The 72089-nt window shown below is 38.3% G+C and overlaps 3 protein-coding genes and 2 long non-coding RNA genes across 6 annotated transcripts; 3 read left to right on the forward strand and 2 right to left on the reverse strand.

Moving 5' to 3' along the window:
* The first annotated feature begins 8656 nt into the window (after positions 1 to 8656).
* LOC120289229 lies at positions 8657 to 9303 on the forward strand. The gene is made up of 2 exons (XR_005547149.1): positions 8657 to 8814; positions 8895 to 9303. It is a non-coding gene; the product is annotated as an uncharacterized LOC120289229 (long non-coding RNA).
* A 4443-nt stretch (positions 9304 to 13746) lies between these two features.
* On the forward strand, positions 13747 to 21170 carry LOC120285954 (putative disease resistance protein At3g14460). The gene is made up of 2 exons (XM_039306436.1): positions 13747 to 13873; positions 16752 to 21170. Exon 2 carries the CDS (start codon positions 16767 to 16769, stop codon positions 20892 to 20894), a length of 4128 nt encoding a protein of 1375 aa, XP_039162370.1. The 5' UTR covers positions 13747 to 13873; positions 16752 to 16766; the 3' UTR covers positions 20895 to 21170.
* A 416-nt stretch (positions 21171 to 21586) lies between these two features.
* LOC104423791 lies at positions 21587 to 23640 on the forward strand. 2 transcript variants are annotated; one of them, XR_005548740.1, is made up of 6 exons: positions 21587 to 21658; positions 22261 to 22433; positions 22531 to 22616; positions 23025 to 23153; positions 23245 to 23360; positions 23482 to 23640. It is a non-coding gene; the product is annotated as an uncharacterized LOC104423791 (long non-coding RNA). The 2 variants fall into 2 exon arrangements; XR_005548739.1 differs by having other exon boundaries at positions 22261 to 22616.
* A 4158-nt stretch (positions 23641 to 27798) lies between these two features.
* LOC104423825 (chlorophyllase-2) lies at positions 27799 to 31207 on the reverse strand. Its single transcript, XM_010036275.3, has 2 exons — positions 30894 to 31207; positions 27799 to 28753 (listed from the first exon to the last, which is right to left on the reverse strand). The coding sequence occupies exons 1-2, from the start codon at positions 31143 to 31145 to the stop codon at positions 28067 to 28069; spliced, it is 939 nt and encodes a 312-aa protein (XP_010034577.2). The 5' UTR covers positions 31146 to 31207; the 3' UTR covers positions 27799 to 28066.
* A 6784-nt stretch (positions 31208 to 37991) lies between these two features.
* Positions 37992 to 42380, reverse strand: LOC104423837 (chlorophyllase-2). Its single transcript, XM_010036284.3, has 2 exons — positions 41953 to 42380; positions 37992 to 38863 (listed from the first exon to the last, which is right to left on the reverse strand). Exons 1-2 carry the CDS (start codon positions 42196 to 42198, stop codon positions 38180 to 38182), a joined length of 930 nt encoding a protein of 309 aa, XP_010034586.2. The 5' UTR covers positions 42199 to 42380; the 3' UTR covers positions 37992 to 38179.
* Between the last annotated feature and the right edge of the window lie 29709 nt (positions 42381 to 72089).

A 72089-nucleotide genomic window follows, 5' to 3' on the forward strand; every position in this document is an offset into this window, starting at 1 on the left:
TCACATTTTCAAGACCTAGTTATATATGAATTGTTTAACGTTTAAATGACGGGGTGAAGCGGGTCTAAAATAATATAGATCAATAAGATTGGGTGTCAATATGGGTCATGACTCATGAGTCGTGGGCCTGATTTCTACCTGACTCATGAGTCGTTTGTGGCCTGATTTCTACCTCACATTTTCAAGACCGAGTTATATATGGATTGTTTAACGTTTGAATGACAGGGTGAAAGTGGATCTAAAATAATATAGATCAATAAAATTGAGTGTCAACATGGGTTATGACTCATGAGTCGTGGGCCTGATTTCTACCTCACATTTTCAAGACCGAGTTATATATGGATTGTTTAACATTTGAATGACGGGGTGAAAGTGGGTCTAAAATAATATAGATCAATAAGATTGGGTGTCACTATGGGTCATGACTCATGAGTCGTGGGCCTGATTTCTACCTCACATTTTCAAAACCGAGTTATATATGGATTGTTTAACGTTTGAATGACGGGGTGAAAGTGGGTCTAAAATAATTGTCATGACTCATTTAATTTCTACCTCACATTTTCAAGACCGAGTTATATATGGATTGTTTAATATTTGAATGACGGGGTGAAAGTGGGTTTAAAATAATATAGATCAATAAGATTGGGTCTTTAATGACTTTTCACAAAATCCATTTTTGAATCATTTAAGAAGAACCAAATTAACATAATACTTTTGGACCCAGCTTGAGCACACTTGAACACTTTATTCTCTCTCGAAGTCAAGGTCGCACTCGTGCCAAATTTTGATGAAACCCACCGTCCCCTCAAGAACAAGAAGGTTTGCCTATTCCCCCCTCACCCCTTCTTTGTGTGTGAAGCTCTCCTGCTCGCGAGATGCTTTCGCCTCATCCTCCATTGAGCTCGGATTGTTACAAGGCTGTTGCGACCCTCCGGCAAGGATAAAAAAGACAGGTTTAGAGATAATGTCGAGTTGGGGACCAAAATTCTCAATCGGTACGAGTTCTCCCAAACGTTTATCTTATGCTATGTTGGAAAATTCATTTCGATTGATTAGCTTATGAAAATTCTATTATGTGAAGGAATTGTCATTAGCTTATTAGGGTTAGTTAGAAATCAAATGAGGTACAAGATATTAACTCAATTCCTATGCAATTAGAGATTTAGGATCATGGACTTTATTACTCTCGTTATTCAAACTAATGCCCTATGGATACCCTAATTTGATTGATTTGCTAACTGATTATCCATGAAGTCTTTTTATCAAATTATAAGTCCTAAATTTTTATCCGCTAGATGTCCATTGCAATGCTTTTTGGTATTTATTGTGATCTTAAAAATGTAGCCTAAACAATTAGCTGGAACGAGCCAATCATGGCACAAAAGAGACATAACAGAATTACAACCAACTTATTAGAACAATAATAAAAGAACAATTAAAAGATAGAGAATAATTTAGTATGAGTTGGTAAAATATATAACATGGCATTGCTATTAAATCCCCAGATAGCAACCCATGAGCTAAATTTCAATCTAATCCTATTTCTTTTCTCAGAGACTACTCTATCTAAACCTAAACTAAATCAAAGGTACTCAATAAAATCCCTTTGGTATATGTATACTAACTAAATGAGACTAAGCTAAATCTAATAACCTAATCAAGACCTATTTTCTAAACATTCTTCAATTTTTCATTTTCTCGATTGTTTATATATTTATTTCTGGTAAATGGGGACTCGGGTCCCTGGGCCCGGTTGGAACTTGGGCCACATTTTGGTCTCATTCGTTTTGGATCTTAAGTTTGCGACATCACTGGGCTCAGATATCAAGCCCACTTCAATTTAAAAAGAACTTTTCAAAGCCCAATTTCAGATACACTCCTCTTAAGCCCATCTTGAAGGATTAATGCACTAAGCCCAGTTTTTGACCACATCAAACCTACCTTAAGCCCAATTTCTGTAACATATAAGATGCATCAATACTTGCTCAGATTGACCAATGGTAAGGATTATTTCACAACAATATCTAAATTGAACATGTTACGGGCATTTGCTGGTATGGAACCAGACATGGTATCGAGTTGATTTTTATATGAAACTACTACGAACACAACAAAATCAATACCAATCACCGTGAAACAACTCAGAACTTAAATGATTAAGCAACATTGACATGGTTCGGCCTTTAATCTCGTCAAAACAGCGCAGTTCAGAAACCGAGGTTCCCTGGTTTGTCACCTATGCCAGGAGAGCAACAAGCATACGAGCTAATGATTGAAGCTTACACGATCGTCCATGATCGAAACTAGAATTAGCAGAGCAGATTTAGACAAGATTTGGACTCTTCAGACCTTTTTGGCCAAAAACAGAGTCGAACAAGGGTGACGCGGGAGCAGCTATCGACGGTGGTTTACATGTCCGCGTGTCGTGTCGGACACACACACTCGGATGATAAGATTGATAATATTATTTAATATTATCGGAAGATTAGATTTGAGATATGATTTGATTCGACAAATAATTTTGATGTTGCGCTTCATATCTCTCAGCTGAGCAATAACATCTTCAGGTCGGGTTTGAGACAATACATAGTTGTTTTAAACGTCTCATAGTCACTTCCGAGACCCTCTAAAACACTGAAAACCTTTGTGATTTCATCGACCGGTTTTCCGATCGCGTTTAACTGGTCACAAATCAATTTGAACTCACGTAAATACTCGGTTAAGGGCCTATTACGCTTTTGACAAGATTGAAGTTTACCCCTTAATTCGAATTCTTTGGCCACAGATCTCTGAGTAAAATGATTACATAATGTATTCCATACCTCAAAAGCCGATTCAATACCGATTATGAGTCCCAGCACATCCTCAGACACGGATCTAGTAATCTACAATGACACAAGTTGGTCTGTACGATACCATTGCTGATACTCCGGATTAAGGACATCTTCAAAATTTTCCCCTTCCGCGCGTAAGATTCTTAATGGTGGAGGTTGAATTTGACTCTCAAATCTAATCTTTCGACAATATTAAATAATATTATCAATCTTATCATCGGACACGGTCGGACATGCGGTCAACATGTGTCGGATTTTCCGACATGTGGTCAACTTTTGCCCGACACATTTCGACACGCGTGTCCGGGAGGATGGAAGCGACGGTGAGAGAGAAGACCGTGAGTGACGACAAGAGACAGCTGAGCATAACTGAGGTGAGGGCCGCCTGCCATGGATCCAAGGCTGTAGCTGTGAGGGAGAAAGGACCGAAGGCGAGAGGAAGATGAGAGGAAGGCGGCGGCGAGCGGCGGGTCGTGCGGCGAGGAGTGGTGAGTGGCGAGCAGCGAGCGGCGAGGAAGGGGTTGTGCGGCGAGGAGTGGTGAGCGGCGAGGAAGGGTGAGGGGTGGCGAGCGGCAAGGAAGGGGATTGTGCGGCGAGCAGCAAGGAAGGGGGTCGTGCGGTGAGGAGCGGCGAGTGGTGAGGAAGGGGACCGTGCGGCGAGCGGCGAGGAGGAGGGAAAGTGACAGGGACAGGTGGGGGAAATGGATGATGATGGGGAGGGAAAGAAAAATAAATAAATTTGGGGATGGGGGAATGGACGATGGTGGGGAAGGGAAAGAAAAATAAATTCGGGGGTGGGAGGAAATGGATGAGGGAAAGAAGAGAGTGAGGTGAACTCTAGTGGGGATTTTTTTAATCAACAAAATAAATAAATGAGATTAAAAAATAATTTCAAAAATTAAATATACTGAATTTGAATTAAATTAATTAAAAATAAAAATATTTATTTAATATATAACTTGTCTCAACGTGTCAAAATTATCTATTTTTAATAAATAACGTGTCGATGTGTGTGTCGTGTCGTATCGCGTGTCCGTGCTACTTAAGTTTACATCGAGAACAATGGCGAACGGCACGGGAATCACGAGTGGGAATCACAAAAGAGTAACGAGGATCAGATTTTCATAAGGTTCTCTCTCCATTTTCCCTTCTCTTTGTGATTTTTTTCTTTTCCCTCTTGTCCTTTTTGCCCTCCGTTAACCTCCCTCTAAGTTCTGGGAATTCTGTAATGGATGAAGATGGGCGGCAATGATCTTGTGCTGTAGTTGTTGATGATCGTGAATTGCTTTGATAGAGGAATCATGGTCTTTTGAATAGGAAAAGTTAGCCCAAAGCAACTTGGATAATGGATTAGTTGGTGATTTGTGACTCATTTGCTATTTCCAAAGTAAAATAAAGCAATTTGCTCCATGGATTAGTTGGACTGCCCGACTCTTTATCTTGTTTTGCTCAAAGCACTTGTTTCTGTTCTCTTCATCAAACCGTCAAAATTAACTATCTTTGATGAATTTTTCTTGTTTTGCTCAAAGCACATGTTTCTGCTCTCTTCATCAAACTGTCAAAACTAACTATCTTTGATGACTTGTAGATGTATGATAGAAAGCAAGAATTTTCAATATTTTAAGTTTCAATATTTCTAGTAGATTATACATTATTAATTGATGATGCCTAACCCTTTGTCTTGTTATCTAGCGATGAATGAGGCTGACCATAATTAATTGGACCAACCAAAATAAATGTTTTGAAACTTTTTGGTTGGTCACTCCTCTTGTTCAGACGCGTGGAGGGAGAGGAGAGAACGAGAAGATAAAAAAAGCACGCCGGCAACTAATGTGAAAAGCTTTTTTTTTTTTCTCACATTCAATCATTTTTTTTTTGTTATAGGCTTTTACGTGGCAACTATAGTGCTAAAAATTCATAACTAGACGGCGGCAATGAACTGAAGGGCACTGAAGTAGTTGTTGATCGTGAATTGCTTGTTAAAAGAATCATGATACTTTGAACAAATCAAGGTAGTCCAAATCAACTTGATTAATGGATTAGTTGGTGATTTGTGACCCATTCACTATTTCTAGAGCAAAATAAAGCAACTCGCTTCATGGACAGATTGATGTGCCTGACTTTTTTACTTGTTCAACCCAAAGAATGCGTTTCTATTCTCCTTATCAAAGAGGTAAAGTAAACTCTCTTTGATGAGTATGTTGGATGTATCCTCGATATTTAGGCCTCAAAACATTTATTTTACTCGATGTAAGTTGCAGAAAGATTCTTTTTTTTTTCCTCCTATTGATAGTGGTCAACTTCATTCATCGCTAGACAAGAAAAAGAGTCAGGCATCACCAACAAAAATATATGATCTAGGCATCACACTTTTGGATAGGAAATTGTGCAAAGGATCATGATTCTCCTATCAAGCAGTTCTCAATCATCAACTATTACCTCAGTACCCTTCAACTAGATCATTAATGCCCACTATGAGAAAGTAATCCGTGAATTGAGGGTTTAGTACATGTTTTTCAAATAATTCATTAAAAAATGTTGTGAACGAAAAGTAAATGTTTATCATCGTGGACGCCCATTGTGAGAAAATAAAATATATGACTGACAGAATGGAGAGGAAAAAATACATAATGGAGAGGAAATATTTATTCTGATTGAATGTGGGCCAAATGATACAAAGTGGGTATTCTCTATATTTTAGTGGAGATGCCTGCATTATCTATGATAAATATAAAAATTTAATTGCCTCTGTTAAGATAGAAAATAAGAATTTTCCTATTCGATGGAAATATGTCAAAAGATTCATGGCTATGGCATCGAAGATTTGGCCACTTCAACTTTTTTGGGCTAAAAACTCTCCATCAGAAAAATATGGTGAGAGATTTTCCAGCCATTACAGAAATTTCAAATGTTTGTGAAGGCTGTCTTCTTGGAAAGCAATAGAGACAGTCCATCCCATCTGAAGGTGCATGGAGAGCTAAGAAGCCATTAGAGCTAGTCCATACGGACCTATGTGGACCAATGAGAACCCCCACACTCAATCAGAATAAATATTTCATCCTATTCATTGATGATTACACAAGAATGATGTGGCTATACTTTCTTTGAGAAAGATCAGAGGTTTTCTCTATCTTCAGAAAATTCAAGAGCCACGTCGAGAATCAAAGTCCTAAGGAGTGACAGAGGCACATAATACAATTAAAAGGAGTTTAATAAATTTTGTGAAGTTGAAGGAGTCCATCATCAACTAATTGTTGGCTACACCTCATAGCAAAATGGAGTAGTTGAAAGAATAAATAGAACCGTCATGGAGATGGCAAGGTTTATGCTAAAGGAAAAAAGACTTCCTAACTCGTTCTGGGCAGAAGCAGTCTACATGGATGTATACATCTTAAACAGGTGTCCAACTAAAGCAGTCCAAAATAAAACTCCAGTTGAAGCATGGAGTGGACGAAAGCCTTCAGCAAAGCACCTCAAGGTGTTTGGATGCATATGCTACGCCCACATCCCTGCTCAAAAAAGGAGTAAGCTAGATGAAAAGACAGAAAATGGAATATTCCTCGGCTACAGTGACCAATCAAAAGGCTATCGGATTTACGACCTAAGAACTAAGAAGCTTATGATTAGTCGAGACGTCGAGTTCGACGAGAATGCTGCCTGGAATTGGGAGATGAAAAGATCGAGAAGAAGTACATCACCTTGCCAGACATACCACCTGCTCAAGAGGAGTCAATGTCACAAGAAGAAGGAGAAGTATCGGATTCTACTACTCATGACATAACTCTACCAAGCTCTCCAAGAGTGATGCAAGAAGATTCTACTTTAGAGTCTCCAGTACTAAGGGTAAAAACCCTTAGAAGAATTTACGACACATGCAACTTTGCCGTTTTGGAACTAGAAAACTACGAACAAGCATCCAAAGAAGTCATCTGGATAAAAGCCATGAAGGAAGAGATCAAGATGATCGAGAAAAATGAAACTTAGGAGCTTGTCAATAGACCCAAAGACAAAGAGATCATTGGCGTCAAGTGGGTTTACAAGATGAAGCTCAACGCGGATGGATCAATCTAGAAGCATAAAGCAAGGCTTGTGGTGAAAGGATACTTGCAACAACCAAGTATCGACTATACTAAAACTTTTGCCCTCGTCGCTCGCCTCAAAACTATTCGAACACTCATAGCCCTAGCAACACAAAAATAATGGAATATCCATCAACTAGATGTGAAGTTGTCATTCTTAAATGGATATCTTGAAGAAGAAATATACATAGAACAACCGCAAGATTTTATCCTCAAAGGCCAAGAAGAAAAAGTTTTCAAACTCAAGAAAGCCTTGTATGGGTTAAAGCAAGCACCACGAGCGTGGTATAGTAGAATCGATGAGTACTTCATCAAGCAAGGATTCAGGAGGAGTATGAGTGAGCCAACACTCTACATCAAGACCCAAGGTAAGCCCAACACTCTCATTGTCTCTATATATGTAGATGATCTCATATATACAGGAAACAATGAGACAATAATCCAAGAATTCAAAGAAGAAATGATGAAGACATTTAAGATGATAGACTTGAGCTTGATGCATTACTTCCTTGGCATTGAGATCGACCAAAACAAAGGAGTGTTTATCTCGCAGAAGAAATATACTGAGAATCTCTTGAAGAAATTCAAGATGAACTATTGCAAAGCAGTATCAACTCCGCTCATGACAAATGAGAAACTATTGAAAGAAGATGGAGCAGAAAAAGCTGATGCCTCCTCTATAGAAGTTTGATTGGCAATCTGCTATATCTCATTGCTACACGACCGGAATATTATGTATGCGACAAGTCTACTATCACGATTCATGCAAAGTATGAGTCAAATTCACCTTGGAGCTGCCAAGAGAATTCTCAGATATTTACAAGGAACTATAGATTACGGCATTTGGTATTGGCCAAGTACAAATGCCAAGCTCATTAGCTACACTGATAGCAATTGGGCTGGTTCAGCTGATGATAGGAGAAGTACTACTAGCTATGCATTCACACTGGGTTTTGGAATATTCTCATGGGCATCCAAAAAACAAGACTCAGTGGTACAATCCATTGTAGAAGCTGAATACATTGCAACTGCTACGACCGCTAGTCAAGCAATATGGTTTCGAAGAATTCTAGAAGACATTGGAGAAGCACAGATGGAATCAACTCCGATACTTTGTGACAATAAGTCCGCAATCGCTATATCAAAGAATTCAGTATTCCATAGAAGAACCAAACATATTGACATAAAATATCACTTCATTTGTGAAGTGCAAAACAAAGGAGAAATCGAGTTGAAGTATTGTAAGATTGAAGACCAAATTGCGGACATATTCACTAAAGCACTACTAACAGCAAAAATTCGAGTCATTGAGGAGCATGCTCGGAATATCACAAAAATGGATCAAGGAGGAGTGTTAAAATGTGATCCATTTTTGGAAAGTGCTAGAACACACTAGACTATTCATGCTTAATGGAGAAAGAACAAGTGGCGGCAACAACTTGTACAAGCCAAAAGTGAAGACTCATATGTTGGAGAAGCTTCAAGTACGACGTGGGCAGCAAAAAGGCAAAAGAAAAGTAAACAAAAGTCAACAAAAGCTGTGGAGTTGCAGAGAATAGAAAAATGAAGAATAATGGAGAAACCACCAGAAAATCTGGAAGAAGCTGCAAAGCAGGAGATAAAGAAGCAAGCTTGTAATTTTCTATTAATTTTTGTACTCAATGTTGGTGGAGGAAGGCAGTGACTCATGCCTATAAATAGGAGTTGTGGTGTTTGTTCCAAACAGCAGAAAAACTAGAAATACTCATTCCTTTGTAATACCAACTATCCTAATAAAAGTCCTGTTTTTTTTACCCATACTCCCCAGCTGTTGTAGTCCACTTATATCCACCCATATTTCACACATACACACTTGCACACACACACGCTTCCCCAAAAGCAAATGTCATATTGTTAAATAGGTAAATGTGGCTCTAACCTCCTTGTGAATTTTTCATTATGATGTTATCAAATTGAACTCGTCATTTTTCCTTAATTGTAGATCAATGAAAGACAAAAAGAAAGGAGGAACATTTGCTTTCACCCAAGGTAATTAAGAAAAACATTGCCGGAAGCAACCTTCTTGTTTGTTCTCTGTACTAATCAGATTCGTTGCATCACAATTGTCTATGATGGGGAGTACGTGATTTCTAGGTGAAGTGCACATGATTCCGAATACAAAATGTTTAATGAATGCGTTCCTCTGCTGTACAAAAAGATCTAAGATAAACAAATGAAATGGTTGGATGGAGAGAACATGCTTTCTAGGGGAGGGCACATGGTTTCTGAACAATTCCCAGATACACTGTCTAATGAACAAGTCTTCCTAGGCAAGTGTCTATTGATTAATTCGACGTTAAAAGTTAATGTGACTTTAGAGCAGTGCAATGCATTTCTTCTCGTTCAGCCAATGTCAGTGGGTTGTTGACTGAGCAACCTTCTTGTTTGATCACGCCCTCTAAGTCCCGACGATATAATTGGGTTGCGTCCGTCGTGGACAGAAAAAAAATGGCTAACCTTTATCTCTAGATGCGTGCTGTCTTGCCAAGGCCAATCTTCGATGGACAGCACATGCATTATGGGTGGAGAGCATGTGCTCTTTGAAAGATTACGAATCCATGATGATTAATGAAGAGAAGATGCCTTCTTGCTACACAAAAAGATGTAGATGAGCAGACGAAAAGACTCGATGGAAAGTACATGCTTCCTGGGGGGAGAGCACTCGCTCTCTAAAAGATCCTAGTGTCACCGTCATCACGCAATGTTTCATTGCTTCCGCCATCGCTCGCTCCACTAACGAAATCCCTCAACTGATAAACGTTACTCGAAGTACGCGAAGCCAAAAGAACTGCAACAGTGGAAAATTTTCCATTTTGAACCCTCTATTTATCGACCTAAAAAGAGGCCTTTGTTTTTCGCGAATCTCTAATGCTGTGACGGCAAAGACAACGACGGCTGTGGCTGGCCACTCGACTGCCGGATCTTGAGCTCTTGGCCATGGCCGCTTGAGCTCGAGTACTCATGACGCTGCGATCCTCAACTCGCCTCGCCTGCTGCTTGAGCTTTCAAGCTTGTGGCAGCGATCGTGAGAGCTTAAGGCATGGATACGAGATCTGGAACTCGTGGCCACGGACACTTGAGCTTCAAGCTCATGACTGCATGAGCTCTAGCTCTACTCACGACGTCGTGACCCTTGCCTGCGGACGGCAGGGCTGAGAATCTGTGAGGTCGCCTGCTGGCAAAAGAAAAGAAAAAGTACAGAAAAAGAAAAGCTAAGAAAAAAAAAAAAAAGGAAAATAACATTTTAAAATTAATAAAAAAATCGAAAAAATATTAAAATATTATTAAAAATTATTCTCATAAACATCGGTTATGCTATGTAGGATGGCCGTGATCATATCAGCGAATTTTGACCAAAATTGATCAAATGAACTTAATTGGCAAATTATGAAAAAGTTTAAGGTTTAATTGATAAAATTAAAATATGTAAAACTGAATTGGCAGAAGTACGATAGATTTAGGATTATTTGAACAATTTTGTGAATAAAGAGGATTAGATTTTGTAAGGTTCTCTCTCCATTTTCTGTTATCTCTGCAATTTTTCTTTTCTCTCTCGTCTGTCCGGCTTTCTGTTAATCTCCGTCTAAGCTGTAGGGATTCTATAATGGATGAAGATGGAGGATGCATCACAGCTTCTATGGTCAAAAAATAGTGATATTTAGAGAAAATGAAGATGAAAATCGTTTCTCCCAATTTTTTTTTCCGAGAGAGCCAATTTTTTTTCCTTTCCTTCGGACGAGCTCCTTTGGCCGTTGCCGGGAAAAAAAAAGTCCTAAACCTTTTATCTTTGTGCCGATTTAGTCCTAAACTTTTTAGTGCCGATTTAGTCCTAAACCTTGTACGTTGTGCCATTCAGTCATTTCCGGCTAATTTTGGTCGGATTTTGCTGATCGACGCCGACCGCTGATGTGGCCTGATCGGCGCTAACGTGACACATTTTAATAATATTTTAATATTTTTGAATTTTTTTCTTTTTCTTTTATTTATTTTTTTTACTGTTTTTCTTTTCTTTTTTTTTTTTCTTCTCTTCTTCTTCCTCCACTCCGGTCACCGGACGTGACCGGCCGAGGCGACGGCCGGCAAGGGCAAGGCTGCCCTCGCCGGCCACCTCGCGGGCGGTCGAGCCTCGCACCGGGCGGCGAGGCGAGAGGTCGAGCCTCCAGCCTCGCGGCCATGTGCGAGGCTCGCCCCCCGCCGGATCTCGGCGAGGTCGAGCCTCGCCGGCCATGGGCGAGGCTCGCCCGCCGGATCTAGCGAGGTCTAGCCTCGCCGGCCATGGGCGAGGCTCGACCTCGCCGGATCCGGCGAGGGTCGAGCCTCGTCGGCTGGCGAGGTGGGAGGCTCGAGAGCGAGATCTAAACTGAGAGAGAGAAAAAAAGCCCGGGGAGGGCAGATCCGAAGAGAGAGGGAGACCCGCCCGCGTGAGGCCTCCGCCGCCCGACGCCTCCCGTTGCCGCTGCGACCTCACCCGTTGCCTCCCGTCGACCAGCCCGCGAGCCCCGCCGTGCCGAGCTCGCCGCCGCCGTTACCCCGATGCGAGATCTCCGCCGTTCTTACGCCCGAGCCCGACGCAAGCCGCCGTTGTTCCTCCTCGACGTTGGGTGCGCCGTCCGCCCCGCCCGCCGCGAGGCTCGACCTCGCCCGCAAGGTGGCGGCGGGCGGGTCGCCTCCCGGCCGGTCGCCGAGGTCCGGCGACCGGCAGAAAGAAGAAGAGGAGAAGAAAAAAAGAAAAGAAAAAGAAAAACATAAAACGAAAAAATAAATAAATAAAAGAAAAAATTCAAAAATATTAAAATATTATTAAAATTTCTTTTCCTTCGGACGAGCTCCTCCGGCCAAAATTGGCCGTTGCCCACCAAAGCCGACAAAAGGTTTAGGACTTTTGGCATTTTTCCCTGCCCCTAGCCGCTTCTCTCCTCTCTCTCCTCGTCAGCTGCGTGCCCATGTGACGAAAAGCCGATTCTGCTCTCCTCCAACACCAGCTCAGCGTTTCTGGAATTATGTCGAAATTCCCCTTGGCGTCCGTCCTTGCTCGCGTCACTTCCTCTTGTTAGTCGTATGAAGGGAGAGAATGGAGAGAACGAGAATTTCAGAAAGGAACGCCGGCAACTGACGTGAAGAGCAATTTTTTTTTATTGTTTCTCTCACATCCAATCATACTTTTTTAAAGCATAGGCTTTTATCTGGCAACCATAGTGCTAAAAATTCGCAACTAGATGGCAGCAATGGACCGTTGAAGGGCACTGAAGTAGTTGTTGATCGTGAATTGCTTGTCAGGAGAATCACCATATTTTAAACGGATCAAGGTAGCCCAAAGCAAGTTGATTAATGGATTAGTTGGCGATTTGTGACCCATTCACTATTTCCAAAGTAAAATAAAATAACTTGCTTCATGGACTGGTTGGTGTGCCTTACTCTTTTTCTTGTTTAGTCCAAAGCACCTGTTTATATTCTCCTTATCGAAGAGACAAAGTTATCTTTGAAAACTCTATTGGATGTATCCTCAATATTTTAGGTCTCAAAACTAAATTTTACTCGGTGCAAGTTGCACAAAGATACTTATTTGTTAGTCCTATTAATTATGGTCAGCTTTATTCATCACTAGACAAGAAAGAAGGTTAGCATTACCAATTAATAATGTATAATCTAGGCATTACACTTATGAACAGGAAAATCATGTAAAGGACCACGATTCTCCTGTCAAACAGTTCTCAACCATCAAATATTAACTCAACACCCTTCAACTAGATCATTACTGCCCATCTTTCTACGAATTTTCAGCACATAACCACCTCGTAAAAGCCCACATTGATTCCATATTCACCAATGATGTGAAAAGCAAAGATATTGAAACAATAAGGTTATTGAGAATGTACGACAGCAAAAAAGCTAACAAAACACTGGTGAGTAATAAATTCTTAACGATAATCTACATGCACTCTAAGTTGGTCATATGATGAAAAATCACCTTTTAACCTCTGTTTTAGATCAAGACTTTTGGCTTCTATACCTTTTCTTGTGGCCATCCAAAATAGAGAATAAGAGGAATTTTTTTTCAATGATCGATTTCGACTGCGCACATTTTTTCTCCATATATTATCAATATTCTTGTGATTTCATTTTTTTCTTCTTTATTGGTGAATATGTGATCAATGTAGGCTTTCACGTGACAGTTATAGTACAAAAGACTAAAGATTCACATATGTCTAAGAAAATAATTTACTGAAATAATTATGGAAATATAGGAAGTTCCTTGATTCCTCATTCAATGTGGACGAACAAACAAAATTAGCTTTTCTCTTATTGAATAAACAATGTTAGCCATCTCTAATGACTTGTAGGTGTATAACGAGAAGTCTTGGTCTTCCTGAGTTTATGATTTATATGCAAGAACAATATATGATTGGGGAAACTTTGATCCTCACAGTCACATCACAATGGAAACACCAACCTTTTAGTTGTCCACTAAATCCGGCTACTAAAAGATTAGCAACAGCATAATCAGAAACATCTTGCTGTGTTTTGTAGGCATTGACAAGTATTACCATGTTATTTAAAATATTCATGATATTGCTTTCGGCAACACCATCTATATTCCATTCATAATCTCTAATCATTACTAGACCAACACTTGTAGATAAAGTATTTTATTCTGCCTCCAACTACTAATGAGCATTCTCGAAAGTCTTGGACTTTATTTAATATTTTTTCGTTGCTCAAAAGTCTTGGTCTTCCCGGTCTTTATAGTTTTAACTCTCCATTAACTCATCATCACTTAGCTTCACCAGAACCTTGTGCTTGTCCTCCTGCTCAATAGTGTTCTCTTCTTGCTCGTCCAAACCTAACGCTCGTGCTTGCTGGATTGCTGTGATTGATCTAATTTCATTCACTAATCTGCTCCAAGAAGTCTACTCGGAATAGGTAAGAGACATCTATCTACTCTCTCCTTTTCCCTCAAACTAATATAACAACAACAATATTTTGGTTCTTAAGCCGGTTTCCTGCGTGTCTATAATCCCAATTAAAGTTGATGTCAAGTTTAATAACAAAAAGTTGTTATTCTAATTTTTGTTAGATAGTAATATTAGGACATTAAGATCAACTTTTAATCTCTCCGTTATGGTTCTTTTTACTAAATGCACATTGATGTGATATGATTTTACACAATTAGCAAGTCTCCGAGATCGAAGTATTCATTTATAATGGAATCGGTAATTATTCCTGCTCATAAATTAATTATTTTACACGTGAATTTATAGGAATTTTAGTTCATGAAATTGAGTAAGCGACAATAAATATCATAATAGCTTCATTCCTCTAGCAAAATTAATAACTTTTGTTGTGTCTTTTTACATATTTGCTCTTATAATAAAATGTCCTTATTATATAGATATGGTGGATTTACCATCAACCGAAAAGGATGAGATGAATAATAAGGTGTTTGAGATTTAGTGTTATTTTAAGGTGTGATGGTAATCAATCCTGTCTAGTCAATACGGCCACAATTCAAACTTCTTGTGAAGTGGTTCTTGCCGAAGTCCCAAGGGTGTTATGCTGGGACGACTTGTTTTACCAATGATAGTTCAATGCATGAAATTAATTCATGTATTTTCTTTGGAGATAAAGAAAAATGTGTCGTTGTTTGCGATAAATAATTTTTGAATTAGAAAATCAAAATTGTACTTTATTAGAAAAATAAGATGCATTGACTCGTGTTTTGTCAAAAAAAAAAAAAATAGTATTTCTACATCAGAAAAGGTTTCGAGATTTTTCATCTTTTATAATGCACATTAATCTAGTATCAAACATATTTCGCATATTGTTCAACCCTAAAAAGCCAAGTTGTCATTTTCTATTGTACACTCCTAAAGTCGGTCGTTTTTAATTTAAATTTTTGCAGGCGTCCAAAAGATAAATTTATGATATACAATCAATTGGGCTGTGAAGTCAAGAACACATCACTCCATTTATTTCTGCTCTATCTTTTTTCTTTCCTTTAAGCCCGACAGAGAGAAGAAAGGAGAGAAAAAGAAGGGTTTTTTTTTTTGGGGGGAGGGGGGAGGGGGTGGGATCAATACTGCATTTAATGCGAATTAAGGGTTTCCTACATGTTTTACAAATAATTCATAAAAAAAAAAAAAAAGTGTGAATGAAAAGTAAATATTTATCATCGTGGATGCCCACTATGAAAAAGTAAAAGATATGATAGAGAGAACAGGTGAAAAACTACAAAGTCACCACCTAAAAGAAGTGAAATGCTCAAACTCCCAAAAAATTCATATTGCTAAACAGATAATTGTGGCTATAACCTCTTTGTGAATTTTTCATTATGATATTATCAAATTGTGGAAAACTCGTCATTTTTTCTTTATCATAGATCAATGAAAGACCAAAAGAAAAGAGGAACATTTGCTTTCACCCAAGGTAAATAGGAAAAACATTGCTGGAAGCAACCTCCTTCTCTCTTCCTTCTATTGATTAGAATCATCATATCACCATTGCCTATGAGGAAGAGCACGTGAATTCTGTGTGAAGTGCACATATTTCTAAACGATTCCGAATACAAAATTTAATGAATGCGTTCCTCTGCTGTAAAAACATATATAAACAAATGAAAAGGCTGGATGAAATGATTAATGAATGCGTTCCTCTGCTGTAAAAACATAAATAAACAAATGAAAAGGCTTAGATGAAATGAACATGCTTTCTGGATGGAGAGCACATTGTTTCTGAACGATTCCCGAATACACTGTCTAATGAATCAGTCTTCCTAGGCGAGTGTCTATTGATTAATCCAATATTAAAAAAGTTAATGTAACTTGGACTGATGCAATGCATTTCTTCTCGTTCCAATGGACCTCGCCCTCTATAAGTCAAGCCAATATCATTGGGTTACATCCGTCATGGACAGAAAGAAAATAGCTAATCTTTATCTCTAGATGCGCGCCCTCTTGCCAAGGCCAATCTTCGATGGAGAGCACATACGTTATGTGTGGAAAGCACGTGCTCTTTGAACGATTTTGACGATTACGGATCTCATGATGATTAATGAAAAGAAGATGCCTTCTTGCCGCAAAAAATATGTAGATAAAAAATGAAAAGACTGGATGGAAAGCACATGCTTTTTGGGTGAGCACACGCTCTTTAAAAGATTCTGCTCTTTGATTCCCTATTTCGTATTTGATTAATGTATGCTTTAAGTGGTAGTTACAATGCTGAAAATTAGCAACAAGATGGGCGTTAATGATTTGCTAAAGGGTGCTGAGGAAATAGTAAATGATTGGGGGATATAGGAAAACCGTGATCCTTTTGAACACAATTTTCCCATTCAATAGTGTGATGCGTGAAGTATAATTTTCTAGATTATATATTGTTATTTAGTGACTTTTGACTGGTTCACTATTTCTAGAGCAAATAAAGCAACTTGCCTAACGGATTAGTGGGTGTGCTTGACCCACCCTTTTTCTTGTTTAGCCCAAAGCACAAGTTTTGTTTTCCTTATTTAACAAACAAAGGTAATTTTTAAAAATTACGAGAAAAAAACTTATGGGTAAAAAGTATTTTATTTTGATTTCTCTAACCATTGATGTGCATCCATGAAAGGCTTGGTCTTTGTTTAATGTTTTTGCTAGGTGAAAGTCTTGGTGTTTGTGAACTTCTATTTTTTCTCTTTCCATTTGCTCACTATCATTTTGCTTCACTATGACCCTTGTTCTCCACAGTGACTGATTCACCCATTTTCTCTCTCCATTAGCTTGTTATCACTTTGCTTCGCCATAACCAATGTTGTTCTCTACAGTTTACGAATTCACCAATGGTTGTTGGGGAGATCCTTTTGAGTACCTTCCTTCAAGTCCTATTCGAGAAGTTAGCTTCTCTGGGCTCGGACTATGCGCAAGGGGGAGGAGCATTGCCCTTCTTTGGAATTGGCATTGACCTGCTCAATAAGTGGACGAAGATGCTGGTTGTAATCAATTCAGTTCTGGGTGATGCAGAGGACAAGCAAGTGAGCAACAAAGGTCCAGTGAAGCTATGGCTAGATGATGTTAGGGACTTGGCCTACGACATGGAAGACTTTCTTGATGAGTTCACCATTGTAGCCACCCAAGCCAAGTCGAAGGCAGAATCCAGCATGAGTGGAGGTCTAGTGAAATGGAAGTGCCCTTTTGTTAGCCAACATATATCCTCCATATCAAATCCAAACATGTGCTCACTCGTGTCTCAAACTGAGGTACGAAAGATCTCTAATAGGTTGGAAGAGATTATCACTAGGAAGGCTCATCTAAGCTTGATAGAGAATGCTGTGAACAAATCTGACTACACTGACAAAAGGCTCCCTAGCAGTTCTCTGCCAGAGCCTCAATTTTTTGGCAGGGAGAAGGAAGAAGCAGAATTGCTTGATCTCTTGATTGGTGAAGCTGAAAATGTTGATACAACATTGAGCATTGTCCCTATAATTGGGATGGGCGGTGTTGGAAAAACGGCCTTGGCTCAACGGTTATATAATGATGTCAGAGTGAGTAGGTACTTCGAAAGGAGAGCATGGGTTTGTGTTTCAGATGTTTTTAATGTTCTTGACATAACCAAGACTATTTTGTGGTCGATCACTAAGGTGTCCAACGAGGGTGAAGATCTTAACGGGCTTCAAGTTAAGTTGAAGGACACTCTATCGGGGAAAAAGTTTCTTGTGGTTTTAGATGATGTTTGGAATGAAAACTATGGAGAATGGACTGCCCTCTTAAAGCCATTTGAAGCTGGGGCTAAGGGAAGCAAGATCATCATCACGACTCGCAATGATATTGTTGTTTCCATAACAGGATATTCATCATATCCTTTGAAGGAGTTGTCCATTGATAATTGTACAAGCTTATTAGCCTTTCATGCTCTTAAAACAACAAATTTTGAGAGGCATCCAAATCTTGAAACAATAGGCAAGAAAATAGCTGAAAAATGTAAAGGTTCACCTTTGGCAGCGAAGGTATTGGGAGGTCTCCTACGTAATAAAGGGAATCCCGATCAATGGGAAGCTATCTTAAAGAACAAAATGTGGGATCTTCCAACGGGAGAAAATGATGAGGTTATTCGAGTTTTGAAATTGAGCTATGTCCATCTTCCTTCTTACTTGAAGAGATGCTTTCTTTATTGTGCAGTATTTCCTAAGGATTACGAAATTGAGAGGGATGAGATTGTACACTTATGGATCGCGGAGGGTTTTTTAGATGGAGGAAGATCAAAGGAGAATACCTTGGAAACAGGACGGACTCACTTCAATGAGTTAGTATCTAGATCATTTCTTCAACAATCAAGTGTCGATGCATCTAAGTTTTTAATGCATGATCTTTTGAATGATCTAGCAAAGTCAATTGCGGGCGGGATATGCTTTAACTCTGAGTCTCAGTTGGCTAGTAACGAAGATGATGTATCTCTTGAGAAAGTTCGTTATGCATCATTCACCTCATTGTGGAGTGTTACATCAAAATGCATGAGAGCATATCATCGAATGAAGGTACTAAGAAGTTTAATATTATTGCCTTATAGATCTCACAAATATTGCCAATTTCACATGTCCAACAAAGTTCTGCATGACTTGCTAACAAAATTGAAGTACTTAAGGGCGTTCTCCTTATGTCATTATTCCATCATAGAGGTACCGAATTGTGTTGGTGATTTAAAACATCTCCGCTATCTCAATTTCTCATACACAAATATAGAAAGGCTACCCGAGTCAATTGGCGGCTTGTGCAAATTACAAGCTTTGATTTTAAAAGGTTGTCAAAGGCTTTCGATGTTGCCTCAAGGAATCACAAAATTGGTGAGTTTACAGTTTCTCGATATTAGAGATACAATGAGTCTAAAAGAGATGCCATCGAGTATCTGTAATTTGAAGAATCTTACGATCTTGTCCAAGTTTTTGGTAGGACCAGACAAAGGGTCACAATTAAAAGAGTTAAAGAACTTGCCACATCTTCAAGGAGAATTATTCATATCAGAACTACAAAAGGTGAAAGAGGTTAGAGATGCAGTGGATGCCGATTTAATTGGAAAGCGAGGCCTTACCAACTTATTCTTGCATTGGGGCGAAAATTTTGGAAATTTGCGGAATGGGATGCACGAAGCAAGGGTGCTTCACTCTCTGCAACCTCACACTAATCTTGAACATCTCTCTATCTCGTACTATGTTGGTCCAAGATTCCCCTCATGGTTAGATGGTCCCTCTTATTCAAAGATAATTTCTTTATGCTTACAGGATTGTCCTAACGTCACATCGCTTCCGTCACTTGGACAACTACCTTCACTTAGAGAATTATCTCTTAAAGGTCTACATGCAGTAAGCATGATAGGCCCTAGATTTTATGGAGGTAAAAGCCCTTTTTCATCCTTAACAACTTTGACGTTGGAAGAGATGTTGGCATGGAAGGATTGGTCTCATCCTGTTGGGGGTCGAGAAGAAGATGTCCCGTTCTCTTGTCTTCAGCATCTTGTTGTCCGAAGATGTCATTCGTTGGTCGGGGCATTGCCTGGTCAACTTGATTTTCTCATGAAGCTTGAAATTCATTCATGCCCACAATTGAATAACTCAACTAGTGTGGTCTATCTCCCATCTCTCTGTGAGTTATACCTTAATGATTGTAACAAGGAGATCTTAAAAACCTTGGTCAACCTAACTTCATTGACTGTTCTCAAAATTGAGAATCTTGCGGAGCTTGTTTGCTTTGATAATAGGTTTATGAGCTACTTGGTTAAGCTAAAGGAGCTTTATATAGGACGGTGTGACAAGTTAAACTACTTGTGGCAAGATGGAAATGAAATGCTAAATCTTACTTGCCTCCAGGAATTAACCATCAAAAGCTGTCCTCAGTTCACATCATTAGTGGTGGGAGAAATAGAAATAGAGCTGCCATGCAACCTTGAAAAGATGGAATTGAGTAATTGCGCCAGTTTAGGAAAGCTTCCAAGTAAGATGTACACATTAAGAGATTTGACCGTTCATAATTGTCCAAAAATCATGGGACTAAATATTCCTCAAGATAACCCCAATAGCAATAACCCGATATCTCAACTTAAATATCTTAGCATAAGTAAATGTGATTCTTTGATATCCTTTCTAGTTGACAAGGGTAGACTTGCTTCTCTAAAGAAGCTTACTATTATTGCATGTGAGGGGGTGGAGTCACTTGAAGAGATCATCACAGAATCGCTGAATTATTTGGCTATAAGTACATGTGAGAATTTGGTAAGCATATCACGGTTTCTTCACACGCTATCCCATCTCACTCATTTGGAAATATGGGAGTGTCCAAAATTGGAGATAGAGGACTTCCCTCCCCTTCCCATCACCCTATCGACTCTTCAGCTTACTGATTGTCCAAAGATAAAGTCTCTACCGGACGAGTGGCATCACCTTACGTCCCTTCGGTGGCTAGAAATTGTGAGGTGTGAAAATATCAAATGCTTCCCCGGAGAAGGTTTGCCTCCCAATTTGCAGCGCATTTGGATATCAGGGTGTGAGAATATGAAGCAGCCAATGAGAGAATGGGGCTTACCCTTGCTCACATCCCTCACGCATCTATATATTGACGGGAGCAACATGGGAGGAGAGGGAGAAAAGGTGCGGTTTCCTTCGGGGGACGAGGACAAGGAGGATGCCTGGAGTCTTCTGTGTCCTTCCTCTCTAACCGTTCTTAACATAGAAGGAATGAGGAAGGTGGAAAGACTATCAAGCGGTCTTCGCCACCATCTCTCCTCTCTCGAACTGTTATCGATTGTCGATTGCCCAAAGTTGAGGGACTTGCCAGAGGATGGTCTCCCTCCCTCCCTCCAATCATTCGAGATATATGGATGTGAGAATCTGAAAGATCGATTGTCAAAGCACACCGGCGACTATTGGCCCCTCATCCAAGAGATCCCATGCATCTTCATTGATCATGATTTGATCCGGTGAATTGATTTGTCCATGTATGGTCAGGTTTTCTTAGGGTTTGGGTAAGTTTATGATTTTGAAGGCATCGATTTCCATTCTGCTTCTTCAACTCGATGCTCGATACAAATTCCATACTTTCCCATGAAGAAGCTCCGCATGAATTTCGGGAAATCCAAGAAACCCTTGACATCCGCATCGATTGTGTTCTCAAGTCCGATCAAGTGCAATCGAGCCACTTTCAATTTCATTTGCTAACTGCCGCAATCCATCCCTTCCATCTACGGTCAGATTTCTAGGGTTGGGTAAGTCCTTTCGTCTTGAATGCATCGATTTCGGCTCTCTATTACTTTAGTTCGATGCTTAATACAAATATGATTTTCCTCATTGAGATTTTTCGCATAAATTTCTGAAAAACCAGCCGCTGAAGGTGAAAGATTGACATTTGTAAGGAGAAATGTTCACAGTGCTACCTCTTGATGTATCGATGACATGTCTTGAATTTTGCTTGTGATTCTCAGAAACTCTACTTATTTTTGCGCTTGATCGACTCACCATACAAATTGTGAATGTACATGCACGATCGCATGAGACTCACCGAGAATCATAGCGTTCCGCAATCATATTCCCCTGCATTTTTAGCACTTGTTGTATTTTCTCTTCCCAACATCTGTTTTCTCGTGCCCTTAAGCTCATTCACTATGGTTGTTTTGCATATACCATTGTGATCTATATTGGCAAAATCTCTTGGAAGGATCACTTGCAAATACCATTGTGATCCTATGGAGGTAGGGCTAATTCTGTCAATGCCGTGTGTCATTTCACAATTCGGGGGAAAAAAAGAAAGAAAGACGCTTTTGATTTTATTTGGTGCACTGATGTGTTTGATATTTTCTTCTAGTGAAAACTAAAAGCGTGATTAGTCATGAGGAAGGTGTGATATGATTGTGAAGAAAGGGGATGCGCTTTTTCTTGTTATTGTTTTCGTTAGAATTGAGAATATTCTTTTTGTTGATGATGATCCTTCATAGTATTAAGCAGTTGATCTTGGTCTAAATTCTGGCTCCAAGCTTTCAATACAACTCCAATTCCTGACAACATTGATATTCCATAAATCACCTTCTTTTGGTCTTCATCTCTAGTAGATTAGGAACTAGTACTATAAGCTTGCTAGACATTTTTAGCCAAAATACTTATGCTTGTTTGGTTGAGATTGTAATGATGTGTTGCCTGCCTTTATGTTTGGATTGTCAGCAGTGACCTTTGGGGCAAACCTATCTAGTTCTTTAAAGTATCAATTGTTTATGTATACTCTACTGAGGAATAACATTCCATCATACATGATGTTATTTTATCTGAAAATCCCTTTTATGTGGCATTCTTCCTGCAGGGAGTTTCGGAACAAAAGCTTCGAGCTCACTTGGGTTCCTTTGGTGTAACTGGAAATCTTGCACTTCAACCAATGTATGCCTTGTCCGATACATCTCCTCCATCTCTGCTATTGTTGCAAATGTAAATGTTTTGTTGAAGCAAATTTCATGACGTTGTGAAGCTCTATCAAAGGTTAGTTATAATGTGAATTGCAATTTATTGTGTATTTTCTCCGAGGCTTTTTGGTTGTTATTGCCCATGTAACATGGTGCTTTGACCATATAAATAGGTGGTCAGAAAAGCAAAGTTGCATTTATCAAGATAACTTTCAAGAAACCTGACATGGTTTTGCTTGATGAGCCTTTCAATCATTTGGTACGTTACTCATTTTTCTCCACCTTAACACTTAGATTACTTTTTCAGTTAGTTTGTTATTGTCTTGAACTAATTGAAATTGTTGGAATATGGTTTTTACATTGAAAATACAGTAGAATCAATCAGTGATCACAGCTAAAGGGAGCCTCTATCATCACACATCTAACTTACACTGGAATAGAAACCAATGTAATTGTTCCAACTTGTGAAATATTGCGAATAGAATAGTTATGCTAGCCTGATCAGTGTTTGTATACTAGAAATCTATAATAACAAGTATTTCTGATATCTGTGCCTATAGGCAGTACTTAGATTTGCACATAATTAATGTGGAATTCTCTTTGTTTATAAATGTGGACATTGAGTTCTGCTTTAATGACCATGACTACTAAAGTGTTATCTTTGTAGATTGTTAGTTTCTTGTCTAAGGATAGATGAGTATGATTCTGCGTTTTTTACTATTCCCGGCTGTTGGATTTGGATGCGGTTGAGGTGCTCATCCAAGGTCTGGTCTTGTTCCAAGGAGAAATTCTGATGGTGAGATTGATTTTCTTGCCAAAAAACTTCAATTTGGCCAATAATGAATCGTCTTCACGGTTAATAGCCCTCTTTTCACCTTGTTTTGCAGGTTAGTCATGATGAGCATCTAATAACTGGATGCATGGACGAGCTCTGGGTAGTTTCTCGAGGCAAGGTGGCGCCTTTCCATCATTTTGGATCGGACAATTCATATTTCTTAAAAAAGTATGCAAAAACCTTAGGCAAGAGAAATGTTTCGAACAATAATGATGCCATGTGTGTGTGTGTGTGTCGTATCATTCACCAACCAAATTTTACAAGCGAATCGGCACTCTGGTCTTTGCAGGAGCAATGTCGGGCGTGTCCTTTAGAGCCATCAAGTCCCGATCGTCCCCTTCCAAATAGGAGAAAGGCTCTCAAGAACGCGACAACCGCCCCTCCCACGAGCGTCCTCATGGGCTCTCTGGAGCTCCCGTTCTTGCGCATGCAGAACGTGGCCGCCCCTTTCAACCCCTCCGTGTCATCATCGAGTTTGTCCATCCATGTGGCCTTAATCGTCAGCGACAAAGTGACAAGCAGGTGGTCGGCACTCCTCGAAGAACTCGGCGTGGTTCAAACCCTTCTGCACGCATGCCGGGAAGACCGGCTACTTCTCGTCCTCGCCCAGGCCCAATCCAACGACCGTCACGGGCATTTTCAGGTTAAAAGACTGCGACATAGGTGAGGACGGGTGGTGGCGTCTGGACCTTTTGGCAGCACGTGGCTATGCCGTCGACAGGATTGATGCCGAACAAGGCCGAGAAGGGCAGGGTGAGCGGGGTGGATAATTAGCCGAGGGCAAGCACGAAGGCATCTTTGCCTCTGCAGTTGTGACCGGTGACGTTCGGGCGGACCTAGGGCGGGAGGACCGTAGCGAGGCCCTGGAACAGCTATAATTCATGGTCACCGCTGATCTCATCAGTGCTGTCGCACCCGAAACTGGTGTAAAGCTGTTGCATATCCGAAACTTGTTTTTATAAGTTGAACACATTAGATTAATCTGAAAGATTATGCCTTCTTTGGTGTCTATCCAGGCAAAGAAGGCGTATTGTATGACAGACACCTCATTACAACGATATATGATGTAACCGACTAATCAAAATTGAGATGTATACATATATGATGCCAAGTATGATGAGATTCATAACATATAATCATCATGATTGATTGGGATATCACCAAATGATTTATTATTTACACGAAGTTTACTCTTTCTTCTTGATAAAGGGGACGTAAACTGAATTCAATATCAAAGAGACGCTCGATTACCTCTTGGAGATTGACTCCTGTCGTTAAGCTCACATCTACGGTAGTACTTGCGATACGCCATAAGATATGGAAACATTGATTGGGTTGTGACGATCCAGGAACTTTGGCCTCTCCCGATTTAGATCTGGGTCATATATATGGTGAATGAGTGGATTGTGTCCGGCATAAGTTTTATATAAATGTGGATCAAATTGACCCACTAATTTATATTCACTCATTTTGTTTGAATAGAAAACACGCATTTTATACTCGACCCAATTTATACCTTAATCGAACCCAACATACTCAGATAATCCACTTGAGTGCATTGATTAAATCACTACAACTGGTACTTCACATCTACTAGTGTTAATGCCTTAATGCCTTTGTTGAACCTCTTTGATGTCGTGAAAAAATTTAGATAACTTGAAAATAATATTTTTCAAAATCTAGCAAATTAATAAATCAAATCTATAACTTCATCAACTTATTATTAATTTAAAATAATCAACAAAATTAGAGCATGAGCAAGAGGATGCTAAAATTCAAATTCATGACAACCGCCAAATGGTGATTGCCCGATGCTCCTTCCCTCCCCGCGTGAGGTCATTGCCTTCCTAAAGCGACCATCTCACTTGAGTTGCGACCATCACGTAGTCGCTTGCCTTGGTTCTCTCTAGTTGGGACACGATCAGTTGTTGCCGAATGGGATCAGGCATCGGTCTCTTGCCATCTCAGGCGAAGTTGATGCGGTAGTCACCGTCCTTAGGAGGCAGCGAACGCCACTAGCGTAGTTTGTACTCCATAAAATTGAGGTTTTTCATCGGACCCAGATTTTCCCTAATTTTCCCGCCACGGCCAAGTTATAACAAATTGTAAGTCAAACGCACAGAGCCAATTGGGAATTGTTGGTGTCGAGTGGAGCTAACATCCTCACTTGCTTTTGACCGGCGGCTGTGTACAACTGTTGCAAATTGGCTCAACTCCAATTTGATATCTGTCCTTGTCTTTGATTCTCAAAGTACTGTATGCATCGCATTTTGTCTCAAAATAACTCTTGTGCTTGCTATAGTTTGGCAAAATAAAGACTAAACAATCATTCCTCGTGGATGATGCGTATCTCATATGCCCTAACACCATCTCATTTCTGGTTCATTCATTTTTTATTCATTCATTTCGTATTTTTATGGTCTGGTGTTTTTATATAATGATTGATTTATTTCTACATTTTTATCTTTATATTTTTTTTCTCTAAATGTGTTCTCTCTTTTTTTTTTTTTCATCTCAGGCTGAGTAATGCAAACCAATTGAAAATGAATTTAGAATAAGGCACGAAATCAACCCCAACCTAATTCAAACCTAGAAATTTTAAGCCAATCCGATTCGGGCATTAACAATTAGATCGATCTAATTTAGTTCATAGAATTTTCGCTCACCTTGAGTAGAATCTTAAACAAACAAAGCTTTTAATCACCTTAAAGTCAACTCTTTTTTTATTAAAAACAAAACTAGTTTGTTAAAAAAAATGAAGCCCATGAACTTACCTTGTAACCACTTGATAGGTGAAACTAGAAAGAAAATTCTAGTAACTCAATTGGATTGGCTTGAACTGAAGGTTAGTTGTGAGGAGATTTAAAGGAAAAATTGAATTTAAAGTTAGCAGAGACTAGTTGTAACTTCGCTTTATTTTTGTGAGATATTGGAAGGCCAAACATATATAGATTTGATTGTGTGAAGGTGGTGATGCCTCAGCCAAGAGGAGCAAATGGGGATGATTTTTCTTTTTTTCGAAAATTGTCTCAAACTGTTTATTTTGGATCCGACAGTTCGCATGTTTGCTCACTAATTACATAAAAACCTTGGGCAAGCAAGAAGAATGTTTCAAACGATTATGAAGCCACACAAAGATTCAGTAGCTTGTCCAGCTCTGAAGCGACAAAACGCATGGACCGACAACAATTCCAAGAAATATCTTCACCAACCACGAGCCAACCTCAACCGTGATCTGCAGAGGAGCAATGTCAGGCGAGGGCAAGCTTGGCGAGGCTTGAGCGGACCTGGGACGGTAGGAGCGCAGGGAGGCACTGGACAGCTAGCTCATGGATGCTGCAACGTAGACATCAACAGTGATGTTTGTCTTGTTTTGACGAGTAGAATACACGTGATGTAGCTGATTAATCAAAATTAAGATAAATACATACATGAAATCAAGTATGATAAGATTTATAATAAACATAAAACAGTGATTGGTGGGGATAATACTCCACGTCGTCACTACCACGTAATATATTCATTAAAGTCTAGGTCATGTATACATGGCAGACGAGTAGATCGTATCGAGTATAAGTTATACATGAAAGTAAACCAAATTGACTCGTTCACTCATTTTCACTCATTTCCATTAAGTATAAATATGCTATTCACACCCAACCCAATTCATGCCTAGTCCAACCCAACCTACTCAAATAAACCTTATCTTAGGGTGCATTGATGAGCCCACCCAGATCTTAGTCTCCGGGCCTGTGCAAGAGAGGCGATATGTGGGCTATAAGCAGGCAGTTAAACCCACGTATATGAAGGATCACTCCATGATCCCGTAGCACTGAAAATTTAGGGACAATGTTTCGAAGAAAATAAATTGTTAAGAAAATATTTTTCTGAAAATATTTTTTATACTGTTTAAAATATTTAATCAAAAAAATGTTTTTATTATTGACGATAATTTATGTCTAACTTATTCCGTGGACAATGAAAATATTTTTCGTTTATTTATTTTAGTAAACAATATAAGCGATCATTTAAAAAAATATATTTTTCAAATTATTCATTGTCTATGAACAATTAAAGAGAAGAGCGTAGTGACTACTTTGAAAAAGGAGAATAAAAGATGAACACAAAAAAATAGAAAAAGAAGATGCAAAAGAAAAACATTATTTGTTAGATGCAAAAGAAAAAAATTATTTGTTCTTATACGGAAAAAATAAAATGACGCCAAGGTCTATGTCATCATTTGATCTATCATGTAAACCATCTTAGCAAAAATCAAATGACTTAATATTCAACTTAATGGAAGCAAGACATTGATTGCGATTCAAAAAGTTGAGATACTCAATTAATGATAAAAAAAGTTTAGACACTTGATCACAAAATGGATAAAAGTTCAATACTGTAGGGTTGATATCACAAAAAACTCAAAACTAATAAACATGTGATAAATTTACCTTAAATCAATTTTTTAATTACTAGAAATCCCAAACAAGTACATCAATAACAAAATTTTTTTATCATAAGTGTATCAATTTGAGATTTGTCAAGATTATAAATTAATTTGAGGTAAATTTATTATAAATAAACTAATTTGAAAATTTTGGTGGTATTAACACGTAATGATAACGTCATTACTCTCATATTTTCTGTGCATTATCTTTAGGAGGGACCCCTCCAATTGTTACCAACTCTCCAACACTCTCGGCCGTTCATTTGGGATTGGACAGTTCGCATACTTCTTCACTGATTACACAAAGCAAGAAGAACGTTTCAAACAGTTATGATGCCCCCACAAAGCCATCGGTAGCTTGTCCAGCTCCGAAAAAGACAAAACACATCGACTGACAGTTCCAAGAAAATCTTCGCCAACCAATTTTTCACAGGCGAGCCTCGACCGTGATCTGCACGGGAGCAATGTCGGGCGTGTCCTGCAAGGCCATCAGGTCTCGATCGTCACCTCCCAAGTAGGCCCTCAAGAACGCCACCGCCGCCCCGCCCACGAACCTCCTCATGGGCTCCCTCGAGCTCCCGTTCTCGCACATGCAGTACGAGACCACCCCTCTTATCCCCTTGGTGTCGTCGTCCAGCATGTCCATGTGGCCGTAGTCTTTCGCGACGAAGTGCCAGGCAGGCGACCGGCACTCCTCGAAGAACGCCGCGTGGTTCAACCCCTTCGGCGCGCACGCCGGGAAGACCTTGTACTTCTTGTCCTCGCCCAGGCCCGACCCGACGACCATCACGGGCATATTCAGGTCGAAGGACTGTGCGACTTTGGTGAGGACGGGTGGTTTGGTCTGGAATTTACAGCAGCACGAGGCCGTGCCGTCGACGGGATCGATGCCGAGCAAGGCCGAGAAGGACAGGGCGAGCGGGGTCGATGATTTGCCGAGGGCGAGGGCGAAGGCGCCTTTGCCTCCGCGGCTGTGGCCGGCGAGGACGAGCTTGGCGAGGTTCGCGCTGACCTGGGAGGGGAGGACGGCGGCGAGGCCTTGGGACAGCCAGTTCGTGGTTGCCGCTGCAGCATTGATATCATCGGTGCTGTCACTCGCGGCACACGTGTAAAGCTGTTGAAGATGAGAAACTTGTTTTGATGATTCAAAAACAATAGGGTTTTTCAGATTATGCATTTTTTGGTGTTCATCTTGTTATGGAGATATATTATGCGAAGGACACATCGCATGACAGTAACACGTAATATAACCGATTAATCAAAATTGACATGCATACACACACGATGTCGAGTATGATGAAATTCATAACACACAAATAATCATATTATTGGTCGGGTTATACACAACATCATCACTGTCGATTCCATATACAAATTACTATCTCCAATTCTAGATTTGGGTTATGTGTATGTGACAAATAAGTGGATTGTCTCAAGCATAAGTTATATATGAATGTAGATCAAATTGACCCGCTAACTCATATGTGCTCACTTCCATTAAATAAATAACATGCTTTTCAAGCCTTACTCAATTTAGACCTAATCTAACCCTACCCACTATGCTTTTACAGCACCACTTTGGTGCCGTGAAAATTTTAGAAAGCTCTAACAGAGAAATATTTCAAAAAACTTAGCATATTAATAAATTAAATCTAAAACTTCATCTATTTAGTATTAATTAAAATAGTCCAGAAAATTAAAATAAGAGCAAGAAGTTTATCAAGAAAAAGCAAGAAATATATATAAATATATATATATATAAGACAAAATATGCTAAAATTCAAATTCATGACAACCGTTAAACGGTGATTGCTAGATGCTCCTTCCCTTTCTAGTTATTTGTCCAAGATGATGATGGGGTGTTTCATCGGTCTCTTGCTATCTCGGATAAAGTCGACGCAATAGTCACTCTCCATAGAGACGATGAACATCACCAATGTAGTTTGCACTCCATAAGATAAGATTTTTAGACCCAAGTTCCCCCTAATTTATACTTTTGAACTTATAATTTCCAAATGTACTTTTATTTAATTTCATCTCAAGCTTAGTAGCATGGACCAACAGAAAATGAAATTCAGAATCAGGCTGAAAACAACCCCGACCTAATTCCAACCCAGATATTCCAAGCCAATCCAGTTTTGGTATTTCGACTTTCTGAGCTTTTTTTTCTTTTGGCACCCTTATGGTCTAAGGTAGACTCCTCTTTCTCTATAAATAATCATAATAATTTGAAATTTTCACCTGTTGCTCATGTGAACTGGACCACTTCTACCACTGGACAAGATACTTCCAAGAAAGGACGAGCTTTGTGACTTTGTCCAGGCTTTAATCATTTTGTACCACGTCCTATTCAGGCGGGGCGGGCCTCAGTGCCGTGTTGAGGCCCCACCAATCCATTTGATCAGCTTTGATCACAGCCACCCATAAAGCTTTCTTTCTCTCTTTTAAATTTTGAAAATATTTAGACCTTTTTATGTGTATTTAAATTGTTTTGAGATACTAACAATAAGTTAATTGCTTGGCATGAATATTGATTTTCATGAGTATCAGATAGTTATTTACTTTTTGGTGATTGATTTATGACTATACTTGAGAGCTGAGCACATGATATGGTATTATAATAAATAAATGTGCATTATATCATATCACAATTGGTATTATGATTGATATAATGAATTATATAAAAATGTTAGCATTGTCTAGTATTTATAGAAATTAAGATATTTGTTATATCATGATTAATACAATCTTTAATCATGAAAGTTTAATGGTAGACAACTACCATTGTGTTAATATTTTAATAAATAATGAGGTATTAGCATAATTTGACACATCACTTAGTAGATCAATTTTGTAAACTAATTTTAGTAAGTCTAGTATTTTCCATCTTTCACTGGTATGCCAATCTTAATTGTCAACATATTCATCTTATTTAGTTGGATGAATGGTGGAATGGATAGAATATACTATATGAGGATGCAGATATACTCGCAATATTATGTCAGATGACATAGAAAAGATATAGGATTTGTTTGACAATCATGTCGGAAAACTAAAACCTCATGCACAATATATTATTGATTGCATTTGACAACTTCTAATTACACGTAATGTAATTAATTATTTTATGTAAAAAAATCATCTAATATGCTATGTAAGGAAGGATTTACTTAGTTAAGTCACAAAATGTTCAATGGGACAATAACACTGTTAAAACCTTTAATTTTAGAGAGAGAGAGAGAGAGAGAATCTACCTGAGGAGCAACCATGATATAGCCATGAGAAGAAACATGTTGGATGAGCTGCGAGTAGAAGGAAGTTTCCATCATATAACCATGGAGAAGCACCATAACAGGGAATTCTCCGGCAACTTCAGCCGGAGATCCGATCAGAAGAGGCTTTGGAGGCGGATTCACGAGACCGGAAGACGATGTGTCTACCGATATAAGCACAGTCTTGTACTTTCCAGACAAAAACACGTCGGTAGTCGCTGTTGAAGCGGCCATGGCTGAAATCTCCGGTAATAGCTTCTAAATTCCTGTGTGAATTTGTAGTGATAAGTTTCGCCATATGATGCATGTATTTATAAATAGTCAATTCTGAGGACAGACTCAAGGATTTTGTGGACATAAAATGGCCTCTTTTAAACATGACTTAAATGAAACACGTGAGGCTTGAAACGCAGACAAATTAAAGCCATCACCATGGGACCATTTATCCACCTAACCGGCCATATCAGGCGGAAGAGAGAATTTTACTGTCGATGAAATAAATTTGGAAATTTTTGCCAAAAGAAATAAATTTGGAACTTGTAACTAATTGATTAAGTTGCCAATATATAATTCACTTACTTTGATTTATGACAGACTTCATGATTTGGTCCGGAGAAAAGGACTATGGCTGAAGTTGGGCAACGATGGAAATTCAAAAGTTAAGTTGATACTGAATGATAACTAGATTAAGGGGGAACGGACCTAACACTAAACTTACACTTGAGCGGGAGATGGTTGATATACACATGAGAGTTATGTTGAAAAAGTCCCACATCAAATAATTGTGTGACGTGAAGTAGTTAATGTATATTTAAGTTGGTTCATAACTTATTAGTTTAAGTTTTTTAATGAAAGTGGGTTCACAGGCCTGGACTTGAGCTCCCGATCTCTCCTAGACAGTAGCACTTCTGCTACTTTGGTAATGCAGGCTTGAGTGCCTCGGTGCCCCTAGTGAGCACACTAAAGTGAGAGCAGAGATGAGAGACATAAGACAGATATTTAGTGGGGGGGAGAGGGAGGAGGACCGGTGGAGGTTGACGTTGGCACATGGCGAGAGGAGCTGGGATAGTGCCACCTTTTTTTTCCAACAGAACTCCAATACTTTTTAACTTGTCTAATTTATTCCTTGAACTTGCATAACTATTGTTATTAATCAAGTCCCTCCTACTCTAAATCTAGTTTATTGGAGCTCAACTATCTATTGAAGTATCGATACCAAGAAGGCGTCTAATATTGAAAACTCGAGTGCAATACTTATGTCGAGACATCTAATAGCACCAGGTTCTGTGGGCATAAGTAAATTCGGACCCAACAGACGTACAATCCCAATTAATAGGATTTGGAGTCAAACACTTGCTTAGAGAAGGTATGCAAATTCAAAGATTCGATTATGCAAATTAATTGAAATAGTCTAATGGAAATAATATAATGCACAATCTCATGAACTAAAAGTAAGACTTTTCACCATGAAAAAACTTATCTAAAACAACGAAGGCGTGTCGACGAGACATTTTAACATTCTTCAATTGAGTGGATCCTAGCAGGGCAGGAGTATTATAACATATCTTTCTCAAGGGAATAAGTAGCATCTTTTATGCACACGTGTTATGAGTGTTTGAAAAATTGATATTCGCAAGTTAACCAAAATCACTTTTGTTATGAAATATTTGAATAATTACTTTTTAAAGAAGTTATTGGTGAAACTGCACTGTGTCCACCGAAATTGTATATGTTGAAATTTTAATAAGGAATCACGTTAGAGATAAAAATAGAATTATTACCTTAGGCGTTTACCCATGGGTATAACAATTGTAAATCAGTATTTGCGGATATTTTCCGAGTCACGTTTTTTCCATTCCTCATTTAGCTTTGACCCTCCCATTTATAGTGTATTGACTATATTACCCCTTGTTTTTCCATATTGTACTCGCAAAGAGTCAAAATTCGAGGCAAGAGATCTTTTTTATTTGTTTCTTCTTCTTCTTCTTTTTCACTTTCCTATTTCATCTCGGTGATTTTGTTAATTAGGGACTCTTGGATCTCATGATGTCGGCATCTCTGGTGATGGTTCCTTAATGAGAGTGTCAAGCTCTTTATCATCCTAGGTGACTAGTTATAGATGCATCAAAATATTCCTCTTTACATTCAGATCTTTGCTCACGTTTTCCATGGGCTCGAGCACCCGGATCATCCTATTCCAATTCTCAAAAATCACCACAAGAATGTTGGATATATTATTAATATAGTCCAAAATAATATGTTCACATACAAGCCCAATAGGTAAAAGCATGGTTATTTGGGTCCATATGGGCCGGAGCCCAATAACGTGCATATAAAAACTCTAGGGTTTCCTACGCCTAAAATATCTTGTTGGAAAGATTCCAAACTTGACGTCTCTTGGTGTAATACTTCAAGCAACCACTTCTTCTCTCTCAAACCTATTACCTCCAACAAAGAATTAAAGTATCGTCATGGAGAATTACATCTCAAGGAAGATCGTGCTGGCATAGGGTGGTTCTACAAGACATGCCGAGGGTTTGTGAGGAGCAATGGTGAGGAACAAAGTAAGCTCGTGAGGCTTTGTGAGATCACCCAATTGTTAATGTGCATAGAGGTGTTGAAGGAGGAAGATGAAGAAGCGCCGGCAATACGCTTCAACATAAGAGAGAACAAGAAGAAGGAAAGTAGAAGAAAAAGAATAAATAAATTCAAAAAAGGACCCCCACATTTGAGGCTATGTGGGGTGCAACATTCAAAGGAAGAAAAAGTGATGGGTAATATGGTTAATACACTGTAAAATGGAGAGTTTAAGACGTATGAAGGCAATGGGGATTACACAGAAAATAACAGGACGAACCAATACAGGAACTAAACTAATAGCCCAAGCAAACAAAAGTCAAGACAAAATGACCTAGCAAAGTCAGCAACAACCCCCGGCCATCGAGCTCGCCAAGATCACGATGCCCCCAAGCTTTGATGAGCATGGAGGAGGAGATTTGGAGATGAGGTGCGCTTTGCATGGAGCGGCCGATGACAGTTCGACGGCAACGGTCACCTCAGCAATAGACGATCTTCGCGGGGGTGCCTGCTCCATGCTTGAAGAAGATGAAGTGGAACGGGACAGCGAGGATGAACGAACAGGGCTTGAAATTTTCCCTTCCTCTTCCATAGAAGAAGGAAATAGATGAATAAAAAGTAAGAAAATTCAGAAAAACAGCATTGCTTCGGGTAAAGTTGTTTATACTAAGGGTGTGTTTGGGAAAGATAGTTTTTTTAGGCCAAATAAAGTGTGTTTGGCAAATTTTTATTGAACCCCATTTTCCAAATGCAAGCCTTCTAAAGTAGCTGAGAGGACACCTTGAGCCATTGCCTTCTGGGCATGCTGAGCGACTGCTCATCTTCTTCTTCTCCATTGAAGAGGACTGGCATAACTACAAGTGGTCGCCGACGAAGGGCAGATAGTCGCTAGCGAAGGGCAAGTAGTCGGGTGACCCTAGTGACTGTTGTGGTGACCAAATCTATTGCGCAACCTCCATGAAGGGCTACCTAAGGTCGCGCGACCAGATAGCCCTCACCAAGTTCACTCGACTTCTGGCAACCTAGATCTGGGTCATAGCAAGGTCACGCGACCTCTGGCGACCTAGTGCGATCTCGCCGCAACCCAAATCTAGGTCACCGAAAGTCGTGCGACCTCATTGAGCGCGACTCAAATCTGGGTCGCTAGGTCGCCGGTTGCGCAACCTACCTCTAGTGACCCAAGCAACCTAGATTTAGGTCGAGCAAGGTTACGCGGAGATCGCGGCTGCTTGGTCACCCCCTCATCGAAGGTCACTCGAACCCAAGCAGCCCTCGCCAGTGGTCTTTGGGGGCTGTGTGAGGTCTTGCAACCTCATAGGTCAGCCACCAGTGACAGATTTCAATCGCCCCTGGCCGGCAAACTTTTTTATTTTTCTTTTGATGAATTTTTTTTAATCACAAAAGTCTTTTATAAATATAATCTCTCCAAGCGTTATTTTACTTAAAGGTACTTCACAATAGATTTTTAAATTACAATTTAATAAACACAATTTACATTTTGAAAAATTCCTTTAACTTAAAGCCATTTGTATTTTTTCAAAGGTTTTTCCCAAAAGTCTAACCAAACGCACCCTAAATACTTGGCCATAAAAGGTAGGGTCAGTAAAAGGTAAGGTAGTCGACGGTGACTGCATAATCATGTCAAAAACCTTAGGCTAAACTTGGCTGAGAACAAGAAGTTTTGATTTTATTTTTACTCAGAAGTTTTGGACTAAATTAATTCGATTAAAAAATTCAAAACTAAAAAAATCCGTATAATAAATTTACAACCGAATTTACAATGTTTCTTGCAATAAACACAACCGTTCAACATGCGTGTTGGAATTCAAGTCGGCGGAAGACAACTTACCTTTATCCAATGTGCAAACAACAATTAGCCCCGAAACGAACGTTGGATTGCGGATGAATCACAAACAAAAATACTTCACTTTGGTCTGAATGCGATCACGAGGAAAGCACCCGATTTCCACAGCGTAAATGCCGGTTGTTCTTTGTAAAAGTGAAAATGGAATGCCTTCTTCTTTAATGGAAAGGGAGAGAAATTTTGGTGCGAATGATTTGCCAACCGGTGCCAATGGTTGTCTACAAAAGACTTATATACGACACCCTTCATACCTTGTTGAAAGTTATATTCTCATCGTAACGTATCAAGTCGATACGATACGATCCAATCGCACCCCATCATGGATGTACTAGCTAAAGTACAACAATCCGCTTAACCTCCAACTAGCCCACTTGGAATCTCATCTACATTAGAATCTGAAGAATGTCACCATAAGTTGGAAGCAACATATTGGGGCAAGAGCAAGTCTCTGCTCGATGCTCGCTTGGCTTGTTACTCCCTACTTGATGCTCGACGCTCACCCCATTCGACACTCATCACCCGCCTCTCTTAGCTAACCTCGCTCGTCACTGAATCCATAGGGTCGGTCTGGTTCTCGCTTGCCTTTTCAGAGAGTACAAAAAAATGAAACAAAAAATTATCGGTTGGTCTTAAGTTGACCCTAGAATCGGACTAAACCCATTGGGTCGATCTGGTCCTCGATTGCCTTTTTAGATGTACAAAAGATGAAATAAATAAATTATCGGTTGGTCTCGGGTTGATTGTGGAACCGAACTGAACCCATTGGGTTGATCCAGTCCTTGGTTCCAAGCTCAATAAGGTCAATCCTCGGTCCCAAGAATTGAAGACTAACACTATGTGGGTTGATCCTAGGGTTAGGGGGTGAGTCGGCCCAACCCGGATCATGCTCACCCTAATTTTGTCTCAAAATAACTCTTGTGCTCGCTATAGTTTGGCAAAATAAAAACTAAACAATCATGACTTGTGGGATGATGCGTATCTCATATGCCCTAACACCATCTCATTTTGGCTCATTTATATTTGATCATTCATTTCGTATTTTTATGGTCTGGTGTCTTTATATAATGATCGATTTATTTCTACATGTTTTATCTTTATATTTTTTTCTCTAAATGTGCTCTTTTTTTTCTTTTCATCTCAGGATGAGTAATGCAGACCGATCCAAAATGAAATTTAGAATAAGGCATGAAATCAACCCCAACCTAATTCAAACCTAGAAATTTTGAGCCAATCCGGTTTGGGGATTAACAAGTAGATCGATCTAATTTAGTTCATAGAATTTTCGCTCGCCTTGAGTAGAATCTTAAACAAACAAAGCTTTTAATCACCTTAAAGGCAACTCTTTTTCATTAAAAACAAAACCAATTTGTTAAAAAAAAAAATGAAGCCCGTGAACTTACCTTGTAACCACTTGATAGGTGAAACTAAAAAGAAAATTCTAGTAACTCAATTGGATTGGCTTGAAGGTCAGTTGCGAGGAGATTTAAAGGAAAGAATTTGAATTTAAAGTTAGTAGAGACTACTTGTAACTTTGCTTTATTTTTGCGAGATATTGGAAGGCCAAACATATATAGATTTGATTGTGTGAAGGTGGTGATACCTCGGCCAAGAGGAGCAAATGGGGTTGATTTTTTTTTTTTCGAAAATTGTCTCAAACTGTTTATTTTGGATCCGACAGTTCGCATATTTGCTCACTAATTACATAAAAACCCTAGGAAAGCAAGAAGAATGTTTCAAACAATTATGAAGCCACACAAAGATTCAGTAGCTTGTCCAGCTCTGAAACGACAAAACGCATGGACCGACAACAGTTCCAAGAAAAATCTTCACCAACCAATTTCGCAAGCCAACCTCAACCGTGATCTGCAGAGGAGCAATGTCAGGCGAGGATGAGCTTGGCGAGGTTTGAGCGGACCTGGGGCGAGAGGAGCGTTGGGAGGCATTGCACAGCTAGTTCATGGATGCCGCGACGTTGACGTCACCAATGGTGTCTATCTTGTATTGACGAGTCGAATACATATGATGTTACTGATTAATCAAAATTGAGACATATACATACATGAAATTGAGTATGATAAGATTTATAACACACATAAAAATGGTGACTGATGGAGATAATACTCCACGTCATCACTGCCATGTAATATATTCATTAAAGTCTAGGTCATGTATACGTGGCTGACGAGTAGATCGTACCGAGCATAAGTTATACATGAAACCAAAAAAAAAAAGTAAACCAAATTGAATCGCTCACTCATTTTCACTCATTTCCATTGAGTACAAATATGCTATTCACACCCAACCCAATTCATGCCTAGTCCAACCCAACCTACTCAAATAACCCTTTATCTTAGGGTGCATTGATGAGCCCACCACGACGGCCCACCCATATCTTAGTCTCCGGGCCTGTGCAAGAGAGGCGAGACGTGGGCTATAAGCAGGCAGTTAATCCCACGTCTATGAAGGGTCACTCCATGATCCCATAGCACTGAAAATTTAGGGACAATGTTTCAAGAAAATAAATTGTTAGGAAAATATTTTTCTGAAAATATTGTTTATATCGTTTAAAGTATTTAATAGAAAAATATTTTTATTGTCGATGATGATTTATGTCTAATTTATTTCGTGGACGATGAAAATTTATTTTGATAAACAATATAATCGATGATTTATAAATAAATGATTACACAAAAACCTTGGGCAAGCATGAAGGACATTTCAAACAGTTATGATGCCCCCCACAAAGCGTTCGGTGGCTTGTCCAGCTCCAAAGAAGACAAAACACATCAACCGACAGTTCCCAGAAAATCTTCACCCGACCAATTTTTCACAGGCAAGCCTCAACCGTGATCTGCACGGGAGCAATGTCGGGCGTGTCCTGCAAGGCCATGAGATCTCGATCGTCACCTCCCAAGTAGGCCCTCAAGAACGCCACCGCCGCCCCTCCCACGAACCTCCTCATGGGCTCCCTCGAGCTCCCGCTCTCGCACGTGCACGTGAGCGCCACTCCTATCCCATTGGTGACGTCATCCACCATGTCCATGTGGCCGTAGTCTTTCGCGACGAAGTGCCAAGCAGGCGACCGGCACTTCTCGTAAAACTTCACGTGGTTCAGCCCCTTCGGCGCGCACGCCGGGAAGAACTTGTACTTCTTGTCCTCTCCCAGGCCCGACCCGACGACCATCACGGGCATGTTCAGGTCGAAGGACTGTGGGCCTTCGGTGAGGACGGGTGGTTTGGTCTGGAATTTACAGCAGCACAAGGCCAAGCCGTCGACGGGATCGATGCCGAGCAAGGCCGAGAAGGACAGGGTGAGCGGCGTCCATGATTTGCCGAGGGCGAGGGCAAAGGCGTCTTTGCCTCCACGGCTGTGGCCAGCGAGGACGAGCTTGGCGAGGTTCGCGCTGACCTGGGGCGGGAGGGCGGCGGCGAGGCCTTGGGACAGCCAGTTCGTGGTCTCGGCTGCAGCGTTGATATCATCGGTGCTGTCACACCCGGCACACTTGTAAAGCTGTTGAAGACGAGAAACTTGTTTTGATGAGTCAAAAACATTAGGGTTTTTTAGATTATGCATCTTTTGATGTTTATCTTGTTATGGAGATATATTATGTGAAGGACACACCACGTGACAGTGACATGTGATATAACCGATTAATCAAAATTGACATGCATACACACATCATGCCGAGTATGATGAAATTCATAGCACACAAATAATCATATCATTGATCGGGTTATACACAATGTCTTCACTGTCGATTCCATATACAAATTACTTTCTCTGATTCTAAGTTTGGGTCATGTGCATGTGGCAAATAAGTGGATTGCCTCAAGCATAAGTTATATGTGAATGCATATCAAATTGACCCGCTAACTCATATGCGCTCATTTCCATTAAATAAATAACATGCATTTCAAACCTTACCCAATTCAGACCTAATCTAAACCTACCCACTATGCTTTTACAGCACCACCTTGGTGTCGTGAAAATTTTAGAAAGCTCTAACAAAGAAATATTTCAAAAAACTTAGCATATTAATAAATTAAATCTAAAACTTCATCTATTTAGTATTAATTAAAATAGTCCAAAAAATTAAAATAAGAGCAATATGCTCAAATTCAAATTCACGGCAACCGTTAAACGGTGATTGCTAGATGCTCCCTCCCTTTCTATTTGTTTGTCCAAGATGACGACGGGGTGTTTCATCGGTCTCTTGCTATCTCGGACAAAGTCGACGCAATAGTCACTCTCCATAGGGACGACGAACATCACCAATGTAGTTTGCACTCCATAAGATAAGATTTTTAATCTTAGACCCAAGTTCCCCCTAATTTATACTTTTGAATTTATAATTTTCAAATGTACTTTTTCTTAATTTCGTCTCAAGCTTAGTAACATGGACCAACCGAAAATGAAATTCAGAATCAGGCTGAAACCAACCCTGACCTAATTCCAACCCAGATATTCCAAGCCAATCCGGTCTTGGTATTTCAACTTTCTGAGCTTTTTTTTTTTTTTTGGCGCCCTTATGGTCTAAGGTGGACTCCTTTTTCTCTATAAATAATCATAATAATTTGAAATTTTCACCTATTACTCATTTGAACTGGACCACTTCTACCACTGGACAAGATACTCATTTGAACTGGACCACTTCTACCACTGGACAAGATACTTCCAAGAAAGGACGAGCTTTGTCCAGGCTTTAATCATTTTGTACCACGTACTATGCAGGCGGGCTGGGCCTCAGGCCCCGTTTGGTTCAACTTTGGGGAAATGAAAAGTCATTTCCCAAGTACCTTTGAGAGAATGAGCATTTTGGGAAGGGAGTTGTGTTTGGAAACCAATTTTTTGTGCATGTTTTGCAAAGCTATTTCAAAGTAAAAAGAAAAAAAAAAAAAAAAGAAAAGGGAGGAGGAGATCGCGTGGTGAGGGGAAAATTGTGGGGGAGCAGCTGGCGGTGGTGAGGAGGTGGCTGGCGGCGGCGGCGGCGACGGCGACGGCGATGGCGGGGGAGGGAGGCGTCGACCTCAGGTGTTGCGCAACCCAGCCGCTTGAAGCCACGCAACCTCAGGCGGCGACCCTAGCCTCAAGCGACAACCCAAGCGACGCCGCTTGAGGTCGCGCGGCCTCAGGCAACGCCGCCTGGGTCGTGCCTAAGGTCGAGCGACCCAGGGTGTTGCCTGAGATCGCGAGGCCTCAAGCGCGCGGCCTCAGGCGGCGTCACCTGGATCGCTCAACTCAGGCAACGCCTGAGGTTGCCCGACCTCAAGCCACCTCGCCTAAGGTCGCGCGACCTTAGGCGAGGCTTTCTGGCGGCCGGATCTGGCCCCCGGTGGCCAGATCTGGCCACTCGCGGCTGAGCACCGCCCATCGCGAAGCTTGGCCAAGCAGCAAGTCCATGGAAGTCCAAGGAAGAGCGCCGCCCACCACCATGAAGCTTGACTGAGCAGAAGTCCATGGAAGTCCAAGGAAGAAGATGAACAGTGTTTTGGAGGGCAAAATGGAAAAAAAAATTATCGGTAAGGGCAATATTGGAAAGAAAAAATTCATTAAACCCTAAACTAGCATTCCAAATGCTGGCATTTGGGAAAATGCAAGCTCAAAAGTGTAAACCAAACACCAAATATTTTCCCAGGGCTTGGCTGGCCGCTGAAAGCCCCTGGGAAAGCCGAACCAAACACCCCTCAGTGCCGTGTTGAGGCCCAACCAATCCATGTGATCAGCTTTGATCACAGCCACCCATAAAGCTTTCTTTCTCTCTTTTAAATTTTGAAAATATTTAGACCTTTTTATGTGTATTTAAATTGTTGTAAGATACTAACAATAAGTTAATTGCTTCGCATGAATATTTGATTTTCATGAGTATCAGATAGTTATTTACTTTTTGGTGATTGACTTATGATTATACTTGAGAGCTGAGCACATGATATGGTATTATAATAAATAAATGTGCACTATATCATATCACAATTGGTATTATGATTGATATAATGAATATATAAAAATGTTAGCATTGTCTAGTATTTATAGAAATTAAGACATTCGTCATATCATGATTAATACAATCTTTAACCATGAAATTTTAATGGTAGACAACTACCATTGTGTTAATATTTTAATAAATAATGAGGTATTAGCATAATTTGACACATCACTTAGTAGATCAATTTTGTAAACTAATTTTAGTAAGTCTAGTATTTTCCATCTTTTGCTGGTATGCGACAATTTTAATTGTCAACATATTCATCTTATTTAGTTGGATGAACGGTGGAATGGAAATAATATACTATATGAGGATGCAGATATACTCGCAATATTATGTCAGATGACATAGAAAAGATATAGGATTTGTTTGACAACCATGTCGGAAAACTAAAACCTCATGCACATTATGTTATTGATTGCGTTTGACAACTTCTAATTACACGTAATGTAATCAATTATTTTATGTAAAAAATCATTTAATCCGCTATGTAAGGAAGGATTTAAAGGAAGGATTTACTTAGTTAAGTCACAAAATGTTCAATGGGACAATAACAATGTTAAAACCTTTAATTTTAGAGACAGAAGAGAGAGAGAGAGAGAGAGAGAGAATCTACCTGAGGAGCAACCATGATATAGCCATGAGAAGAAATATGTTGGATGAGCTGCGAGTAGAAGGAAGTTTCCATCAAATAACCATGGAGAAACACCATAACAGGGAATTCTCCGGCAACTTCAGCCGGAGATCCGATCAGAAGAGGCTTTGGAGGTGGATTCGCGAGACCGGAAGACGATGTGTCTATAAGCACAGTCTTGTACTTTCCAGACAAAAACACGTCGGTAGTCGTTGTTGAAGCGGCCATGGCTGAAATCTACGGTAATAGCTTCTATAATTCCTGCGTGAATTTGTAGTGATAAGTTTCGCCATATGATGCACGTATTTATAAATAGTGAATCCTGAGGACAGACTCAAAAGGATTTTGTGGACATAAAACGGCCTCTTTTAAACATGACTTAAATGAAACACGTGAGGCTTGAAACGGAGAAAAATTAATGCCATCACTACGGGACCATCCATCCACCCAACCGCCCATATCAGGCGGAAGAGAGAATATTTTACTATCGATGAAATAAATTTGGAAATTCTTGCCAAAAGAAATAAGTTTGGAACTTGCCAATATATAATTCACTTACTTTGATTTATGACATAGCAATGCAAGCCCGACAACAGACTTCATGATTTGGTCCAGAGAAAAGCACTAGGGCTGAAATTGGGCAATGATGGAAATTCAAAAGTTAAGTTGATGTCGAATGATACCTAAATTAAGGGGGAATGGACCTAACACTGAACTTACACATAAGAGGGAGATGGTTGAGATACACATGAGAATTACGTTGAAAAATTCCCACATCGAATAATTGGTGTGATTTGAAGTGGTTAATGTATATTCAATTTAGCTCATAACTCACTAGTTTAAGCTTTTTAATGAAGGTGGGTTCACAGGTCTGGACTTAGCTCTCGATATCTCCTAGACAGTAGCACTTCTGCTACTTAGGTAATGCAGGCTTGAGTGCCTCGGTGCCCCTAGTGAGCACGCTAAAGTGAGAGCAGAGATGAGAGAGAAACATGAGACAGAGATTTAGTGGAGGAGAGAGGGAGGAGGACCAATGGAGGTTGACGGTGGCACATGGCGAGAGGAGCCTGGGATAAGACAGTGAGAGGAGTAAAGATCAGCGCGACAACGAGCCGGCGGCGGCTTCGTCCTAGTAGAGAAGCTCTTGACATGGAGGTGGTGGCTGGCAGCCTGGCACAGCATGGAAGGTGCTGGTAGAGATTCATTGAGAGTTCGAGCAATTTGAGATGTGTGAGTGCTAGGGCTTCTTAGGCTTTCGAAAAAGGGCATTTCGATTATTTTAGTTGGGGCGAGGTATGTAATCTGTAGCAGAAGAAATAGAGATAAGTTTTGGCTCATGTGATTTCCACACATCAAATAGTTTTAGACACACTCTAAAATTTAAATGGTCCAAATTAGTTCTTACTACAATTTCATTTGTTGATGATAGAGGAAAATACACATTTAACATATATCAATCAATTTAATGATTTTTATCAACCTTGTCTCTTCTTCTTTCATTTTTTAATTCAAACAAATTTCACATGTTCGTTACTTTGTTTTTTTACGAAAGTCATCTAAGATTCAAGTATTTAATAAATTTAACGATCGGGATTCTAATTTAACAGAATATAAATAAAATACATTATTTTCAATTTATCTCTAAAGTTCAATGGATAACAACTCCTTCTAATAGACAATTCTTTAGTTCAAGTTTTTTAAGGGGATTTTTTTTTTTTTTTTTTTTTTTTTTTGGTTAAAGATATGAACTCATTACTATTATAATTTATATTTCAAATTATTAGTTAATAAAAATACCAACAAGGTTCGACTACTTACAAAAATCCTTTACAAAAATCAGCTTAAGCACATTAGTAAGTAGGAGAGAGAAAATGAAGCCTATGTAAGAAACAAACTGGAAAAAATCAAAAGATGATGGACTAAAGTATTGGTTTTTAATTGATACGGATGTCTTGTATTTGTATGATAATGTGCGGTTTTTGCATCTTGATAAATAGCAATTTTCACCCTTTCCAATTCTAATTCTAATAGACAGTTCGACTCAGTAAGGCATGGAGTGTTATAGCCATTTAGGGCGTGTAAACAGCATTTGTCATAGGCAAAAACTTGCGTATGTTTTTAACAAATCCCTTTTGATAAATTCACCTCTCGAGACTATGTCTATATGATGACAATGAGCGGTATCATAACGAGCATGCAATGATTGATTATCCAAACACAGGCCATAAGAATTCGATTTCATAAATCCATCGGTTCAATTTAGTAGCTAAGAAAACACTTTTGGTGTGTTGATTAGGTGCATAGAGTAGAGACAATTTTATTTTCTCTATCACTAGCCCGAGTTTATGCTAAAAAACAAAAACTCAAATTCATGACATAAGTGGTACGATGGGCTAGATTGGACCACATTTTAGGAATTGAGAATTTGCTGGTCCCCCAATGACTTAATTTTTTCAATGTGTCCACCGAAACGGCCACATGGTTTTTAAAGCCCAATCAACGGGACCACATCTTGGGGGAAAAGTATCAAAAATTCTAAATTTATTACATCGATACAAATTCAGTTCTAAATTTTTTTAATTTGATCAATTTAATCATAAACATTTTCACATTGGTACCAATTCAGTCCATCCAATCAATTTAGACCGAAAATCATTGATGTGGACAATGGCCATTCTATATTTTATGGCTGGCATTGACATAGTTAGTTCTAAAATATATTTTTATTATTTGGTGAAGTTTTTATAATTTTTTGTTCTTTCTTTTTTGTTTCTTTCTTTTTTCCTTCATTTTGGGCCAATGAGGGCCACAACCCTCACCAGATCTAGGCATGGATAATTTTGTTGTCTTTATCACTAGCCCGAATTATCAAATTATTAAAAAATTCAAAAATTTAACTAAATATTATTCAAAATGTTCATGTCAACGTCAGCCATGCGCCGATGTCAAACAACCGACGTCCATATTTACAATTTTCAATTTAAATTGGTCCGATAGACTCAATTAATATCAATGTAAAAAGGTTTAAGACCAAATTAATCCAACGGTAAAATTTAAGATTGAATTGATATCAATGTAATAGGTTTAAGACTTATTTTGTATTTTTTCCCCCACATCTTGCTTTGATCAACTTTGCAAAATTGTTGTACAATAGGGAAGAAGAGCTCCAAATTAAAATCCAACAATTGGTTGGAATATATACAAATTAATTAAGAGATCACAATAAGTATCGTAACTTTCTTACAGCAATCACTTAAGTGCTATAACTTCTAAAAAAAAGTTCATTTAAGTACCATAACTTTTCATCGATCACTTAATTGTCAAAAAATTTAAAAATTGTTCACTAATGTACTGGAAATCTTATATGGCATAACACTTGTGGTAAACATTTTTAAAAGTCATGACACTCAAACAATTGATTGAAAAATTATATGGCACCTAAGTGATCGGAAAAAGGTTATGACATTTAAGTAAGCATTGTGCATAAGTTATGGCATTCAAGTGATTGAAAGAAAAAGTTATGGCACTTAAGTAAGCATCGTACAAAGTTATGATATTTGTGGTATCCTTCTTATTGTGGAATGTGTTTGGTTTCAAAAGAGTATTTTGAGAACCATTCAACCCATCGAAGTAGTTGGGAATTTGGAATCTGCTTCTGTTTAAACTTGGTCATCTGAGGAAAAGATGCCATGTCTAATTCTACCAAGAAGTGATGGTCGATGAGATGAAACTCAAACTTTTTTATTCCATTTTTTACTGCTAAAATCTCTTTGAAAGTGGAATGGTAATGCATTTTGGCTTGAGAAAATTTTCCACTTTTGTGAGCACAAAGATGTCTCTTACCATCAATTTCTTCAAAGAGGATGGATGCCCAGTATTCATCACTGGCGTTAGTCTGAAGAATTCTTTTTCCCGTTGATGGTATTTGCAATGGTGGGAGATTCTACATAATCTCCTTAAGCTCGGCGACTGCTTTAGTCTGAGTCTTTCCCCAAGGTAGGGGATTCTTCTTTAGCATAGATTGCAAAGGAATCAGAAGATTTGCAATATTTGGGACAAAATCCCTGAGATAATTGATTATCCCAAGAAATTGCTAAACTTGTTTTGTTGTGAAGTTATCTTCAGAAACTTCAATAATTCTTGAGCAATATGTGGTACTGGATAATATATATATACTTTTGTTAAGGTGCATACTAAGAAATTCAATTTCTGTCTGGGCAATATTCATTTTTCTTTGCGAAAGCATAATGACATGCTTTTTCACGATTTCTGCAAATTGCTCAAGGAGTTGACAGTGTGCCTACTCGTCAGGACTGTAGAGCAAGATGTCATCAATGTATACGGCTGCACTTGATAAGATTGGTTGAAAAATATGACACATGGCCTTTTGGAAAAGGGAGGGTGCTACCTTTAGATCAAAAGGAAGAACTTTCCACTGGAAGTGTTGGTTCGGGATACAGAATCCTGTTTTGGATCTGTCTTCAGGATGGATGCCCAATTGCCAAAATCCGGCTTTGAGGTCAAATTTGGAATAAATGTGGGCCTTGGTTAGACCAGTAAAAAGAGAATCTCTAGATGGTAAAGGGAATTTATCATCTTGGAGGAAAATATTGAGAGGTTGGTAGTTGATTACTAATCTCATTTTTCCCCTATTTTGCTCAGCACGCTTATTGACATAAAAGGCTTCGCAAGTCCATTAAGAATTGGAGATCTCAATAAGACCTTGTTGCAATAATTCTGAGCATTCCTTTTAAGCTAAAGCCAAGTGTTTGGCTTCATTCCCATATGACTCGCCTTGGTTGGATTTATGTTTTCATTCTTTTTAAAGGAAGGCGGACAAAGAACTCTGGATTTTCCCATAGAGGATGGGAACACTTCTAGGCAAATTCTGAATGGGATTCTAAACAAGATTCTAGCAACTTTTGCATGATTGGATCTAGTAGACTCATTTGAATAGAAAAGAGTCTCTGAATATTGACGAACTCAGAGAATTATCTTTATATCTAAGACCTTTTCTAGGAATGATGCGGAGTTGAGAGATTTGAGTCATGATATCCCACCCAATTATCAAGTCTTTATTGGGGAGGCTTGATCCAAAGATCTTTGTAGTTATGAAACACTGAGGAAAGAACTGGACAGTTATTGGAGTGGTTCTAACATTCGTGGAGAAAGTATCTCCCGAAGCAGAATTGAAATATCGGATGTAAGGAGTCCAAAATTCTTCAAGAAGAACTTTGGTGTCCAATATTGAACAACTTGCTCGTGTGTCAATGAGAGCAATAACAATGATGGGTTTGGCAAATTTTGAAGTGAGGATTTTTACAAGGAAATGGGGACAATGAGTTTGGCTTGAAAATATGTCAAGGTTTGGTTCTGGGGATGATAATGATATATGAAAGATATCTTCAGACTCTGAGTCTAATTCAGTCTCACTGGAAGTTTGGTAAGAGGGAATGACACAAAGAGTTTGTTCAGATGGTTCTTCGTCAGCAGAGAATAAAGATTCAATATCATCATTTTCAAGAGAAATACCTATTTCATTCTCAATGTGATGAATTAGACAATTCTAACATTTTCTTGCTTGAGGACAATTTTTGGCAAAATGTCCTTTCCGGTTGTAGATGTAGCAATGGTTTGATTTCTTGTGGCCTTTGCGATCCTTCCTTTTGCATAGGTATCGCCATTTCTTCTTTTTCCGGAAATGTTTGGAGCCATGTTTGGATTTGTTTACCCAAAACTTCTTGTAATGTTTCTTTTTCCGAGAGAAATTCCCACAAGTACCATCACAATCTTGCTTGGAGCATTTGATTTTTAACTTCTGTCGAGAACAAGTTGATTCAAGGCGCCTGTCATCTGTGATGTAGGTACAAACCATCTAGCGTTTTAAGCATAATTCTTCTAGGCATAGATGGACTTCTTGCTGTATTTCTCCCAAGGGAATATCTTGTACTCTTCTTTGTTTTCCAAAAAAAAATCTTTCAACCATCTGGGATAGTTCTTTAGGGATGGAAGTAAGGAAAACATGCTTCAAATTTGGATATGCTCCAATATGATAAAAAAGCTGAAGCATTACTCGATAATGCTTATCAAGATGTTTCTTCTGGAGGGACCAGCATTTTCTTTCGAAAAATTCTCTTCTTTTCATCTTTATGAGATCAGTAGGTTTTCCCACAAAGACATGATACAAGAGAGTGATGGCATGGCCGAAATTAGGTGACATCAGAAAATGAATATGGTCTTGTTATGAAATTGATTGCCACCAAAGTTTGAGACTTCCTGTGAATCTCATAACAAAGTTGTAAAGGACATCATTCATATCATGGTTGGTGATGGACTGAGTATTCAACCAAGTATGAAAGTCTTCAAGTCTTTCTAGCCATTTATGATAAGGAATATCATCGATGGTGAAGAATTATTTTGATGCTATGGACACATGCCTAGCAGGATTGCTTGTCTGACCATTTTCTGGGTCATAATAGTTTGATTCCATTTCATCATCTGGAGGATCAGCCATGAATATTGATGAAGTTATTAGTGCCATAGGGAGAGAATCAACTGTAGGAATCGAGAAAGATGAAGAGGAGGAAAGAGATACTGAATCTGATTCAATCTCAGGAGTAGTATGCTCGGTTGGAAACATAATCTATTTTTCTGGAATGGCAGGATCAGGCTGTTGGGTAGCAGGATCAGGTTCCTTAGTACCCAAATCCTTTAGAAAAGATTCTAATGGATTAGATAACATCATCTGATCTGGCCTTTCTCTGATAACAATCGAACTTGATTCTGTGGGAGGTATTTTTTCTTTTCCTTTGTCCTTGCGGGGCCTTGAGACGATTTCGTATTTCTGCCATATCTGGTTCTCTTCTGTAGGGATCTTCTGGAATAGTGGCAAAAATAGATGTCTGTGGTGGTGGAGGTAAATACTCGGTTCTAACAGAAGGTGCCAATGGATCGAAAGGTCTTAACCTTCCTTCTTCAAGAAGTTGGATTTGCCTCTTAAGCTTTTCTATTTCTGGCTTTGGACTTTCAAGATAATGATACCCAAGATGCTGTCCTGATTCCAAAGCGTGAAGCCTTTTCTGGAATTCGAAAGTATCTTTTTGGTGCTTTCATCATTCCTTCGGAGATCTTGTTGCACATTTCTAATCTTGGAATCAATTGCCTTAAAGGCATTGTTTTGTGCCAACAGAGTCTCTGATTGCCAATTTAGAACGGCTTTAGCAACAAGAGTCTTTCTCTATCTCCCATGTTCATCCACATTAGTGGAGGTTGCTATTTTTGGGGCATGACGATATCTGTTTTGTGGGTCAATGAATTCCTCGGGAGCAGGAAATGATAGTTTAGAATTTTCTTTGGCAAGAGGGGGAAAATCAGCATCATGGAACATGGCAATGGAAGAAGTGGGTGGTGTGTCTGCTGGGGCTTCGAGCGGATAAGAATGCTTCTTAGCCCATTTCAGGATTGGCTTATAAAACAAAGAGAAAGCTTGTTTTTTTTTTAGGAGGAGATGGTGGGGTGATTTTGGCGGATTTAGTGAGGCTTGGGATGTGGTATTGAACTCTGGTGGTAGAGATGGTGCATAAAAACCATGAACTGGTATTTATCACACTCACCAAGAGTATCAACGAAGGGATCTCCGTTTAAGTACCTTTGATACACCTTATCCTTTGGTTTTTTCCGTCGAGGTGGAGGTCTTGCAAGAGGGTCTACCTCATCAGGAGAATTTGTACAGTAAGAATATTGGCAAAAAGGATCCCAAAAACAATTACCATAGTTGTCTTTATAGTAATGGATAGGATATCCATCACCATTGAAGTGTCTAACAAGCTTTTTTGGATCTGGCTCGGAAATTGATTCAGGAACACATGGTTCAATCATGAAGAGGGTCTGGAAGATAGAAGGACTTTCTTCCTTTTCCTTGCCAAATTTGATGGAAACAGTTCCATCTTTTTTTCGTACGAACTCTGAGTCCATAGATTGAAAATGCTTGTTATGCTGATGTAGCTTTTCATAGTTGGTAATCCAAGTCTCTGGAAGGAGCTTGGCCAACGTATCCTTTGGGATATGTTTGGGAACATGGATGCAGGACGCCTGATCATTCTGCATAGAGATGAATAGCGCATCTTCATTACCATTGTCGAAGTTAAGATCAAGAGCATAGTTCTGCACTCGATAAACCATCTGGTAATAAGTACCTTTGATACACCTTATCCTTTGGTTTTTTCCGTCGAGGTGGAGGTCTTGCAAGAGGGTCTACCTCATCAGGAGAATTTGTACAGTAAGAATATTGGCAAAAAGGATCCCAAAAACAATTACCATAGTTGTCTTTATAGTAATGGACAGGATGTCCATCACCATTGAAGTGTCTAACAAGCTTTTTTGGATCTGGCTCGGAAATTGATTCAGGAACACATGGTTCAATCATGAAGAGGGTCTGGAAGATAAAAGGACTTTCTTCCTTTTCCTTGCCAAATTTAATGGAAACAGTTCCATCTTTTTTTTCGTATGAACTCTGAGTCCATAGATTGAAAATGCTTGTTATGTTGATGTAGCTTTTCATAGTTGGTAATCCAAGTCTCTGGAAGGAGCTTGGCCAACGTATCCTTTGGGATCTGTCTAGGAACATGGATGCAGGACGTCTGATCATTCTGCATAGAGATGAATATCGCATCTTCATTACCATTGTCGAAGTTAAGATCAAGAGCATAGTTCTGCACTCGATAAACCATATGGTAATGTAGGGTTACAGTTACAAAGTCAGCAATTTGAGAGGCTCCAGTGAGCTGGACTTGAACTTTCAAAAAAGAGAGTAGCTGGGGGTCTGAAAGAGCAATGTTGAAGTTTGGATACAAAGTCACAAAGACTGTTCCAGCGTTCAAAGTAGTTTGGACAGTACTAATGCAAGCATGCTGGTATTGTAAAAACCCGGTATCCAACAAGGCAATTCTTGCCACAACTGGCAAACCTTTACGACCATGAAAGGTAAGAGCAAGACGAACAACGCCATAATGAACATGAGTGTATCCCTGTTGAGCCCATTGTCTGGGAAACTCTGGGGGGATCTGAAGAGTAACAAAGTACTCTTTTTCAGTAGGAATGGGGTGTTGGTCGAATTTGGAGGACTGGACGTACTCCTTTACTTGCTTTGGGGTTTGGTGAATAAGTTGACGGATGGAGCGGATAGGTGAGAATGATGAGTTTGGTTTAGCAAAAGCGGAGTAAGGGTTCATGAGAGGAAGTTGGGTTTCAGAAATCTTGGTTTCATCACTAAGAGAGACTTCATAAAAATAATCTATCTTAGAAGCATTGAAAACACGAAATTCTGGAGGGGTTGAAGATGAAGAAGAAGGAGCAAGAGAAACGAGTGCTTCAAGGATTTCTGGTTCTGTGGACATGATGTGAAGAGATCTTCTCAGCACTGGATTCACCTATCAAGCGCATGGAATGGATAACCTTAAAAACGAAACCATGGCTCTGATACCATGAATGGACCTAGACTTAGAACCAGGGAATGAGAGTAAATTTCCTACAGGTATGCATCCCACAATGGGCGAACAACTCTCGTTCAAGCCCTACAGGGACAGCCTTTTAGCAGAAAACCACTTAGCCCTTTAGTTCAGAGCCTAGAGACACTCAGAGATGCCAGGATGGAAACGTTTCTAACCTACCCAAGCTGTATTTCTTGAAGGATCCTACCAGGCTGGAGAAGAAGGAGAGTTTAGAAAGCCAAGGAGAGAGTTTTCACAAAACACTTTACTTCACTTCGCAATCAAGTATCATATGAATTGTGCAACTGATTATACACATGAGAATTACATTGAAAAAGTCCCACATCGAATAATTGGTGTGATGTGAAGTGGTTAATGTATATTCAAGTTAGCTCATAACTCATTAGTTTAAGCTTTTTAATGAAGGTGGGTTCACAGGTCTGGACTTGAGCTCTCGATATCTCCTAGACAGTAGCACTTCTGCTACTTAGGTAATGTAGGCTTGAGTGCCTCGGTGCCCCTAGTGAGCACGCTAAAGTGAGAGCAGAGATGAGAGAGAAACATAAGACAGAGATTTAGTGGAGGAGAGAGGGAGGAGGACCAATGGAGGTTGACGGTGGCACTTGGCGAGAGAAGCTGGGATAGACAGTGAGAGGAGTAAAGATCAGCGCGACAACGAGCCGTCGGCTTCGTCCTAATAGAGAAGCTCTTAACATGGAGGTGGTGGCTGGCACAGCATGGAAGGTGCTGGTAGAAATTTATTGAGAGTTCGAGCATTTTAAGATGTGTGAGTGCTAGGGCTTCTTAGGCTTTCGAAAAAAGGCATTTCAATTATTTTAGTTGGGGCAAGGTATGTAATCTGTAGCAGAAGAAATAGAGATAAGTTTTGGCTCATGTGATTTGCACACATCAAATAGTTTTAGACATGCTCTAAAATTTAAATGGTCCAAATTGATTCTTACTACAATTTCATTTATTGATGATAGAGGAAAATACACATTTAACATATATCAATCAGTTTGATGATTTTTATCAACCTTGTCTCTTCTTCTTTTATTTTTAATTCAAGCAAGTTTCACATGTTCGTTACTTTGTTTTTTACGAAAGTCATCTATGATTCAAGTATTTAATAAATTTAACGATTGGGATTCTAATTTAATAGAATATAATAAAATACATTATTTTCAATTTCTCTCTAAAGTTCAATGGCTAACAACTCCTCCTAATAGACGATTCTTTAGTTCAAGTTTTTTAAGGGATTTTTTTTTTTGTTTAAAGATATGAACTCTTTATGATTATAATTTATATTTCAAATTATTAGTTCATAAAAATACCAACAAGGTTCGACTACTTACAAAAAATCCTTTACAAAAATCAGCTTAAGCACCTTAGTAAGTAGAAGAGAGAAAAATGAAGCCTATGTAAGAAACAAACTGGAAAAAATAAAAAGATAATGGACTAAAGCATCGGTTTTTAATTGATACGGATGGTCTTGTATTTGTATGATAATGTGCGGTTTTTGCATCTTTATAAATAGCAATTTTCACCCTTTCCAATTCTAATTCTAATTAGACAGTTCTCGTGAGGTTATTTATGTCAACTCAGTAAGGCATGGAGTGTTATAGCCATTTAGGGCGAGTAAACAGCATTTGTCATAGGCAAAAACTTGCGTATGTTTTTTACAAATCCCCTTTGATAAAGTCACCTCTCGAGACTATGTCTGTATCGTGACAATGAGCAGATCATAACGAGCATGCATTGATTGATTGTCCAAACACAAGCCATAAGAATTTGATTTCATATATCCGTTGGTTCAATTTAGTAGCTAAGAAAACACCTTTGTTGTGTTGATTAGGTGCATATCACTAGCCTGAGTTTATGCTAAAAAACAAGAACTCAAATTCATGGCATAAGTGGTACGATGGGCTAGATTGGAGCACATTTTAGGAATTGAGAATCTGCTGGTCCCCCAACGACTTAATTTTTTCAATGTGTCCACCAATTGAAATGGCCACATGGTATTTAAAGCCCGATTAGCAGTCGACAGTGAAAGGTGGTCCATATCATAAATGCGAGAATATAGGAAAGGTGAGTGTACCCGAATACCTGTTACTCAACATTTGGTAGATGGCCAATGATTTTGTCCCTTTTGTATGAAAAAGGGGACCACATCTTGCGGGAAAAGTATCAAAAATCCTAAATTTATTATATCAATACCAATTTAGTTCTAAATTTTTCAATTTGATCAATTTAATTGTAAACATTTTTACATTGGTACCAATTCAGTACATCCAACTAATTTAGATCGAAAATCACTAATGTGGACACTTGCCATTATATATTACATGGCTGGCATTGACACGGGTATTTCTAAAATATATCTTAATTATTTTGTGAAATTTTTATAATTGTTTGTTCTTTTTTTTTCTTTTTTCTTTTCTTCTTTTTTAAGAGATGTGACATCTTGAAATCTAGGTTCTAATTTCGATCGAAATAGTTGGGCATTTCATCGATGCATTTATAGTTCTTTTCCCTAAACCGATCGCTCGTGGGATAACTAGCATAAGGTGAAGCTAGTTAAGGAATTTTAACACATTAGACTTGAGAATTCAACCAGGAAAACGACTGCTCGACCGTGCAAATCTACAATAGATCATTACGACATAGTAAGATCGATTAGAAATCGGAGATAGGTTGACTCGACAAAGGTATGTGATTAAGTATTGGTGATTCCACCTAATTGCACAATTCTTGTGTTGAAGATGTACTTTGTGGCTTGAGAATAATCAACCACAGGTCAAATGCATGAAAATTCCTAAAAGCTACCCGGTAGATTAGAACGCACTAAATTCGCGCCGAATTGAAATTAACCATGAAATCAAACCCGAATTCAAAAATCGAGAGTTCTGTTGTGTCATAAATCATTTTAGGAACGTCGACTCATCCTTAGAAGATTTTTTCTACAACCGAGATTTTTGGCGGAAAAGCAAAGTAAGGATGTTTTTGTTCGAGATGGTCAGAATGCCGTTTTTGATCAAATCTTTGGAAAGCAAGTTGGATCCTTTGATGGGGAAAAGTCATAAGAAGGTTGAGAACACATGGGTTAAATTAATTGAGCATCAATTGGATGGAATTGATTGAGAATTGATTAAATTAAGTGTACAAGACTTCATGCCACGGCAGAAAAAGAAATTGGACCCATTGAAGATAGTTGTGGAAGATTTGAGTTAGTGGAAGATGACCTCATGTGAGGTCATGGTGGGCCTTATGAGAGAAGAAAAGTGGTTCCATCCTTCTCTCTCCTCCCTCTCTCTCTTCCGTCACCTCTCTCATTCCTCTCTCTCGTCACTGCTTCTCTCTCCCCCATCTCTTCTTGCTGCTCGACGGAATCCAGCAAACCAGCAAAGCCGGAGAAGCCGCACGCCTCTGTCGTTCGCCACCGCTGCAAGCCATCGCTCAGCTCGCTCGCCCTCCGCCTCCTTCTCTTCTCTCCTACTACTTGTCGACTAGCCCCTTTCTTCCTCCTATTGGTGTCTTTACAAACCCAGAAACCGCAGAGGAGAAGCTGGATCAGCCGTCACGCCATCGCACTCCCTCGCCGTCGCGCCGGACCGCCGTTTGTCGCCTCTCCTCGCGCGACCTGCCCCGCCCGTCGTCCGCCTCCAACCACGTCGTCCATGTATCTCCGTTCATCTTGGTCGCTGTTAGGAGTCGTCGGAGCTCCCTCCGGCCGCCGTGCACCCCGCCTCAGCCACCGGAGCTCCGCCTAGCCCCTTACCGCCCTTGCTCGCCTAAATCAGCCACCAATTTCCCCTCCTTCGGCCTCAACCAGCAGCGAACAAAGAGGAGAAAAATGGGTATGGCAGCAGCTCCGTGGCTCGTTTTGGCTGGCTTCCCGACCCTGGAAGCTAGGCCCGCTTTGGAGTGAATCAATCCCCTCGATGTCCTCATCGATTTGAGCCGCTCGGATCGCTAATTTGGTGAGTTTAACTCACTAATCCCCGCTTAGTAGGTTAATCACGTTTAAGGGGCGGTTAGATTAGACTAAGTAGGTTTAGGTGATTAGATTAATTTATTTAAATGTTAAGTGGATTAAGGGATGTGATTAGTTTAGTGATTAATTAATTAAGGCTAAGTAAATATTTGGATTAAAGTAATCATGTTTAAGCCTTAATTAATTAATTTATATTAAATAATTATTTCGAATTTATCTTATTATTTATTATATTATTATTATAATAATAATATTTTATTTAATTTTCGGAATAAATTTAATTATTTATTATTTTTCGGAAATTTTGACCGGGATAGTCGATGACTGGAATTTTATGCTGATTATTGTGGTGCAGTTTGTTTATTTATTTTAGCATTAATTTGTGCTGAATTATTTAGGATTTATTCCTAAATTATTTGATTTTGGTTATTAATGGAAAAATAACCGGGCATCGGTTTACAGCGCCAAAAATATATAATGGGCTGTTGAAATTGGTGGGATATTTGTAAATGAAATTATTATATTTTGGCTAAGGCCAACTGTGTACCCACACATGGCTATTTATCGTGAATGATAAAAAAAATTGATGAATTGACTATATGGTTGGAGTGGCATGCTATATCGACCCACAGTCGATATGTCAGCTTTGAGTGAGCAGTATACCGATATACTATATCAGTCTACAGGCGATATGTCAGCTTTGGGTGAGTAGTATACCTTATTATCAGCTTTGAGCAAGCACATATATATAATATACTAATTTGGCCTAGGGGCCCTAATCTATCAGCTTTGGGCGAGTTATGCTATTTATTTTCAGCTTTGGGTGAGCAATCCTAGACTATGGTCGGACTTTATAGATAGTATTGAATGTACCGATCAGGGAAAGGTCGTGGTGACATGTAATCGATTAAGTCAATTGATCGCTTAGTCGATCTGATTGGTGGAATGTGATTGATTGTTGTAGTTATCAATATTATTGATTGAACTGATGTGCAGGAATGAACTAATGCCAAGGTAAGCCATTTGACCTATGCTACCTTATGGCGTATTGGCCTCCTAATCAGGTCTTAGTGGGGTAAAACTTGCTGAGACATAGTCTCATCCCAGTTTGGGGAAAATATTTTAGGTCCCTAGATGACGATCGTGGAGGACCGGAAGTCTTGGAATTCGGAAGGTGGAGGCTGAAGAATCGACAAATGGGTCTGACTAGTGGATGTTAAGACAATCCCTTTTTTGATAAGCCGACAATTTTGCATACAGCCTAAGTTTGTAATTAACCAATTTGTCTATAAAGACTTGTTTTGGTTTGAAAAATACGATCTTACTTTTCTATCCCATTGTTTGATTGTCTGGGGATTTTATTAAGCTTTCGTATGTGTATATAAATGAATGGGTCGGTGACCTTCTTGGGACGTCGCAAATTCGACTAATTAAGGGATGGGCACGCGCCCGAGGATCGGGGCGTGACAAGAGAAGTATACTATCGGTATCATAAGTTGTGTACAACGTTCACTTTAATGCCAAAATTTTCCGTCGAATCACTTAAGTGCCAACAAATTTGAAAAACGATCATTTCAGTGCCAATGCCAATGAAATTGGCCGGAAATCCGACGTGGCACTTTTTTATTAAGTTTTGAAGCCAACGTTGCTCGTCAGAGAGTACAGTCAGCCATCCAAACAACAAAAGAACGTTGTTTCGCGTCTTCTCCCAACTTAGAAACCCTAAATCCCCAAATTGTGTGTGTGTGTGTGTGTGTGTGTGAGAGAGAGAGAGAGAGAGAGAGAGAGAGAGAGAGAAGGAACGTTGTCTTCTTCTTCCTCGAAGACCTACTCCAGCAATGGCACCAGTAGCGGCACCAGCAATGGCACCGACACCACCACCACCACCACCAGCAATGCACAAGCAACACCTTCAACCCCTCTTCTTCCTCCTCCTCTTCCGCCCTCGCTTCCTATTCTTCGTACCATGTCTTGCTTGAGCAACAATCTCAATCTCTCCTTGCTCATCTGGTCGAGCAACTACAATGGTGGCGAAGCGACGATGGCCGAGTGATGACGGGCAAACAACGGTGGCCGAGCGGCGAGCAGCATAAACCCTAATTTCAATCCCCGAAACCCTAATTTCAATCGCCATGAGCTATATGGCGTCGTTTCCGTGAGGATGTTCACGTATAACGGCAAACTATGTCATTTCTTGAAGATGATGGAAAACGACGTCATTTTAAAGCCACCACGACTTCTTTTTTTTAAAATATAAATGCCACATAATTAATCTACTCGAAATCTCTCGCCGATGTCACCAAAGTGATCGTTTTTTCTCCGATTTGGTACTTAAATGATCCGATGAAAACTTTTGGCACCAAAGTGAGCACCGTACACAACTTATAGCACTAATAGTGTACTTCTCCCCTTCTTTTTTCCTTCATTTTGGGCCAATGAGGGCCACAACCCTCACCAGATCTGGGCATGGATAATTTTGTTGTCTTTATCACTAGCACAAATTATCAAATTATTAAAATATTAAAATATTATTAAAATATTATTATTCATGTCAACGTCAGCCATGCATTGGCCATGCCATGTCAGACAGCCGACGTCCATATTTATGATTTTCGGTCTAAATTGGTCGGATAAAGTGGATAGACTAAATTAATATCAAGGTAAAAAGGTTTAAGACTAAATTAGTTCAATTGTAAGGTTTATAATTGAATTAATATCAATACAATAGGTTTATGACTTATTTTGCATTTTTTCCACACATCTTGCTTTGATCAACTTTGCAAAATTAGTTGTACAATGGGGAAGAAGAGCTCCAAATTAAAATCCAACAATTGGTTGGAATATATACAAATTAACCGAGAAATAAGGACACCACAAATATCGTAATTTTCTTACAGCAATCACTTGAGAGCCGTAATTTTTTTTTTCAATCACTTAAGTGTTATAACTTCTAAAAAAAGTTCACTTAAGTGCCATAACTTTTCATCGGTCACTTAATTACCAAAAAATTTTAAAAATGTGCACCCATGTGCTAGAAATCTGATGTGGCATAGCATTTGTGGTGAACATTTTTAAAAGGTCATGGTACTCAAATAATTGATTGAAAAATTATATAGCACTAAAGTGATCGAAAAAATGTTATGGCACTCAAGTAAGTGTAGTACATAAGTTATGGCATTCAAGTGATTGAAAGAAAAGGTTATGGCATTTAAGTGAACGTTATACAAAATTATGATATTTGCGGTATCCTTGCTATTGTATCATATGAATTGCACACTCAAGTATCATATGAATTGTGCAACTGATTATTTAGGCTCACTCACATATTCGTAAATTTCATTGATCGTAATTGCACTTTGCCATTGTCTATGGATATCGCTAAGAGAAATTGGAAATTGGGCGTGAAATGTTCATAAATGTCCTTTTGGTCTCTTAACTTGCAAATTCTTTTTCTTGGCCGATGCTATTTTCATGATTAGATCCACTCTATTTAAAATAAAATAAAAAATAAAAAAACTACCCTTAATCTTTCAATAACGATTTAAAGTGATAGCTCCACTCCTTTTTTACTATTTTTCTTTAAATCTAGTTATCATAATTAAGTATTTCACATGTTTAGTTTTGTAGTATATTAAAGAAAAGTGCATTCTTAGATATTCCTATAAGTTTCACATATTTTGTGTAATATTTATATCACTAATACTAAGGGAAAAATACATTCTTTCATATGGTAAAGAATTGAAAAGTCTGTTGTTTCATCATTGATCTTAGGGTTTACTACAAAAAAAAAAAAAAAAACCTCAAACCAGTATACATGTAACAAAATTATCCAAATTAATTTTTTAATCACCAAAAATCCCCAATTAGTCACGTGACAAATTTACCTCAAACTAATCTTTTAACCACAAAAACCTCAAGATGGTCATTTACCATCCATTAGTTTGTGCTAAATTGGATTAATACCACAAAAGACCACAAATCGATATGCATGTGACAAATAGAGGATAAAATCCTAGATTGATACACCCGTCAATTACCACGTGTTATCCAACTCAGCAATTTGACGATAAAATTTAATGAAGACTAACGGAGAATAAATTTATCACAGGTGTACCAGTTTTATGTTTTTGGTAGTATTAACTCTCGATCTTATAACAACTCATCTATATTTTGTCTATCTTTCTGAAAAGCTCACTTTCTTCATGAACTTTTTATTTTTTAATTTTGTTAGTCTTAGATATATATCAAGTCTCTTTATTTACTATTAGTAAATGTATTCCTTATGATATTAGCGAAATACTTTTACACATAGCATGTAAGACGTCAAAGAATTATCTAAGAGTACACTAAAAGTATTATGTACAATGAGATATCTTGATTTTTTTTATAAACAATTCATGGATGACATTAATTTTAGTCATTCCAAATAATGATATTTCATTCGCATTTTCAAAAAATATAATATATATATATATATATATATATATATATATATATATATATATTGTGCAAAATTTTGATTTAATTAAATTTTTTCTAAAGTTTCACGTTGGAGAATGTCTTGTGATGTTATTCTGGAAAATCTTCAAAGATATTTTTGTTTCTTTCTTTATGTGATCATCCCTTTATAATGCATATAAAATAAATTTGATAAGAAGGGGTTTGATGGCGATATACATAACAAAAGTGAAAATATATAGGCAAGTCAATGTGTTAAAAAGTTTTCTTTTTTAAAATTGTTCTATAATCCACTTGACAATTATCCATAAATGTGTTCAGCGACGTAGAAAAGGACTAGGATTCTTGGAAATTTATCTTTTTGACAAAACGGACTTTTATGGAAGTAATATCTAATAATAAAATAAAATGCAATGTCTTTTAATATACATGGGAAAACTATAATAAACAAAAACTAAAAAAGTGGAATTCTTAATTATGATAAGTAAATCCTACATAGATATAGACAAATTTAGAAAAATAAAGAAAGTAAATAAATTTGGGATCACTGCTTTAATTTGCAATTGAATTTTTGAAGACAATCTAGGTGGATTTAGTCATATAGAGGATGGAAAAAGTGTCACCCTTTTTTCTACTAGAATTTGTGTACTTTTTGACTTGTCTAATTAAGTCCTTGAACTTGCATAACTACTTTTAATAATTAAGTCCCTTCGACTCTAAATCTAATTTATTGGATCTTGAGTTTCTATCAAAGTATCAATGGTAGCTGAAAACTCAAGTGTAGTGCTTGCGTTGAGACATCCAATAACACCAAGTTTTGTTCTATAGTGTTGTGATTCACAGTTTTGAGCAAAAATAGATTTGGACCTGATAGATATACAACTTTGAGTAATTTGATTTTGGCCAGAAATTGATGATGTGGTCATCGATAGGTTTATGGGCACAGCTGACACTAACATCAACATTTTTTTTTCATAATTTTTTGGGTTAATACCCTGAAAAACCTCAAACCAGTACACTTATGACAAATTTATCCAAAACTATTTTTTGATTACAAAAATCCCAAATTGGTACACATTTGACAAATTTACCCTAAATTTGTATAGTTATAACAAATTTACTGTCTGTTAGTTTCCGTTAAATTTTACTGTCAAATTACTAAGTTGAATGACACGTGACGGTTAACTGATGTACTAGTTTGGAATTTTATTCCCTGTATGCTACATTTATACATCTTTTGTGATTTTTTGTGATACTAATCTAATTTAACAAATGGTATATTTATCACAAATATACCAATTTGGGGTTTTTAGTGGTCAAATAAATTAGTTTTGGGTAAATTTGTCACAAATGTATCGGTTTAGAATTTTTTTATAATCAGTCGGGGTAAATTTGTCACGGGTGTACCGGTTTGGGGTTTTTCATTATCAAAAAATTAGTTTTGGTAAATTTATCACAAGTGTACCAGTTTAGGAATTTTAAGAGTATTAACCCTAATTTTTTTTGTTTTTCTTTTCTCGTCTTTACTTTCTTATTTTTGCTGTAATGACCCGCACAACCCTCGTCAGAATGCCTTGGCTGTGTCCGATGAGGGCATTGTGTGAGGGCCATAATGCCTAGATCCAGAAAGGGCATCGTGGCCCTCGCCTAGATTCGACAAGGGCCACAACACCCTTGTCGGCCATCAAGTCAAAAAAAAAAAAGTAAAGAAAATAACATAAAAAACCAAACAAATTTATTAAAAATATTTTCACGCCAATGTTAACTATGTCATATAAGACCCCTAGCAATCACGTCAATGATTTTCAACCAAAATTAGTTGAATCAACTTAATTGGCAAAACGTGAAAACGTTTAAGACTAAATTGGAAGAAATGTAATAATTTTTTTTTTTGGAAAAAAAAATTGTTCCCTAGAAAGCAAAGACATAGGGGTTTTGGAGACGAGGCACGGTTTATGTGGAGAGGCCGATGATAGTTTGACGGCAGCGGCCAATTCAGCAAACGACGCGATCTTGGCGGGGGTGCCTGTTCTATTCCATGTGCGAAATAAAGTGAAGCGGAACTAGACACGGACAATGAATAAATAGGGATTGAAAATTTCCCATAAAAGAAGGAAATAGATGTATTAAAAGTCAGAAAATTCAAAAAAAGAAACAGCATCATTTCCATTTCGGGTAAAGTTGTTTCTACTAAGGCTATGTCACGGAAAAAGTTTTCTAGATTTTCCGGTGTTCATTTTACGGAAAATAAATTACTTTTTTTTTTTTTTTTTTTGGTCAGTCCTACTCTATCCCTACTCTACACTCACTCGCTTGAGACTTGTGCCCCGCCTCTTGCGGGCGTGGGAGTCGCAACCCACTCTCGAAACTTACGCGTCCATACCCCCCATCCCCGAGAATGTGGGGATTTGAACCCTCACCTCCTCTTCCATATTGGAAGGGTGGTTCAGGGCGAACCCTAGTGGTTCGGAAAATAAATTACTTGGAGAAGACATTTTCCATGAAGGGAAAAAAGTCTTTTAAATTAGGGAAAATGTTTTTTTTTCTTTTGAAAAGAGGAAAACATTTTTCTCACTTTGTCTCTCTTATATCACACCCCTCAAGCCCTCTTTAATTCAAATTATTTTTTTTATTTTATATTTATTTTACTTTTCTTTTCTTCTTCTTCTTCTATGGCCAATCGTTGTGGCCAACAAGCACGAGGCTCGCACACCTCTAGTGAGGCTCGAGGTCAACGAGCTCAGAGCTTGCCGATCTAGCGGGGTTCAAGGCCAGTGAGCTCGAGCTTGCGAGCTCACTAGCCTCGAGCCTCACTAGATCGGTGAGCTTCAAGCTTGCTGACCTCGCCAATCTGGCAAGTGGTGAGCCTCACGCTTGCCTGTGGTCGGTTGCCCCGGCCAAGAAGAAGAGGAGGAAAACAAAGAAAAAATTAAAATTAAAATTAAAATTAATTAAAAATTGATTTTAAAAATAAAAAATAATGAAAAATCAATTTTAAAAAATAAAATAAATGAAAATGAGTGCATTGGAGAAAAAGATTTTCCTTCTTGAACAAGAGAAAATATTTTCCACTTCTTTTCAAATTTCACCTTAACACCGAAAAATAATTATATTTTCTTGGAAAATGGCTTCCTAAAAATATTTTCCAATTCTTAAAAGAAGATTTAGAATTCAAAAGAATAGAAGAAAATCTTATAAAACCAAACATCATAGAGAAAATAGCTTCCCTACAAAAACACATAGAAAAAACTATATGTTCTACTCTACCCAATGCCTTTTGGGAAAGAAAAAAGCATATCGTTGATTTACCTTATGAACATGACTTTTCTGAAAACAAAATACCTACCAAAGCTCGTCCAACACAAATGAATCAAGAAGTTTTGAAATTCTGTCAAGCAGAAATACAAGATCTCTTAGATAAAAAACTCATAAGAAAAAGCCAATCACCTTGGAGTTGTTCTGCTTTTTATGTCAATAAAAATGCTGAACTTGAAAGAGGAGTTCCCAGATTAGTCATTAATTATAAACATCTTAATACAGCCCTTAAGTGGATAAGATATCATATACTCAATAAAAAAGATTTGTTAAACAGACTTTGTAGGTCAAAAATATTTTCAAAATTTGACATGAAGTCAGGATTTTGGCAAATACAAGTCAGTGATAAGGATAAATACAAGACAGCCTTTACAGTCCCTTTTGGCCAATATGAATGGAATGTTATGCCATTCGGCCTCAAAAATGCCCCTTTAGAATTCCAAATAATTATGAATGAGATTTTCAATCCTTATTCAGAATACATCATAGTTTATATAGATGATGTTCTAGTATTTTCTTCCAATATAGAACAACATTTCAAACATTTATCTACTTTCATAAAAATAATAATACAAAATGGTCTTGTAGTTTCTCCCACTAAAATTGCACTCTTCAAAACCAAGATTAGATTATTAGGTCATTACATTCATTTAAATACTATAACCCCCATTGAAAGATCAATCTCTTTTACCGATAAATTCCCTGATGAGATTAAAGACAAAACTCAATTACAAAGGTTTTTGGGTAGTCTCAATTATATTTTAGATTTCTTTCCCAATATAAATATCATTTGTAAACCTTTACACCAAAGGTTATGTAAGGATCCTCCACCCTGCACCTCTGTCCATACAGACATTGTCAAACAAATCAAAATACATGTAAAAGATATACCATGCTTACACCTTGCTGACCTTTCCACTTTCAAAATAGTTGAAACAGATGCCTCAGAATTAGGATATGGTGATATTCTCAAACAAGTCAATAATAACAAAGAACAAGTTGTTCAGTTCATTTCAAAACATTGGAATTCCACTCAACAAAATTATTCGACAATCAAAAAAGAAATACTTGCTATAGTTTTATCTATATCAAAATTCCAAGGAGATTTATTAAATCAAAAATTCCTCTTGAGGATTGATTGCAAATCAGCCAAAGACGTTTTACAAAAGACGTTTTAAACATTGCATCAAAACAAATTTTTGCCCGATGACAAGCCATACTTTCAGTATTCGATTTTGACATTGAATTTATAAATGGTTCTTCAAATTCATTACCTGATTTTCTCACAAGAGAATTTTTACAGGGGATACAATCATGCCAAGACCCAAAAAAGACAAAGATAAAGGCAAAGGCAAAGCCACTGCCGAACCCTCCAATACACCACCAAAGCCAAAAGGCTTAACATCCGTCAAGACATGGCTCCAAATGGCAGAAAACAACCAGACATTCTTAAAGCAAACACCTTTGACAACAGAACCCATATCATCTGAACCCATACTAGCCTTTAATCAGTTAGCCAACATACTACCAAAAGAAACAATATTGTTACTTGCCCAGTCTTTACAAAACGTAAAGAAAGAGCTATCCAGTGCCATAGAGGTAAGTAACAATCCTTCCCCGCTTGCTACACAAAAACAAGCGGAATACAAAAAGAATTTCGAGTGAGGTGGTTATTAGGCCTCGGGCAACCCTTCCTTTTCAAAGATCAAAATTTTTCCCCAAAACATCTTTTCAAAAATATTGACTGTGGTAGATGGATTCTTCGATGAAAATCCAATAAAATTTGCAAAAAACATATTTCCAAAAAATTGGCTTTTCAAACCCCACAATACAAACAAAACCCTTACTTTTCACTCACTTTGCTGATAAAAACAATACAGAAAATATCATTTATTCCACTATATCCATCGGTAAAGTCATACACCCCTCACTTTGGGAGCCTCACCCCATACACCCAGAAAATTCCAAACCAGACTTACCCAAAGCCCGCCATACTCCTCCTCATATACATACTGGGACTACCAACAAGCTTGGTGGAACGTCTTTTCAGACGAGAATACAAATTTCCAACACTCCTGGTTATTATTCTTCAAAGACAACTTCTCAAGACAAAGCTTACCAAACTGGTTTGACTCCTGGTGGGATCTCTTTGGTCCTTTAGACATAATATTATACCCCACAGTCAAACAAGGATACAAGGTTTTCAGTGAACACTTCATACCAACACCTCATGATATAAGGTTCCCATGCCTTATGCATTTCTTTATAATATTCAGAATTTCTTGGGTAACGGCATGGGAATTTGAATACAATACATCCAATAAACCGGATGTACAAGTACTTGTCCGAAAATACAAAACAAAATGGTGGGATGGATTCAGATTTCTTGATCAAGGATCCGAAGCTGCGGTTAAAACATGGCTAAATAGCCAGAAAACCCAAATAATCGCATCCCCATCAAATACATCGTTCTTACGGGGAAAAATCCATGGCAAGTGCAGCACTTGCAGCAGTCCAAAACAGAGAGGAATACTGCAACATCCTCAGGACAATGCTCTCAGAAGCAGAAGAATCACAATGTGGATCTTCCAAATCTCAAGACAGTCAAGACGGATCCTCCCAGTCACATCACAGTGGAAACACTAATGAAGACGATTGTTATGGGATCAATCTGGACAGAGATTAAACTCAAGACATCACATGCCAACACTATTACGAGCGGCGCAAAAGCTATACACCGTACCGTAATAGACATACATTGTTCACTATTCACTATTCACTTTTACACTGTTCACTCAGTACTGTTCACTTTACACTGTTCAGCACTGTAGCAATTTCACTGTAGCACCCACTATAAATACACCCTCTCAATATAGAATAAGGGGGCTCGAAATTTTCCAGATTTCTCTCTTCTTCTTCTCCCTCTCTCACTTGTAACCCATCACCTCTTCCATCTCCAAGCTCTCTTACCTTGTATCCCCTGGTTTCAAAGTAAGTTAGTTTTCACATACATAGTTTTATACAGGGTTACCAACTTACATGATAGTTGGTTAACCATTTCTTGTAATACAAACATCAATACTCCCTGGAGTGCGGATTACCGCCCTAGTGGATGACTTGATGCTTTAAGTTTCTGCATCTTTCAATACATGTAATTTCAGTTTTTAGCTTTATTTAATACAAGTTCGAGACCACCTTCATGGTTGGTTTTGTTTATGCATACTCTTACTTTATATCTTATATATTGCTTTTGGTCTTTACATTATTTTTAATTCTCGCGATTTTATTTAAGTCATTTACTTTCCTGTTCTTATACATCATTCTCCTTTTAGATACATCTCTCTACTTTCATATAAAACTGTTAATCTCTATACTTCCTTGTTCTCTCATATAGTACTCCGATCCTAATCCCTTTATGGTATCAGAGCCATTATGGTATCAGAGCCATTAGGAAAGTATAGATAGTCTTTGTAAAAACATACATGTAGATTGAGAGCCATTCGTTGGCATCCTTCTTGTTTCTACAGAGTGGTCCAGGCCGTAAGTCCTTGAGTGGTTGTTAGACCGTTGGTTTAGCTCTGTAACTGTTCTGAAGAAGGAATAGTTCCGATCTCAAGTATGAGTTTACATAGAAGATCTACATCTTCCTCTAGTTCTTTATCACAAATGGACTCAGATCCAAGTCTTATACATAGAGAAGAAGTAAGGATAGAAGATTTCAACAAATCTATAGAAAATTGGGAAATTCCTAAAATACAACTTAAGGAAATATATAAACAATCAAAATTGAAATTTTTCAAAAAATCTGATTATGTCATATCCACCGAAGAAAGAGATGTTCCTCTTTCTAATTCCTATGAAAAAATACATCTTTTAAACAAAGAGTCCATTCAAAAGCATAAACAAAAATACAATTACATTCATATAGGATTAGTACAAGTAGGAGTCAAACCTCTCACAAAAGAATGTCTTAATACTTCCATTCTCTTAGTTTTAAGAGATTCACGTCTATTAAATTATGACGAGTCCATTCTAGGTACTGTAAAGACAAGTCTCTGCAAAGGACCTATACATTTTGACTGTTATCCAATTTCTCTGTTTCCCTCAAAGATAGGAACATTCTTAGAGCTCTAACACTCCAAATCAAAACCCATAATTATAAAGTAGCAGATGGATCTATTCCTTTAGCCCTTGTCTAAAGAATTCATTATAAAGCCATGTCCTCCGCTTTTGGAGAAAATGCTTTCAAACATAATCCTCGAGGAGAAACACTTCTCCTTCAAACTGACATTTCTAGAGCAAATACAACAATTCCTAGATCTATTAATTGGAACCAAGTTACTTTACCAGAACAATGGGAATTAGAAAACCAAATTCCCCAACAAGTTGTTCAAAATACAGATCCTACTAATGTCATTCAACATCCAGAAGGAAGAGTGACCATTAGATTTCCTAGAAGATCATTCGATTCAAGATCTAGTCCTTCTTTTCACAATTCTTATACAAGGTCCGTAGATCTTAATCCCAATCTTCCTCCTATAATCACCATCCCTCCGAGTACTCATAGAAACACTCCTCCTCCTAGTGTGCATAGAAACACTCCCACACGTGATACAACACCTTTACCTCCTTCCACCAGTAGAAGTAATAATGAGTTACCTCTTAAACCTGAAATTAGTGGATTAGATAATAGATCAGGATTTCGGGCCGGTTTACCAACAAAACCAGCCTGAACCAATCCTAGAAAATACAGATTCTCCTCATCATTCTCCTACTTTTTCGCAAATGATAGATGCTAAGCTTAATGTTTTAGAAAAACATTTTGAGCCAAACAAAACTTTTCTTAATAAAGAATTTAATTCCGAAAATAACAAACAAATCGAGAGAATGGTTCTTCAAAACCTTTCTTGATAAAGCAAAAGACATTAAACAAAAAATATTACGACTACATATATGAATTTGAAGTCCATGTATTTTTCTTTGATTGGTTAGAAGAACAATTTCTCGAACCAAAAGAAATATTTGTTTTAGATCATCATTACAAATGGAAACTTGATAATGGTGAAACCATAGAATCCAATCATCCACCCCTTAGGAGAATAAAAATTCAACATGGAGATAGCGAGGTTACAGCCACTCCCTTTAGGCTTCCAGACAAAGGAGACTCTCTATACACCCACAAAGTTATTGAACAAAACAATTTTACTAATCAACATTTAGTAACCCTAGGGAAACAGTTGAATAGGATAGAATCCACCATCCAGAATCCCACTCAGCTTATTTCACCTCAAGTTGACACACTCAAAAAACCCATTTTTAAAGCCTTTGAATTTCCAAAAAATCTTAGCCCGGAGTTTGCCAAAGCTATAGAACAAAAGAAAAACTCTTAGGAAAATCAAAGTTAGAACCTCGATCCTATACTAGACACTCCTAAATTCCAGAATCTTATCATTAAAGACACCCGAGACCAACCCACTATTAGTACCTCGACCAAACACTCTGGTAATTCCGATAATGAGTCAGTCAATGAGATTAATGAGACTCAATTGGAGACAACCTCGAAGCTTTATTATAGTAGAGCTACCCCACAGACATTGCCCAAGAAGAATCATTGCAAAAATACAGAATAAATACTCTCCTGACGCCATCTATGAATGGAACATTGATGGTGTTGCAGAAACCAATATTATGAACATTCTTAACAACATGGTGATGCTTGCTAATGCTTACAAAACACAGCAAGATGTTTCTGACCATGCTGTTGCTAATCTTTAGTAGCCGGATTTCTTGGACAACTAAAAGGTTGGTGGGATAACTACTCGACAGATGAACAAAAGACACAAATTTTAACTCGCTTATAAGGTAGATGATTTTGGTCAACGCATGGATGATGATCAAGGACATCTCATCCAAGATGCGGTCAATACCCTTATCTATTCCATTTCTCAATACTTTGTAGGAGATCCTTCACATATTAGGGATAGAAACCAAGATCTCCTTTCCAATATGCGTTGCAAATCCTTAGGAAGATTTAGAGAATACAAAGAGCTTTTCTTTCAAAGGGTTCTTATTAGACCCGATTGCAATCAACCCTTTTGGAAAGAAAATTCTTAGCCGGTTTACCTCAGATTATAGGTGACCAAGTTAGAGATAAAATTAGAGAAGATTATAGCGGTCGGATTCCTTATGATCTCCTTTCTTATGGAGAAATAGTCTCTTATGTTTATAGACAAGGAACACAAATGTGTAATACAATCAAATTACAAAGACAACTCAAGGAAGAACAATCCCTCACCAATAGGAGTCTAGGAGATTTTTGTGCTCAATACGACCCCTCTTATAATGAAAAAACAAAACCAAAATGTAAGGGAACTTGTCCTCCTGAGAAAGAAACAAAGAAACATCACAAAAACCTCCACTTCGTAGGAATAAACAAAGACAAGAAAATAACCAAAATAGACCTCAGTTTGATAGAAAAAATTTTAAAGACATTAAATGATATTCTTGTGGTAGAAAATGTCATATTTCAAAATATTGTAGGATTAATAAAAAATTGAATGAACTTTCTTTAGATGACAATACTCTTAATCGGTTAAATAACATCTTCATAGAAAATGATGATATTTCTTCGATGAACTTCTTGAGGAAGAAGGTCTTGATTAATGAGATAGAATTCTCTTGATTCCGAATATGAATACGCTTCACCAGGAAAACCCATTCCTGAAGTAAACGTCTTAACAAAAGAAGAAGAATTCCTTCTCAGCACTGCTAACAAAATACTTGACTCTGAAGCCAAAAAAGAATACTTAGATAGACTACACTCTTCTATGAATATTACTTCCAAGCCTAATACTTCCTACAATCTTAGAGACATTCTAAATAAAAACAAAAAACCCCAATCTAGACCCATAAATATTAATGATCTTCAAAACGAAATAAAACAACAAAAATTAGAAATACAAGCCTTAAAAGAAACCCAATTAGAAATGCAACAAGAAATTTCTGATATAAAGTCTCTTGTCATAAAAGGAAAAACAAAAATTGATAACCAAAATGAAATCACTAGTACCCAGATACTTCGATCCAGCCTTTCTTATGTTGTTAAAAGAAATCACATCTAGGAAATGGATAATAAATATTAAGATAAAAATCAATAATGAGTATATTATTGAAACAACGGCACTCTTTGATATAGGGGCTGACCTCAATTGTATCAAGGAAGGCCTTGTTCCAACAAGACACTTTGATAAAACATCTGAATCCTTAAAATCAGCCTCAGGAGACAAACTGAATATATAATACAAGTTACCCGAAGCTCTAATAATAAAAGACCAAATGTCTTATAAAACCTCTTTTCTTTTGGTTAAAAATATGAGGCAACAAGTAATTCTTGGAACTCCTTTCATACAACTAATACAACCTTTTACAGTTACTAACGAAGGTATTGAAACCCATGCTCTAAACAGAAAAATCACCTTCAACTTCATAACAAAACCACAAAAAGAGAAGCCTAAATATTATATATATATATATATATATATATATATATATATATATTTTTTTTTTTTTTTTTTTTTTTTTTTTCCAGAAACGTCACATTTTTCACAAAACAAATAGAGTCTAAGTCACTAGCCATAGAACTTGGGACTATCAACGATGACTACATAGTCACATCAGAAACTTTAGGCCAAAGTTGGCTAAGAATTGGAAGTCTTGATTGCATTTTCACTCAAAGATTTAAATTGGAAAAATTCAAAACTTAATAAATTCATATAATAAGTTTAGAACCGAATTCACAACATTTCTTATAACAAACGCAACCATTTTCAACATGCACTTAATCTCGACCTTTCGGTATCTTGCACCAAAGGGCTGGTGAAGATTGGGCAACTCTCCAAACTTGCTTGCCCAGCATTTGCTTTGTTGAATGTGTGTAGATTCTTAAACCCGAGCCCTCCATTGTCCTTCCTTTGCTACAATAGATCCCATTTCCTCCAAGCAGCGATTTTTCTCTCCATAGCTCTGTGTATGAAAACTGGAATTTTAAATATAAACTTAACATATTGTGGAATCGCTTGCACCATTGCTTTGATTAAGATTCCCTTCCTTGCTTTGATTAGATTTATGGCATGCAAGAAAGGGATCAATACCATCTTGGGGATGGCACAGCCTAATAATGGGGAGAGAGGCTATATCTAATGAAGTGATGTAGTCAATGGAGAAAGGAAAAGAAATCATAATTAAAGAGGGTAAATGGAGGGAAAATGCCATAATTAGGGGACCAGCAAATTGGAATGAACCACAAATAGTTGCAGAGTTAACTCAAAGAAGTCGCAATGGAAAGATCAAACTCTGCGCCTGTTTTTGGATGATTAAACAGTGGCTGAAATTCTAACTATCCCCTTGAGAGGGGGTGATACAGCAGACAAACTGGTATGGACAGGCAATCGAATTGGAGATTATTTGGTGTAAAGTGGCTATAACTGTCTTAGAGATGCATAGTCAAAACTGAATGTAAACCAAGCGTCTTCGTCCTACCAAGTTCCCAAAGCACTCGTGAAGCAGACATGGTCTCTGAAAACCTACCCCAAGATCAGAATTTTCATGTGGAGTGCACCTAAAAATGCACTCCCTACTGGCGAGAATCTATCCAAGCGAAGAATCTTGCCTAAGCCACTTTGTCCGCTGTGTCATAGTGCACCAGAAACCATAGAACACCTTCTCATTTTTCCCAGGACGAGCAATGTTTGGTCTGACCCTGCAATAGGCATTCGAATTTCTCGTCTAGGATTAAACAGAATTGAGGAATGGCTTCTCAACTTCCAAAGGCTCACCTCAAATTCTCTATCTTTTGAGCTTTATGG

Source organism: Eucalyptus grandis, chromosome 2 (genome assembly GCF_016545825.1).
Source record: "Eucalyptus grandis isolate ANBG69807.140 chromosome 2, ASM1654582v1, whole genome shotgun sequence".
Lineage (NCBI taxonomy): Eukaryota > Viridiplantae > Streptophyta > Magnoliopsida > Myrtales > Myrtaceae > Eucalyptus > Eucalyptus grandis.

What these genes read in the sequence shown, in the direction of transcription:
- LOC120285954 (XM_039306436.1), top strand. Translation starts at nt 16,767, where the DNA reads ATGGTTGTTGGGGAGATCCTTTTGAGTACCTTCCTTCAAGTCCTATTC.
- LOC104423825 (XM_010036275.3), bottom strand. Translation starts at nt 31,145, where the DNA reads ATGGCCGCTTCAACAGCGACTACCGACGTGTTTTTGTCTGGAAAGTAC. An exon ending in ATATCATGGTTGCTCCTCAG is followed by an intron (nt 28,754 to 30,893) that starts GTAGATTCTCTC and finishes CATCTTCAACAG; the next exon opens with CTTTACACGTGTGCCGCGAG.
- LOC104423837 (XM_010036284.3), bottom strand. Translation starts at nt 42,198, where the DNA reads ATGGCCGCTTCAACAACGACTACCGACGTGTTTTTGTCTGGAAAGTAC. An exon ending in ATATCATGGTTGCTCCTCAG is followed by an intron (nt 38,864 to 41,952) that starts GTAGATTCTCTC and finishes CGTCTTCAACAG; the next exon opens with CTTTACAAGTGTGCCGGGTG.